Genomic DNA, 72,089 nt, shown 5'->3' with positions numbered 1-72,089 from the left:
GCCGAATGGCCAGCCCCCGTGATCTAAGAACTAGACGTCCCAAGATGTCTACTACAATAGTAAAATGTCCTATTTATACTAAACTAGCTACTAGGGTTTACAGAAGTAAGTAATTGATGCATAAATCCACTTCCGGGGCCCACTTGGTGTGTGCTTGGGCTGAGCTTGAATGTTACACGTGCAGAGGCTCTTTCTGGAGTTGAACGCCAGGTTGTAACGTATTTCTGGCGTTCAACTCTGGTTCGTGACGTGTTTCTGGCGTTTAACTCCAGACAGCAGCGTAGAACTGGTGTTCAACGCCCTTTTACGTCATCTAAACTCGGCCAAAGTATGGACTATTACATATTACTGGAAAGCCCTGAATGTCTACTTTCCAACGCAATTGGAAGCGTGCCATTTGAGTTCTGTAGCTCCAAAAAATCCACTTTGAGTGCAGGGAGGTCAGAATCCAACAGCATCAGCAGTCCTTCTTCTACCTCTGAATCTGATTTTTGCTCAAGTCCCTCAATTTCAGCCAGAAAATACCTGAAATCACAGAAAAACACACAAACTCATAGTAAAGTCCAGAAATGTAAATTTAACATAAAAACTAATAAAAACATCCCTAAAAGTAACTAGATCCTACTAAAAACATACTAAAAACAATGCCAAAAAGCGTATAAATTATCCGCTCATCACAACACCAAACTTAAATTGTTGCTTGTCCCCAAGCAACTGAAAATCAAATAGGATAAAAAGAAGAGAATATACTATAAATTCCAAACTATCAATGAAACATAGCTCCAATCAGATGAGCGGGACTTGTAGCTTTTTGCCTCTTGAATAGTTTTGGCATCTCACTTTATCCATTGAGGTTCAGAATGATTGGCATCTATAGGAACTCAGAGTTCAGATAGTGTTATTGATTCTCCTAGTTCAGTATGTTGATTCTTGAACACAGCTACTTTATGAGTCTTGGCCGTGGCCCTAAGCACTTTGTTTTCCAGTATTACCACCGGATACATAAATGCCACAGACACATAACTGGGTGAACCTTTTCAGATTGTGACTCAGCTTTGCTAAAGTCCCCAATTAGAGGTGTCCAGGATTCTTAAGCACACTCTTCTTTTGCTTTGGACCTTGACTTTAACCGCTCAGTCTCAAGTTTTCACTTGACACCTTCACGCCACAAGCGCATGGTTAGGGACAGCTTGGTTTAGCCGCTTAGGCCAGAATTTTATTCCTTTAGGCCCTCCTATCCACTGATGCTCAAAGCCTTGGGATCCTTTTTATTTACCCTTGCCTTTTGGTTTTAAGGGTTATTGGCTTTTTGCTCTTGCCTTTTGGTTTTAAGAGCTTTTGGCTTTTTCTACTTGCTTTTGCTCTCTTTTTTTTTCGCTATTTATTTTTTTTCTTTTTTTTTTCAACAAGCTTTGTTCTTTGCTGCTTTTTCTTGCTTCAAGAATCACTTTTATGATTTTTCAGATTATCAAATAACATGTCTCCTTGTCATCATTCTTTCAAGAGCCAACATATTTAACATTCTTAAACAACAACTTCAAAAGACATATGCACTGTTCAAGCATTCATTCAGAAAACAAGAAGCATTATCACCACATCAATATAATTAAACTAAGTTCAAGGATAAATTCGAAACTTATGTACTTCTTGTTCTTTTGAATTAAAACATTTTTTTATTTAAGAGAGGTGATGGATTCATAGGACATTCATAACTTTAAGACATAGTTACTAACTACTAATGATCATGTAATAAGACACAAACATGGATAAGCACTTAACATAAAGAAAACGAAAAACAGAGAATTTAAGAGCAAGGAATGAGTCCACCTTAGTGATGGTGGGGTTTCCTTCTTGAGGAACCAATGATGTCCTTGAGCTCTTCTATGTCTCTTCCTTGTCTTTGTTGCTCCTCCCTCATTGCTCTTTGATCTTCTCTAATTTCATGAAGGATGATGGAGTGCTCTTGATGTTCTACCCTTAATTGTCCCATGTTGGAACTTAATTCTCCTAGGAAGGTGTTGATTTGCTCCCAATAGTTTTGTGGAGGAAAATGCATTTGAGGCATCTCCGGGATCTCATGGTGATGAGCTTCATGAGTCTCTTGAGCTCCATGAATGGGCTCTCTTGTTTGCTCCATCCTTTTCCTAGTGATGGGCTTCTCTTCCTCAATGGGAATGTCTCCTTCTATGTCAATCCCAGCCGAATTGCATAGATGGCAAATGAGGTGAGGAAAAGCTAACCTTGCCATAGTGGAGGACTTGTCAGCCACCTTGTAGAGTTCTTGAGGTATAATCTCATGAACCTCCACCTCTTCTCCAATCATGATGCTATGGATCATGATGGCCCGGTCTATAGTAACTTCAGACCGGTTGCTAGTGGGAATGATTGAGCGTTGAATGAACTCCAACCATCCTCTAGCTACAGGCTTAAGGTCCAGTCTTCTCAGTTGAACCGGTTTGCCTTTTGAGTCAATCTTTCATTGAGCTCCTTCCACACATATGTCCATGAGGACTTGGTCCAACCTTTGATCAAAGTTGACTCTTCTTGTGTAGGGGCGTGCGTTCTCTTCCATCATTGGCAAGTTGAACGCCAACCTTACATTTTCCGGACTAAAATCTAAGTAATTCCCCCGAACCATGGTGAGATAATTCTTTGGGTTCGGGTTCTTACTTTGATCATGGTTCCTTGTGATCCATGCATTAGCATAGAACTCTTGAACCATTAGAATTCCGACTTGTTGGATGGGGTTTATTAGAACTTCCTAACCTCTTCTATGGATCTCATGTCGGATCTCCGGATACTCATTTCTCTTGAGTTTGAAAGGAACCTCGGGGATCACCTTCTTCTTGGCCACAACATCATAGAAGTGGTCTTGATGAGCTTTGGAGATGAATCTTTCCATCTCCCATGACTCGGAGGTGGAAGCTTTTGTCTTCCCTTTCCCTTTTCTAGAGGATTCTCCAGTCTTGGGTGCCATCAATGATAATGGAAAAACAAAAAGCTTATGCTTTTACCACACCAAACTTAGAATATTGCTTGCCCTCGAGCAAGAGAAGAAAGAATAGATGAAGAAGAAGAAGAAAATATGGAGGAGAGGAGGGAGAGGTGTATTCGGCCAAGAAGAGAAGAGAGGGTTGTGTTGTGTGAAAATGAGGAAGAATGGAGGGCTATATATAGGGAAGGGAGGGGGTAAGGTTCGGCCATAAGGGTGGGTTTTGGGTGGGAAATTGATTTTGAATTTTGAAGGTAGGTGGGGTTTATGAGGTAGGTTTATGGGGAAGAGTGGATGGACGTGAGTGGTGAAGTGGTGATAGGGAAGAGAGATTGAGGTGATTGGTGAAGAGTTTTGGAGAAGAGTGTTTATTGGAAAGAGAGGATGAATATTGAGAAGAGGGAAGAGAGTGAGTGGTGGTAGGTGGGGATCCTGTGGGGTCCACAGATGCTGAGATGATCCTGTGGGGTCCACAGATCCTGAGGTGTCAAGGAATTGCATCTCTGCACCAATTAGGCATGTAAAATGCCTTTGCATGCAATTCTGGCGTTTAAACGCCGAATTGATGCTTGTTCAGGGCGTTCAACACCCAGATGCAGCATATTTCTGGCGTTGAACGCCAGCCAGATGCTTGTTTCTGGCGTTCAATGCCAACTCTTCTTCACTGTGCATTTCTGGCGTCTGGACGCCAGGATGCTGCTTGTTTCTGGCGTTCAACGCCAGAAACATGCTCTATTCTGGCGTTGAACGCCAGACAGATGCTCCTTACTGGCGTTTAAACGCCAGTGAGATCCTCCTCCAGGGTGTGATTTTTCTTCTGCTGTTTTTGATTCTGTTTTCAATTTTTATATTTATTTTGTGACTCCACATGATCATGAACCTAATAAAACATGAAATAACAATAAAAATAAAAAAAATTAGATAAATAAAAATTGGGTTGCCTCCCAACAAGTGCTTCTTTAATATCAATAGCTTGACAGTGGGCTCTCATGGAGCCTCACAGATGTTCAGAGCATTGTTGAGACTCCCCAACACCAAACTTAGAGTTTGGATATGGGAGTTCAACACCAAACTTAGAGTTTGGTTGTGGCCTCCCAACACCAAACTTAGAGTTTGACTGTGGGGGCTCTGGTTGACTCTGTTTTGAGAGAAGCTTACTGTGCCTCTTTTCCATGTTTACAGAAGGATGTCCTTGAGTTTTAAACTCAAGGGAGTCCTCATTCAATTGAAGGACTAATTTGCCTCTGTCAACATCAATCACAGCTCTTGTTGTGGCTAGGAAGGGTCTTCCAAGGATGATGGATTCATCCTCATCCTTCCCAGTATCTAGGACTATGAAATTAGCAGGGATGTAAAGGCCTTCAACCTTTACTAACACGTCTTCTACTTGTCCATAAGCCTATTTTCTTGAACTGTCTGCCATCTCTAATGAGATTTTAGTAGCTTGCACCCCAAAGATTCCCAGTTTCTCTATTACAGAGAGGGGCATGAGGTTTATCCCTGAACCAAGGTCACACAGAGCCTTTTCAAAGATCATGGTACCTATGGTACAAGGTATTAAGAACTTTCCAGGATCCTGTTTCTTCTGAGGCAATGTCAGTTGATTCAGATCACTCAGTTCATTGGTGAACAAGGGAGGTTTATCTTCCCAAGTCTCAATACCAAATAAATTGGCATTCAGCTTCATGACTGCACCAAGGAACTTGGCAACTTGCTCTTCAGTAACATCCTCATTCTCTTCAGAAGAAGAATACTCATCAGAGCTCATGAAGGGCGTAAGGAGGTTCAATGGAATCTCTATGGTCTCTAGATGAGCCTCAGATTCCTTTGGTTCCTCAGAGGGAAACTCCTTATTGATCACTGGACGTCCCAGGAGGTCTTCCTCCTTGGGATTCACGTCCTCCCTTTCCTCTTTGGATTCGGCCATGATGGTTATATCAATGGTCTTGCACTCTCCTTTTGGATATTCTTCTGTATTACTTGGGAGAGTACTAGGAGGGATTTCAGTGACTCTTTTACTCAGCTGGCCCACTTGTGCTTCCAAATTTCTAATGGAGGACCTTGTTTCATTCATGAAACTCACAGTGGCCTTAGATAGATCAGAGACTAAGTTTGCTAAATTAGAAATATTTTGTTCAGAGTTCTCTGTCTGTTGCTGAGTGGATGATGGAAAAGGTTTACTATTGTTAAACCTATTTCTTCCACCATTATTAAAGCCTTGTTGAGGCTTTTTTTGATCCTTCCATGAGAGATTTGGGTGATTTCTCCATGAGGGGTTATAGGTGTTTCCATAAGGTTCACCCATATAATTTACCTCTGCTATTGCAAGGTTCTCAGGATCATAAGCCTCTTCTTCAGAAGATGCCTCTTGAGTACTGTTGAGTGCAGCTTGCATTCCATTCAGACTCTGAGAAATCATATTGACTTGCTGAGTCAATATTTTATTCTGAGCCAATATGGCATTCAGGGTATCAATTTCAAGAACTCCCTTCTTCTGAGGCATCCCATTACTCATAGGATTCCTCTCAGAAGTGTACATGAACTGGTTGTTAGCAACCATGTCAATGAGTTCTTGAGCTTCTGTAGGCGTTTTCTTTAGGTGAATGGATCCACCTGCAGAAGTATCCAATGACATCTTAGATAACTCAGACAGACCATCATAGAATATATCCAGGATGGTCCATTCTGAAAGCATGTCAGAAGGACACTTTTTGGTCAGTTGCTTGTATCTCTCCCAAGCTTCATAAAGGGATTCACCTTCTTTCTGTCTGAAGGTTTGAACATCCACTCTAAGCTTGCTCAGCTTTTGAGGAGGAAAGAACTTGGCTAAGAAAGCCGTGACCAGCTTATCCCAAGAGTTCAGGCTATCTTTGGGTTGAGAGTCCAACCATACTCTAGCTCTGTCTCTTATAGCAAAAGGGAAAAGCATGAGCCTGTAGACTTCAGGATCTACTCCATTAGTCTTAACAGTATCACAGATCTGCAAAAATTCCGTTAAGAACTAAAAAGGATCTTCAGATGGAAGTCCATGGAACTTGCAGTTCTGCTGCATCAGAGAAACTAATTGAGGTTTCAGCTCAAAATTGTTTGCTCCAATGGTGGGGATGGAGATGCTTCTTCCATGTAAATTGGAATTAGGTGCAGTAAAGTCACCAAGCATCCTCCTTGCATTATTATTATTTTCGGCTGCCATCTCCTCTTCCTGTTTGAAAATTTCTGAAAGGTGCTTGCTGGGTTGTTGTAATTTAGCTTCTCTTAGTTTCCTCTTCAGAGTCCTTTCAGGTTCTGGATCTGCTTCAACAAGAATATTCCTGTCCTTGCTCCTGCTCATATGAAAAAGAGGGAACAGAAAAATAATAATAATAGGGATCCTTTTTACCCAGGTATAGAGGTTCCCCTGTGTGAGTAGAAGAAGAAAAGAATGTAATGTAAAGAAAGAAACACAAGGGTGAGGAGAGCAGAGATGTGAGATGAAGAGAAGTGTTAGTAGATGAATAAATAAATAGAAGGAGATGAGAGAGGAAGAGGATTTTCGAAAATTATTTTTGAAAAATAGTTAGTGATTTTCGAAATTAGTTTTTGAAAAAGGTTAGAAATCTTCGAAAATTAGGAATAAAATTAAAATAAAAAATTAAAATAATTAGTTAATTAAAAAGAATTTTTGAAAAAGAGGGAGATATTTTCGAAAATTAAAGAGAGAGAGTTAGTTAGGTAGTTTTGAAAAAGATAAGAAACAAACAAAAAGCTAGTTAGTTAGTTGAAACAAATTTGAAAATCAATTTTGAAAAGATAAGAAGATAAGAAGTTAGAAAAGATATTTTAAAATCAAATTTTTGAAAAAGATATGATTTTGAAAAAGATAAGATAAAAAGATATTTTTGAAAAGATATGATTGAAATTAGTTTTGAAAAAAGATTTGATTTTTTTTAAAATCACAATTAATGACTTGATTCACAAGAAATCACAAGATATGATTCTAGAACTTAAAGTTTGAATCTTTCTTAACAAGCAAGTAACAAACTTGAAATTTTTGAATCAAAACATTAATTGATGATGTTATTTTCGAAAATTATGATATAAGATTAAGAAAAGATTTTTGAAAACTATTTTTATAATTTTCGAAAATAAATAAAAAAATGAAAAAGATTTGATTTTTGAAAAAGATAAGATTTTTAAATTGAAAATTTGATTTGACTCATAAAAACAACTAGATTTTAAAAAGTTTTGAAAAAGTCAAATCTAATTTTTGAAATTTTAAGAGAGAAAAAGGGGAAGATATTTTTTTTGATATTTTTTTTGAATTTTATGATGAGAGAGAAAAACATGAAAATGATGCAATGCATGAAAATTTTTAGATCAAAATATGTGATGAATGCAGGAACACTATGAATGTCAAGATGAACACCAAGAACACTTTGAATGTCAAGATGAACACCAAGAACAATTTTTTTGAAAATTTTTATATGCAAAGAAAACATGCATGACACCAAACTTAGAAATCTTTAATGCTTAGGCACTAAGAATTCAAGAATGCATATGAAAAACACCATACAACACAAAAACAATGTAATATGAAGATCAATCAAGAAGGTTTATCAAGAACAACTTGAAGATCATGATGAATGCAATGCATGAATGCAATTTTCGAAAAATACAAGATGAGTATGCAATTGACACCAAACTTGAAATTGACTCAAGACTCAAACAAGAAACACAAAATATTTTTTGATTTTTGTGATTTTCTAATTTTTTTTTTGGATTTTTTCAAAAATTATTTGAAAAAGAAAAATAAGGATTCCAAAATTTTTAATATGAATTCCAGGAATCTTGTACTCTTAGTCTAAAGCTCCAATCTGAGGGTTAGGCATGGCTTACTAGCCAGCCAAGCTTTAGAAGATATTTATACTTTCCATGTATAGAGCAACTAAGTGTGTGAGGATCAACAAGCTCTTGTGATGATAAGTTGAAACCCCAGTCCAAAAGATTAAACATGGCTTACAGCCAGCCAGGATTCAACAAATCATCATGAAACACTAGAATTCATTCTTAAAAATTCTGAAGAAAAATATATTTTTGAAAACATTTATTTAAAAAATTTTTTTTTCGAAAACAAAGGAGAAATTTTTGAAAGATTTTTGAAAAATTTTTTGAAAACTTTTTGAAAATAAAATAAGAGAAAAATTACCTAATCTGAGCAACAGGATGAACCGTCAGTTGTCCAAACTCGAACAATCCCCGGCAACGGCGCCAAAAACTTGGTGCACGAAATTGTGATCTCAGGCAACAGCGCCAAAAACTCTGTACGAACGTCTTAATAAATCGTTTTTCATTCACAACTTCGATACAACTAACCAACAAGTACACTGGGTCGTCCAAGTAATAAAACCTTACGTGAGTAAGGGTCGATCCCACGGAGATTGTCAGCTTGAAGCAAGCTATGGTCACCTTGTAAATCTCAGTCAGGCGGATATCAAATAGTTATGGAGTTTTCAAAAATTAATAATAAATAGACAGAAAATAAATATAGAAATACTTATGTAATTCATTGGTGAGAATTTCAGATAAGTGTATGGAGATACGTTCGTTCCTCTGAACTTCTGCTTTCCTGCTGTCTTCATCCAATCAGTCCTACTCCTTTCCATGGCTGGCTTTATGTAAGGACATCACCATTGTCAATGGCTACTTTTCATCCTCTCTGGAAAATGGTCTGATGCGCTGTCACTGCATGGCTAATCATCTGGAGGCATCACCGTGGTCAATGGCTGCATCCTATCCTCTTGTGAAAATGGTCCAAATGCTCTGTCACAGCACGGCTAATCATCTAAGGTTCTCGATCATACTGGAATAGGATTCACCCTCCTTTTGCATCTGTCACTACGCCCAGTACTCGCGAGTTTGAAGTTTATCACAGTCATTGAATCCCAGAGTCCTACTCGGAATACCACAGATAAGGTTTAGACTTTTCGGACTCTCATGAATGCCGCTATCAATCTAGCTTATACCACGAAGATTCTGACTAAGAGATCCAAGAGATACTCATTCAATCTAAGGTGGAACGGAAGTGGTTGTCAGGCACGCGTTCATTGAGGAATGATGATGATTGTCACATTCATCATATTCATATTGAAGTGCGAATGAATATCTTAGAAGCGGAATAAGTTGAATTGAATAGAAAAACAGTAGTACTTTGCATTAATTCATGAGGAACAGCAGAGCTCCACACCTTAATCTATGGAGTGTAGAAACTCTACCGTTGAAAATACATAAGTGAAAGGTCCAGGCATGGCCGAATGGCCAGCCCCCATGATCTAAGAACTAGACGTCCCAAGATGTCTACTACAATAGTAAAAGGTCCTATTTATACTAAACTAGCTACTAGGGTTTACAGAAGTAAGTAATTGATGCATAAATCCACTTCCGGGGCCCACTTGGTGTGTGCTTGGGCTGAGCTTGAATGTTACACGTGCAGAGGCTCTTTCTGGAGTTGAACGCTAGGTTGTAACGTATTTCTGGCATTCAACTCTGGTTCGTGACGTGTTTCTGGCGTTTAACTCTAGACAGCAGCATAGAACTGGCGTTCAATGCCCTTTTACGTCCTCTAAACTCGGCCAAAGTATGGACTATTATATATTGCTGGAAAGCCCTGGATGTCTACTTTCCAACGCAATTGGAAGCCCGCCATTTTGAGTTCTGTAGCTCCAGAAATTCCACTTTGAGTGCAGGGAGGTCAGAATCCAACAGCATCAGCAGTCCTTCTTCTACCTCTGAATATGATTTTTGCTCAAGTCTCTCAGTTTCTACCAGAAAATACCTGAAATCACAGAAAAACACACAAACTCATATTAAAGTCCAGAAATGTGAATTTAACATAAAAACTAATAAAAACATCCCTAAAAGTAACTAGATCCTACTAAAAACATACTAAAAACAATGCCAAAAAGCGTATAAATTATCCGTTCATCAGTCAAGTTTTAAAATAAAATTTTAGTATATGACATTATGTGCAGTGTTTCTTAAAAAAATAATTCTGATCAAGTATTCAATTTAACTGTGCATACTACTCATTTTATTATTATTTGTCTTTGAAGAGAATGACAAGGACATATAGTGAAGATGCTTGCCTTGCGGATAGTGCAAGTTCGCACACCATTCTCAAAAGTAATATATATTTTACCCATCTTGTGTCAAAAGAAGAATATGTTAATACTATTATTGGCTCAGAAAATGTGATTGAAGGCTCCGAAAGAGCTATAATTTTGTTTCCCGGAGGAACAAAATTCATAATAAATAATGCACTATTGCCTACCAAGTCTCTAAGAAACTTGTTGAGTTTTAAAGATATTCGCCAAAATGGATATCATATTGAGACTATGAATGAAGGAAATCATGAGTACTTATGTATCACAACTCATGATTTAAATAGAAATGTTATATTAGAAAAGTTACCCTCACTTTCATCTGGGTTATATTATACCAAAATTAGTACAATTGAATCACATGCCATTATAAACCAGAAGTTTACTAGCCCAAATGAATTCATAACTTGGCATGATCGATTGGGTCTTCCGGGAACAACCATGATGTGGAGAATTATTGAAAACTCCCATGGACATTCACTAAAGAACCAGAAGATTCTTAAATCTAGTGAATTTTGTTGTGCTGCATGTTCTCAAGGGAAGTTAATTTTAAGGCCATCACCAGTAAAGATTGGATTTGAGTCCCCTGAATTCCTAGAAAATATTCAAGGTGATATATGTGGACCTATTCATCTACCATGTGGATCTTTTAGATATTTTATGGTCTTGATAGATACATCTTCGAAATGGTCACATGTGTGCTTATTATCTTCTCGCAACCTGGCGTTTGCGAGATTACTGGCTCAAATTATTCGATTAAAAGCACAATTTCCAGAAAATTCAATCAAAGTAATTCGTCTTGATAATCTGGTGAATTTACTTTCCAAGTCTTTGTTGCTTATTGTATGGCTAATGGAATAAGTGTTGAACATCTAGTAGCTCATGTTCACACACAAAATGGGTTAGCAGAATCACTTATTAAACGGCTCTAATTAATTGCTAGACCCTTACTTATGAGAACAAATCTCCCAACCTCGATTTGGGGGCATGCTATTTTACATGCCGCAACACTTATTCGTTTGAGTCCAACGAGTTACCATCAGTTCTCTCCTATGCAATTAGCTTTTGGCCAGCAGCCAAATGTTTCCTATTTAAGAATATTTAGATGTGCGATATATGTTCCCATTGCACAACCTAATCGCACCAAAATAGGACCCCAAAGAAAATTGGGGATATATGTTAGATATGATTCTCCCTCTATAGTGAGGTATCTTGAGATACAAACTGGAGATGTATTTAAAGCCCGGTTTGCGGATTGTCATTTTGATTAATCAAAATTTTCAACATTAGGGGGAGAGAATAAGCTTCCTGAAAAGGAACTTAATTGGAATGCATTATCGTTGATGCATTTAGATCCTCGATCAGGGCAATGTGAACTAGAAGTTCAAAAGATTATACATTTGCAAAGAATAGCAAATGAATTGCCTGATGCATTTTTTGATACAAAGAGAATAACCAAATCTTATATACCAGCGGAAAATGCCCCAATTCGAATTGATGTCCCAGTTGGACAAATTGCCACCGAAGCAAATACACGCCAAAAGCGTGGCAGGCCTGTCGGTTCCAAAGACAAAAATCTTCGAAAGTGAAAAGAGGTAAATACTATTCCTATAGAAAAAGACATAGTAAAGACACCTGTAGTTGTCCAAAATTCTGATATAGCTTTAACGCCAGAAGACGTTCAGGTACCTGAAAATTGTGAAAATGATGAGATCTCGATAAATTATATCTTTACAGGAGAGAAATGGGACCGAAATAAGACAATTATTAATGAAATATTTGCATATAATGTGGCATTAAATATTATGCATGAAAGTAAGGATCTTGAGCCAAGATCAGTCGAATAATGTCGACAAAGAAATGATCGGCCAAAATGGGAAGAAGCCATGAAGGCTGAATTAGACTCACTTGCAAAACGTGAAGTCTTTGAACCTGTAGTCCGTACACCTGAAGATGTAAAATCTGTTGGATACCGATGGGTATTTGTGAGAAAACGAAATGAGAAAAATAAAGGTGTGTGCTACAAAGCCCGACTTGTGGCACAAGGTTTTTCACAAAGGCCCGGTATAGATTATGAGAAAACATATTCCCCTGTAGTGGATGCAATAACATTGCGTTATTTGGTTAGTTTATCTGCATATCATAGACTGCATATGCATTTAATGGATGTGGTAACAACCTATTTATACGGCTCATTAGATCGGGATATATATATATATGAAAGTCCCTGAAGGACTAAAGATATCTAAACCATCCAATGAATATTCGCAAGGGTTATACTCAATCAAATTGCAAAGATCTTTATATGGTCTAAAGCAATCTGGACAAATGTGGTAATCGTCTTACTAAGTATCTGGCCAAAAATGGAATCAAGAATGATGATATCTTTTCATGTGTTTCCATAAAGAAATCTACATCTGGATTCATTATAATTGCTGTGTACGTTGATGATTTAAATATCATTGGGACTCCTGAAGAGAACCCAACAATTATAAAAACTCTAAAAGAAGAGTTTGAGATGAAAGATCTTGGAAGGACTAAATTTTGTCTCGGCTTGCAGATCGAGCATATAAAAAATGGGATCTTTATTCATCAAACAATATACACAGAGAATATCTTGAAGAGATTTTATATGGATAAGTCACATCCATTAAGTACCTTAATGATCGTAAGATCTTTGGATGTGGAAAAGGATCAATTCCGTCCTAAAGAAGAAAATGAAGATATCCTTGGTCTTGAAGTACGATATCTCAGTGCCATTGGAGCACTAATGTATCTTGCTAATAATACAAGATCCGATATATCATTTGCTGTGAACTTACTAACAGAGTATAGTTCCTCTCCAACCAGAAGACATTAGAGTGGAATCAAACAAATCTTTCGATATCTTCATGGAATGGTTGATATGGGATTGTTTTATCCCTATGGAACCATTAGTTGGCTATGTAGATGCTGGATACTTGTCTGATCCACATAAAGAGAGATCTCAAATAGGATACCTATTCACATATGGTGGTACAACAATATCATGGAGGTTCACAAAATAGGAAATTGCAGCAACCTCCTCTAATCATGCTGAAATACTAGCGATACATGAAGCTAGTCGCGAGTGTTTTTGGCTCAAGAGTTCAATCCAATATATTCTGTCATCATGTGGACTGACTGATCATAAGATAGCTCCAACTGTCCTGTTTGAAGATAATACAACATGCATTGCTCAACTTAAGGGTGGATATATCAAAGGCGATAGAACAAAGCATATTTCTCCCAAATTCTTCTTCACTCATGATCTTCAAAATCAAGGGACAATTGATGTCCAATTGATCCGCTCAAGTGACAATCTGGCATATTTATTCACAAAGTCACTCCTAAAATCCTCCTTTGAAAGATTGGTGCATGAGATTGGGATGCGCCAATTTCGAGATATTAAATAATGTTGACAAGAGGGGGAACTGTACTCTTTTTTCCTTGGTCAGGTTTTTTTCCATTGGGTTTTTCTTGATAAGGTTTTTAATGAGGTAGTACCCATCACAAAGGATATTGTACTCTTTTTCCTTCACTAAGGTTTTTTCCCACAGGGTTATCCTTTAATAAGGTTTTAATGAGGTATATTATTAAATAGACATCCAAGGGAGAGTGTTATGATAACAATGGATGTCTATTAATGTGGGCGGCTAAGCTTTTCAAAGCTTAACTTCTCAATACAAATTGAGAATTAATGAAGGTTGAATGTTTGAATTTTTGTATCTATAAATAGAGGGCAAATCCTCACGTAACATACACACAACTGATAGTAATAAAATATTCTTCACTCTCTTATACTATTCTCTCTCTCTTATATTCTTTACTACAATATTAGTAAATATATTAATTATATTGTGATAATAATTGTGGTGAATATTACTGTTCTTGTATGGATACCTGAAGGTGGAGCTCGGCTCCTGAGAGGCAACGCCGAGTTGTTATCTTCAGTGCCGATATTTTGGGCCTTGGGGAAATCCGAGCTTCACTCTGAGGAGATGTCCAGTCGCACAGAGCGTGAGCAAGAAACAAGGGGGGAGTGTACCTACAAAGGCACTCCAAAGCTTAAGTTAGTATTAAGAATTCAATGTCTCTTTAAGGAGAAGATATTATACCTTTATAGGTCGAGTGAAACAGGTCGGTTATGCTTCTGTTTCGTCGTCTGATTTGAAGAATAATAATGAGGCTTAATGGGTAATGATGTCTGTTCAGACGTTTTGATTCTAGTACGTAAGCCGTTGAGCTCGGTTTGTAACGCGTAACGCCGAACTACGCTTTATTTGACCGAGTTATGAGTCGTGATGCCGAGTTATGACTTGATATTTGTAACGGTCGGATCATAGCCCCCAAGCTTAGCTTGGAAAAGTGTTTTAATGAAGCAGGATGAGCTTTTAATGAAGCATAAGTCGGCCATTGATTAGGTGCATAACTTTGGCCGATGGGTTAGGCTTGGAGCCTCCAGTTCAAGATGCTTAATTAAAATTTTGAAAACATAAAAGAATGTGAAAAGTGACAATTTTTAATGAGGAGAGAGAGAAGTAATGATGTCATTTAAGTGGTTTTGTCATTTCCAATGCTTCCCAGGGGGGTTTGATGTGATTAGTAGTAGGTATAGTGGAATGTAACTGGCAGTAGTTATTTTTTGGTAATTGTAGTGGAATGATAAGAGTCTCATTTTCTAGTGAGTGTAAAATTGATTTTTGAGATTGCTAGAGAAGAAATGAGCAAACGAGGTACGTTCTAACTTCTCTTCTTCTGTGTTTGTTATTCTGTATTGTTTCTTTCTTCTTCTGTTAACTGGTAACGGGGTTTGAAAAAGAGAAGAAAGAGAAGATTGATTGGTCTTATGATTGAGTTAATGAGGATGTGAGGAAGTATCCATCGTTGTTCCTGGATGAGGGTGTGGTGAAGGAAATAGATACGAGAAAGATTGTTAGGGTTGGGTCTGATGTTTGTTTGGAGCTACTTCCTTGTTCTTCTAGTGAAAGGGTGTTTCATAGGGGGGAGGGATTTGAGTTCCTTTATATGTATAGTAGTGTGTTGGAGGAATTGAGGGTGAAACTGCCTTTTAGTGATTTTGAGTGTCAGGTGTTGAAGCAGTTGAACTGCGCACCTTCCCAACTGCATCCCAACGGGTGGGGGTTCCTTCGTGCGTTTGAGGTGCTTATGGAGTTTTTGGAAGAGAAACCAACGGTGGAGTTGTTCCTTTCGTTATTTCAGGCCAAAGGGGTTTGGAAGGGGGGTTGGGTAAACTTGAATAGTTCTCCCCGATTTGCTATTTTCAAACTGTACAAATTCTCTTTTAAAAATTTCAAGGAAATATATGTAAAGGTTAGGAATGTTGAGGGAGAGTTCCCTTTTTATATGGACGAGCATTTTGGGGAGACGTTTCCGGTTTGGTGGTGTTCGGAGCCTCAGAGTATTCTAGACTCAGAGATTATAAATGCAAGGAATGAGTGCATCATAGAATACCTGATTGAGGCTGTTGATCAGAAAGAGCTAATGTCGGTGTTTGACTTGCTTCAGTGGGAGGATAATAGGGAAGCCGTTATAGAGTATTTAGGTGAGGGTTTGAATATTTTTTTATTAGTAAGGTCAAGATATGTTCTAACTGTTTATTTTCGCTTGTTTGTAGGAGGGAAATATCCAGCAACTTTGAGGTCGAGAGTAAAAAGAAAAAATTTGGACAAAGAAGGTTCATCGTCTAAGTTGACAAGGCTGCTGGGGCTGGCGAGGTTAACCAGCCCAAGCCGAGGAGGAGAAAGGTTGTGTTAAAGAAGAGGAAACATGATTTGGTGGATTTGTCTGATGAGTTCGAGGATGTTCGGGACGAGGTTCCAGCGGAGGAGCTGAAGTTGTTTTTTGAGAATCAGAAGAAGTTGCATGACGTGGCCAAGCAGAGTGACGGGTCGTTGTTATGGAGGAAGGATTTTCCATATATAGTTGTCACGGATGAGGTGTGTCAAATGCCGGCGGATGTGACTTTGGCCAGTGAGGTTGGTGATGTTGCCATCGATCAGTATATGCAGGTGTGTATGTTATTTACTATTTCTAATTTTTGGTTGGATATGTGTGTGATTAGTTGCTCTGTTCTTGTTGAAGGTTATTGGACTTTGGATTGCGAGTTTGGGGCGTAGCCAAGAGAAAAAACATCGGCAAGCGGCCGAGCAGAAGTCAGATGTGAAATTTGAGGAACAGTTGAGTTTGAAGAGTGCAGGGGTTACAGAACTGGAGAGTAAATTAGCTGAGTTTGAGAAGGAGCTAAAATTGACCAAGGAAAATTATTCAAAAGAGGTTGAGGATGTTAAAAAGAAGGAGGCTGATCTGTCGAGTATGAGTACTCGGGTGGTGGAGTTGACTACTGAGTTAAAAAATCTAGAAAAGAGTAAGGAGACAGCGATCCCAGATTCTTTTATTGACGGGTTTGAGCGAGCTTTTCTTCAAGCCAGGTTCTTAGCTCCAAATGTGGATTTTGATCAGATGGATCCGGGTAAGATTGTTCGGGATGGGGCCATGATTGAGGATGATGGTGCTGAAGAGGAGGGGGATGAAAATGTTCACTAGTCTTTGGTTTGTTGTATTTTTTGGATAATTTATTTTGGTAAACTATTTTGCTTTTGGGTTGAGCTTTTATTTTGCTACTGTTTTTGGAGGAAAGCAACTTGTGATGCTTCTGATTACATGCTGTTTGTGCATGTTATGATTATTATATAATATAATGTTATTATCTGGTTTTATGACTGTGCTTGGAGCCAAATTGTTTGTTATGGGTGAAACATATCGTGGTGTTAGGTAAATTTGTTTTAATGGTGAAATGCTATTATTTTGATGGAGATTGGTTAATGTTAAGGAAAGGCCGAGTAGGCCGGGTTTAGTGAGATGTGGAGTAACCGAAATAGAAATAGATATAGATTTTATTTGATAGATAATGTTTGGTGTAATTGGATTAGGTTTGATGGTCGGCTATAATTTTGAGAAATTTTGAATAGTCAGTTCCCGAGTATTGATTGGAAATATGATTGACTGATAAATTCCGAATAGTCAGATTCGCAGTAAGATCGGATAGTTGTTTGACTGATAGATTCAGAATGATCGGTTTTCGATGAAGATCGGATATTTGTTTGAATGATAGTTACCGAATAGTCGATTTTAGAGTATAGATCGGTGTCGGATTAAGGTCGGCTTTTTGTTTTAACTGATAGTATCCGAATAGTCAGATTCAGAGTATAGATTGGTGGTATAAATAGGTTACAAATAAATGAAAAGTTTGAAATGCAAGAATATTTACTTGATGAAATAAGAAGTTTATTTATTGGAAAACCTTTGATTTCAAAGGCCCAGGTAGGCTAGCCTCGTTAAAACCTTTCCAAGCAAAATCCATTGTGGGAAAAATCTTGGTAGTAGGAAAAAGAGTACTCGCCTGTCTCTGGTTGTTAACTGTAATATAACTTTAAAGATGATACATTCCAAGTGTTAGGCAGATCTTTACCATCTAAGGTTTGTAATCGGTAAGCTCCATTGCCGATGACTTCTATGATTCGGTAAGGTCCTTCCCAGTTAGCTGCTAGTTTGCCATGGGATGAGGGTCTTCTGGCTTGTTCGGCTTTTCTGAGCACAATGTTGTTTACTTGAAAAGACCTTGGGTGAAGTCTTTGGTTATATCTTCGAGCTATGTGCTGCTGCATAACTAATTGTTTGATCGTTGTGGACGATATGACTTCTTCTAGGAGGTCGAGTTCGAATTGCCGAGCTGTTTCTTTTGTAGTATGGTCGGCCATTTCAGTGCGCAGTGAGGATTGGGAGATCTCCACGGGTATCATTGCATCTGAACCGTAGACTAGCCGCAATGGTGTTTCCTTTGTGGTTGAGTGAATGGTGGTATTGTATCCCCATATTATCTCTGGGATAAGCTCGGCCCAGAGGCCTTTTGTATCATCCAGTTTCTTTCTTAGAGCATGTAGTATTACTTTATTTTTAGCCTCTGCTAACCCGTTTGTTTGTGGATGCTCTACCGATGAGAAATGTTATTTGATTTTCAAGTCCTGCAAAAAGGATGTGAACTTCTGATCGGTAAATTGGCGACCATTATCTGTGATAATGTACCGAAGTATGCCGAATCGACAAATAATATATTTCCATGCAAAAGAAAGCATTTGTTGTGATGTAATCTTAGCTAGAGGCTTTGCCTCTATCCATTTTGAAAAATAATCAATTCCTACAACTAGGAATTTTACCTGCCCTGCTGCTGTCGGGAAAGGGACAAAGATATCTATACACCATTGGTTGAACGGCCAGCTTACATCGGAACAGTGTAAGTGTTTGGCTGGGAGATGTGTGATCAGACTGTGTTTGTGGTAGTTATTACAACTGTTGACTTTTGTTTTACAATCTTGTTGTAGCGTCGGCCAGTATAATCCAGCTCTGAGGATCTTTGAAGAAAGGTTTCGGGCTCCGAGGTGTGTACCACATATTCCTTCATGTGCCTCGGCAAGCGCAAGCTCGGCTTCTGTTCTGCAAAGACACTTTAGTAAAGGACGAGAGAATCCTCGTCTATATAGGCAATTGTTATAAATTGTAAAGAAGGAGGCTTGTCGGCAAAAGTGTCGAACGTTTTCGACGTTGCCTGGCAAGATCCCTGTCCGAAGATAGTTTATGTATGAAGTTCTCCAATCTGCTTCCTGTGTTACACTTAAAACATCTGTTAATTCTATACTAGGCTTAATTAAGGTAGATCGGTGAAGGGAGGAATTATTTATTTGTGTGTTGGCGAGTTTAGAGAGTATATCAGCACGGCTATTGTTTTCCTGAGGTATATGTTCAATATGGCATTTATGAAATTTTGAAAGTAAAGTTTGAACAATTGCTAGGTATTTGGATAGTAAAGGGTCCTTTACCTGGTATAGCTCGTTTACCTGCTGAACAATTAGCAGAGAATCATAGTAGACCTTAAGCTCGGCTATGTTGAGATAGGAAGCGAGTCTGAGGCCGGTAATAAGTGCTTCATACTCACTCTGGTTGTAGCTTGCCTTGAAGAAAAAGTGAAGCGAATGTTCAATGACGTTACCATTTTCATCATCGAGTATGATCCCGGCGCCACACCCTTGTGGGTTAGAGGAGCCGTCGACATACAAAGACCATTCTGGTGAATATTCGGCGATGTCCAGTATTGTGAATTCGGCAATGAAATCGGCCAAGAATTGAGATTTGATAGATGATTGTCCTTGGTATCTGATGTCAAAATCGGAAAGTTCGACCGACCATTTTACTAGTTGGCCGGCCAGTTCTGGTTTCTGAAGGACTTGTCGCAAAGGATGATCCGTCCGAATATGGATTACATGACTCTGGAAGTATGGCCGAAGTCTTCTGGCTGAGAAGACAAGAGCTAGGGCCAGCTTCTCAATGCTCGGATATCGAAGCTCGGCATTCTGTAACGTTTTGCTTGTAAAGTAGATCAGAAACTGCTGCTTTTGTCTTTCTGCAATAAGAGCGGAGCTTGTAGCCCAGTTAGTCACAGATAAATATAAAAATAACGGTTCTCCTTGTAGGGGGTTTGTAAAATTAGAGGTTTTGAAAGAGTTTCTTTGATGGTTGTGAATACTTGTTCACATTCATCAGTCTATTGGAAAACCTTTTTCTTTTTTAAAGTTTGGAAAAAACATAAAGACTTAGAAGCTAGGCAGGGTAAGAATCTAGAAAGTGAAGCAAGTCTCCCTATCAACCGCTGGACTTCTTTGATAGTTTGTGGGCTTGACATATCTAAAACTGCTAGGCATTTTTCTGGATTCGGCTCAATACCTCGGCTAGTGAGCATGAAGCCGAGGAATTTGCCGCTCTGGATGCCAATGCGCACTTTTCGGGATTTAACCGCATGTTGTATTTTCTGATTTGACTGAAGATTTCTGTGAGGTCATCAAGGTGATTGTTGCCGATCTTTGTTTTAGCGACCATATCGTCAACGTAGACCTCAATGTTCCTGCCGATCTGCTTAGCGAAGACTTTGTCCATCAGGCGTTGATATGTTGCACCTGCATTCTTAAGGCCAAATGGCATGACTTTATAACAATAGTTTCCATGTTTAGTAATAAAGGCTGTCTTATTTTGATCGGATGGATGCATTTGGATCTAGTTATAGCCAGAATATGCATCCATAAAGCTAAATTTTTCATAACCAGAGGCATTATCAACTAAGCAATCAATATATGGCAAAGGATAGGAATCTTTTGGGCATGCTTTGTTGAGATCGGTAAAATCAACACACATGCGCCATTTACCGTTATGTTTTTTCACCATGACGACATTCGCCAGCCATGTTGTGAATCTGATTTCTTGGATGAAGCCGGCGTTGATGAGCTTTTTGGTTTCTTCCAGGGAGGCTTGTTTGCGGTCATGGCCGAGGTTTCTCTTTTTTTGTGCTATAGGTCGGACAGTTGGATCTAATGCCAGCTTGTGGGATATGATGGATGGATCGATGCCTGGCATATCAGCTGGGGTCCAAGCAAATAGGTCGGCATTTTATTGTAAAAATGCTTGGAATGAGGATTTCTCTTCCGAGCTTAATGTTTAAGTGTGGGGAGATTGATAAACCACTATTTTATGGTTTATCTTGTGCTAAATTGATTGGTTTTTATCAATTCTTTGCTCACTTATTCATATAATTTGCATGGTTTTACAATTCCTTCCTAATTCTGTGATATAGTTGATAACATGTTTCCTAGGCCTTTAAACTGCTGATTTTAATTATCCTTTATTACCATTCGATGCCGTGATCTGTATGTTGAGTGCTTTCAAGCTTTATAGGGCAGGAATGACTTAGAGGATGGAAAGAAAACATGCAAAAGTAGAAGGAACACGAAAAAATGAAGTTTTAAAGAGCTGACAGCGACGCACACGCATGGACGACGCGCACGCGTGCCTAGCGCAGAAGATGAGCGATGCGTACGCGTGAGTGATGCGTATGCGTGAAAAGGAATTTTGCCAAATGAGGCGCACGCGTGACCTACGCATACGCGTGACATGCGCCACGTGCAGAAAGTTGCAGAAAGCGCTGGGGGCATTTTCTGGGCTCCTTATTGGCCCAATTCCAAGCCCGAGAACACAGAATAGAGACTTCAGAATGGGGAAATCATTGGAGGATTCATTCATTCATCAATTCACAATATTTTTAAGTTTTAGATGTAGTTTCTAGAGAGAGAGGCTCTCTCTTCTCTCTAAGTTTTAGGATTTAGGATTTCTTTTAGTTTTAGGTTTATTTCTTCTCAATTCCAGGTTCAATGTTCCTTTAATTTAGTTTCTCTCCTACTTTTACTCTATGTTGCTATTTGGTTTATGAATTCTCATGATTTAATTTGATTTTCTATTTTAATGCAATTTGAGGTATTTCAAATTTATGATTGCTTTCTTCAATTTATGTTATTGATGCTTTCAATTTAAATTAGGTTTCTCTCCTTTTGGCTTTGGTTGAGTAATTGGAGACTCTTGAGTTATCAAACTCCTTGTTGATTGATAATTGTTATGTTTCCTAGTTGATTTGAATTCCACTGACTCTAGTCTTTCCATAGGAATTGACTAGGACCTGAGGAATCAAACTGATTCATTCACTTGAGTTACCTTCATAGTTAGAGGTTGACCAAGTGGGAGCAATGAACAATTGATATCACAGTTGATAAGGGTAACTAGGATAGGACGTCCAGTTCTCATACCTTTCCAAGAGCTTTATTAGTTATTAGTTTAATCCTTGCAAATTTTATTTTTCTTGTTCCTTGTTCAAAAACCCCAAAAAGATAACCTTCCATAACCAATAATAAATACACCTCCTTGCAATTCCTTGAGAGACGATCCTAGGTTTAAATACTTCGGTTTATTTTTATTGGGTTTGCTTAAGTGACAAACAAGTATTTGTACGAAAGTATTCTTTGTTAGTTTAGAAACTATACTTGCAACGAGAATATATTTGTGAAATTCTTTACTAGCAAAAATCCGATCGTCACAAGTCCTCTGTCGGGGTTGGTTGCTCGAGGGTTTTGACCCTAGGGTCAAGGTCGGCCAAGGCTGGTAGGTCGTCTTGGTTGCCGATGTTGTGGACATAAGCCTGTATGTGTTGGTTAGGTCTTTTAAAACTGTTGTTGTAGCATTCTCTGGCCTCTCGGCCATCACTGTGAATGGTTGCAATTGTGTTATCCTGCAATGAAAACTTAACACAGAGATGAATTGTAGAGACTATGGTGCCGAACCTATTTAAGAAAGGTCGGCCAAGTATCAAATTGTAAGGACTAAAATAATCAACTAAGTATTGAATATCTGATGTTTTTGACGAGGGAAACTCACCGAGTGTTGTTTGTAACCACACAAAGCCCATAACCGGGACTCTCTCACCTGAGAAACCAACTAGGTCTCCGGTGGAAGGTTGAAGGATGTTGCTGCTGAGTTTCATCTTCTGGAATGTGGAGTAAAAAAGAACATCGACACTACTCCCAGGGTCCAGTAAAAACTTTTTGACTAGGAGATCTCCGAGCTGTAGGGAAATCACGACCGGGTCGTCTAGATTTGTTACGTTGGTGTTATGGTCGGCTGTTTGGAATGTTATCTGAGGAAAGTGTGGAAGTGTCTGTTGTTGAGTTTGATCGGCTTCTATGGAAAGCATAGCTCGGTAAGATCACTTTCTTGCTGATCTTGTGGCTCATCCACCTGCAAAACCTCCGAAAATACAGTTAATAATACGTCTTGGTTGGTCTGGATGATTAGTGTTCGGTCGATCTTTATCTCGGCCATGCTATGTCGCCAAACTTTGGTCACCAGAGGGGGGTGTTCGTCGTTGTATGTGGCCGCCGATGTACTTGTTGAGGTGAACTTGCCGAGCTAGTCGCTCTAGAAGGTCTTTGGCGATGACACACTCGTCAGTAGTGTGTCCGTGCTTTTGGTGGAAAGAGCAGTATTTTGATCTGTCTGCGCCTTTTGAATCTGGGTAGCTGCCGGCTTTTCTTAGCGGCGGGATCAATTTTGAATTTAGGATATCCTTGATGATGTCGTTGTGCTTGGTGTTGAACTGAATGTAAGAGTCGTATCGCGGAGTTGGTTTGAAATTTTTCTTGTTGTCTTTTGTTTTGTCATCGTCTCTGTATTGTGGCTTCTCTGTTTTCCGAGCTTGTCAGAGTTCTTCGATGTCAATCTGACCTTTCGCCTTTTCACAAAACTCGGTCATAGTTTTAGGTTTGGCTACAACAATGGTCTCCTGAAATTTTCTCGGTCGGAGTTCGCTTTTTATTGCGTGCAGTTCCACCTCGGGATGGAGATCGGGTATACTCATGGCTATCTTTGTGAAGCGCGTCATGTAATCTCTAAGGCTTTCGTGCTGACCTTGCTTGATTGCGTTCAGGTAATCGGAGTCGTGTAGGTAGATGGCCGATCCAGCAAAGTGCTCCTCAAAAGGCTTTGATAGGTCTCGAAAGCAAAAAATAGAACTTGCAAGCAAAGAACAAAACCAATCAAGTGTAGGACCGTCTAAGTAAGATGGAAAACAACGACATAAAACTTTATCAGATGCACCGTTTACTATCATTATGGAGGTGAAATTTTTTATGTATTTCTTCGGATCACCTAGCTCATCATAAGGGGTTAGTGTGGTCGGCAGGGTGAACCTCCTGGGCAACACGAAATTCATCACCTTGGCCGTGAACGGCCCAGGGGAGCTTTCTAGGTTGTCGTCCTCATTGTCTGGCCGAGCTTCCTCATTATGCTCGGGTTGCTCTTCTTCGTGCTGAGCAGTTTCAAAGACATGCGTCGGCCCTGAATTATGCTCGGCTTCTTCTGTCGGTTCTTGCCGGTCATTTTTATTTTCAATTCGGGTGTTATTCAAATTAGAAATTTGATTTGCCATTCGTTGGTTCTCTTCGACCATGCACTGGTTGGCTTACCGTAACTCGGTCACCATCTGAAGGAGTTCAGATGGTGTAGGTGGAAGTTGTTCAGCCATGACTCCAAGCGAGAACGTCGAGGCCGATGATATATGGAAAGGATTATATTCTCGGCCCACGGTGGGCCCCAATTATTCTTGTATGGATACCTGAAGGTGGAGCTCGGCTCTTGAGAGGCGACGCTGAGTTGTTATCTTCGATGCCGATTTTTTGGGCCTTGGAAAAATCCGAGCTTCACTCCGAGGGGATGTCCAGTTGCACAGAGTGTGAGCAAGAAACAAATGGGGAGTGTACCTGCAAAGGCACTTCGAAACTTAAGTTAGTATTGAGAATTCAATGCCTCTTTAAGGAGAAGATGTTATACCTTTATAGGTGGAGTGAAACAGGTCGGTTATGCTTCTGCTTCGTCGTTTGATTTGAAGAATAATAATGAGGCTTAATGGGTGATGATGTCTGTTCAGACATTTTGATTTTAGTACGTAAGCCGTTGAGCTCGGTTTGTAACGCGTAACGCCGAACTACGCTTTATTTGGCCGAGTTATGAGTCGTGATGCCGAGTTATGACTTGATATTTGTAACGGTCGGATCAATTACTATTAAAGTTATATAATTATACTTTTTATTTTATATTTGTTACCTCTTCCTTATTTATTTATTCCACAACATATTTCCGATACTACCTTAGTTATATTATGATTAACAATTATTAGTATAAATTTAGTTTTAATATATTATTATAATAGAAATTCATATTTAAATATTATATATATTAAATAAATAATTTAAATCAAATATATAAAATTATAATATTTTATAATATTTATAAAATGTAATAAAATATAAATAAATAAAAATATTTATATTTTATTTTATAATAAAAATATTAATATAATTTTATATTATTATAATTTTTTTTATTTTTATTTAAATAAAAAAGATATTTTTTCTATCTTTTTATCAATTTTTTATTCATTAAAACAACACACAAATAATTCTACTTTTTTTTTTTCTTTTCATTTTTTTCCTACGTCTAAATAATGTGTAAAGCATTGTAAGTGTCCTAAATTTAGTTTTTACCCTATAAGATAGGAGCTTCTAACAAGCCTTGGTCTAAAGTTGTTAAATTAAGACAAAATTGAACCAACATTAAACTTAGGTCCAGTTTGAATAAACAGTCTAAAAGTACTTATTTTAAAAGAAAAATGATAAAAAGCCTTTTATTATGAGAGAAGTCATTTTTTTAACTTCTTCTTAAGCACCAAAATAATTTTTTAGAAAGTTACAATTTTATTTTGAAAATTATACCAAACATTAATACTACACATTTTTATAAATTAAAAATTAAAAAAATCACTTATAAACCTATCCAAACGCCCTTAATCTCATTTTCACTTAATATTTCTCACGTGCTTGTTCTTCAATGCAAGAGTGTATTTATGTAACATTAATCAATTTCAAAGTCATCAAATATTCTTCCTTAATTTTGCTAGCAATAGTTGCAAAATTGAAATAAAACATATAAATTGTGCTGATAATAGCTACAAAATTAAGAGATGATTAAGAAAAATATAATTCATTTTATAATTCATTTAAAACGAAAAATATTTCGTAAATGCCACAATTAGGGTTCAAAGTTCACACACATGAGAGTCGTGTACTAGTCCGGCTACTAGGCCAAACAAATTGCAATTCTTATGTTATGAGGCCATTTTACTTTCCTAAATATTGTACATATCCTAAATTCAAAATTAGATTAAATTTTCTTATATTTATTTTATTAAATTTGATATGTTATTATACAATAATTTATCAGTAATAATTAAAATGTAATTATTTTTAAATAAAATTAATAATTAAAATTTATTAAATAATAATTTTATTTAATAAATTACTAGTTGAATTACTGTTGATCATGTGATTTGACTGAATTTACTGATGAGGGTTCGATGTTGACTTTTGATTATGGAGATACCTATGAATTCAATTCCGATAAAAACGAAAAAGGAAAATAAAAATAATAAAATAACGATATGGCGGGAAAGATAGACCGGTACATCAAGTGTACAGGAGAAGTTTCTCTTCCCTCCTTTCCAGAAAACCTAACGCAAGACACTCTGCCGCTCGCCCTTCTCAATTATCTCCCCCAACTCTCCACTCTCTACACTCTGCAGTCTGCACTTAAAACCAAGGTTCCTGCTTTTGCCAACTAAACCAACCACTTGGATTCCTCCTTCAAAAAAAAAAAAAAAACTTATTTTTCTCTCTAGATCTCCAAATCTCTCTCTCTCTCTTCATTCCCCCTCTTTTCACTTGTTCCACTTCACTCTCACTCACACAATGGTACCTACCAAAACCACACCAAAATCTTCAAAAACCATCGACTCTATGCATCCGCACACTCCCACCCAAACCAACGAACCCTCTTCGTTTCCCCCTCGTAGACGCAGTCTCCGCCTCGCTTCCATTCCAAACTCCGATCCTCCCAAATTCGGTGCTGACGATGGTTCAACCGCAACCGCCGTTAGGGTTTCCAATGACACCGACTCTGGTCCCACCGGAAACGCCGCCAGTGGAAAGGGAAAAAGAAAGGGTAGGTCAGCTGTTTCCGGAACAGCAACTGTCAAGTTGGACGAGAGTGGGAAGGGTTTTCTGAACTTACGGTCAGGAAAGAAGGTTCTCATGAGAGGAATGGAAGCAAACCAATATAACGCTGTCAGTAACGGCGATCCGGGAAGTGGTAGCGCCAAGCGTGGTAGGAAAACCATATCACAGAAAAGCGAAGAAGAAGAAGAGCAGCAAAAGTGTGAAACGAAGGACACAAATAGTTATGTTGATGCGGTGAAGATCGAGAAGCAGAATATTGATGAGGGTTTGGAAAATGTTGTTTCTGGTAATAGGGGGAAGAGGAAACTGGGCGGCGGTAGCAGCAGCAGAGATGCGGTTACGGTGGAAGTTGGAAGCATGAGTGTGGGACGAAGGAGACTCAGCAGGGAAGAGAAAGGGAAATCTGCGGTTGTTGCTAATGGCGAACCACCACGCAATGCTGTTGCTCATGAAACTACATTGGAGAATAGATCAGATGCCAAGCTCCCTTCAGAAGAGGGTAATGCAGTTCCTGTCCAAATGAGAGCTCGAGAACGATCAAGAGACACTAACAACAACAACAATAACAATGGTAATCAAAGAGAGCATGGCTCGAATAGGATGGACCGGTTTAGGGACATAGCCAGGGAGAACGCGTCGCGATTTGCTCATTTCACTGCTGAAGATGAAGAAAACACCAATGACAATTCGGTTCCTGAGCCTGAAGTTGAGCATGAGATTGAGGATTGGCCAGGTCCTTTCTCAACGGCTATGAAGATCATACGGGATAGGGAGAAGAAGAGTTTTCAAACAGGGTGTGGGCCTTCGGAAAGAAGCTTAGTGGAGTCTATTAAGTGGGTTCCTAAGAGGAATCAAGCGCTAACCGGTAGAAAGTTCTTGGCTCCTTCATTGCAGGAGCTTTGCCTTGATATTCTTGCTCGGAATGTTGATGACATAGCTTCACTTGACAGTGTGCCTGATTCCCTGAGGCACAGGCTTAGCCAATTGTTGTGTGACGCGGAGAGGATTACCGATCACTTTTTTGAACTACTTGTTTGTGGATCACCCACAGAGATTCGGTTGAGGAATTGCTCTTGGCTGTCGGAGGAGCACTTTGTTAAATGTTTCCAAATGTGCGACACTACCAATTTGGTGGTACGTCCTTCTATGTAATATGCTCGTTTTGAACTTATGTGTTAACGGTGATTCATCTCAAGTATAGTTTAGTGTTAGATTTTCTATTAAGTTTATGTTTGACTTATTGGCCAGTATTTATGGTACTATATTTTGCTATATTTTGATTGTGTAACTGGGAATCTTCGTTCTTTTTAAAAGGTTTATTTTCTTGGCTTGTTCAATTTCAATTGTCTTGTTGAAGATTTGATTAACTTCTTGTCTGCTTCTATTATTAACATCATAGATTACCTTAGTTCTGGTTATTTTTATTTACATTTTGAATAGGTGCTGCAACTCGACCAGTGCGGGCGATGTTTGGCAGATTATGTAATATATGCTACTTTGGCACAATCAAGGGGGCACTTGCCTAGATTAACTAGCCTATCCATTACGGGTGCATGTCGTCTTTCAGATTTAGGGTTGCGAGCACTTGTCTCTTCTGCTCCAGCACTTAGATCAGTCAACCTCAGCCGGTGCTCCCTTCTCACATCTTCTGGCATTTTTCATTTGGCTGAATCATTAAGATCTCTTCTAAAGGAATTGTATCTCGATGAATGCAATGGCATTGATGCTGCACTGGTTCTGCCAGCACTTCTGGAACTTGAACATTTGGAAGTTTTGTCAGTAGCCAGTGTTAAAACTATTTGTGATGAATTTGTCAAGGATTACATCACTGCTCGGGGTCACAACTTAAAAGAGCTCGTTTTACAAAATTGTGTGTAAGTACTAACTACTAAGTATTATCAGAGTTAGTTATGGTTGTTTCATGTCTGGAAACTCTTAAGATGTGACATAAATTCAGGAAGTATTTTCCTGTGTATGACCGAAAATTTTATTTGAAACCGTCATTGTGGTTGGTTCAAACTTTGGTTGGCTGCTTACCATACATGGACTTAACTATTACTTGTGAATTTGGATACTTTTATTTCCCCTTGATTTTAAACTCCATATTTTTCTATTATCGTCAAAACTTGTTGATTTACATTTCTTGATGTGCAGAAATGTGACAGATGCATCAATAAAAATAATTGCAGAACATTGTCCTGGATTATGCGTGCTTGATATTATGCACTTGGAGACATTAACAGATTTATCCATAGGTTATCTAAGTAATCATTGCCGTGCACTTCATACACTGAAGCTTTGCCGTAATACATTCAGGTCCTTATTTTCCCTGCTATCTCTCTTTATTATAGACAGAGCATATATCTTTGCTTATTTTTATTAGGACGCTTCTTAGATCAGTCTGTTATTTGCAACAGACGACTCAAAATAGTTTCTAATGGTTTTTGCACTATCAAGACTGCTATATGATTTTTCGAATTCGAACTCATACATTTTTTATGCATCCAAAAGTGTTTGATTCCCTTGTAGTCTTCGATCTAAATGGTCCTTTGTACTCAGGATTTGAGATAATCAATTTTATCTAATTCATTATCTATCTTGGTAGGGTCTGCTACTAACTGTTAAATTTTTGTTCCCCTTTGCTAATGCAGTGATGAAGCCATTGCTGCATTTTTGGAGACAAGTGGGGAGTCCTTGCAAGAACTGTCACTTAATAGTGTTAAGAAGGTACTTCGTTTATTTGTCTCCCTGTTTCTCTCCCCATATGGCTGCAAATGCTATATAACCCACCCCATATGCACATTTAAGCATTTGCGAGGAGCTGGAATTGCTGTATGGTTTATTAAGTGTCGAAACATCCTTCCTATTTGAGTTAATATTCAAAAAAGGAAAAAGAAAAAGAAAAAAGAACTCTTTACACACCTGATAAGTTGTATTGTTTCACTTTCTGAGGGCCAAGTTCTATTTAATGCAGGTTGGCTACCACACAACCCTATCACTTGCAAGCCATGCAAAAAATTTGCGTACTCTAGATCTATCTTGGTGCCGAAATTTGACAGACAATGCATTGGGTTTAATAGTAGATAGCTGCTCGTCACTGATATCACTTAATCTTTTTGGATGCACACAGGTATATATCAATTATTAAAACTTCTCGCTGTATCTATGGTCGAACTATTATGGCATCGAAAAATATGGTGCAATGAATGTTGATTGGAGTAGTGGGACGTTGGAAAAAGGTTTTAATGTTATGTCTTTTCTGCAGGTAACAGATATTTTTCTGAAGGGCCACTCAAACATGCAGCTTGAGATAATTGGTTTGCAGAACTCTCCTTTGTTGCGTCATGTCAAAGTCCCTGATCCTTATCAGGGTGCTTTGAATTATTCGTCAGTATCCATGGATGGTGTATAAATTAGGATTAGTACCAGAGATGAACTTATGTAGTAGTTAGTGGCATAAGTAAAATATATTTCGATGTAAGAATGAGACCAGGTGAAAAATTTCGACCAATATGAATATGCAACAAATTCTAAAGGGTGTATGCTTATTATCGTGTAAATTTGTTGTTTACTTTTTATATATCTTTCCCAGAAACACTTTTGACACTCAAGTTGGGTTTCCCTTCAAAGAGCTATTGTAGATGCATATTTTGGTTGCTAAGGGAGTACCATATTCCCTGTTATTCTTAGGATCAAATGATATGAGAAGGAATCGTGTCCCTTTTTATTTTTTTACTTTGTTCAATAGAGGGAATCTTATCCATTTATTAGAGAAATACATGTGATGTGTGATGCTTGGTTTAGGATCCTACTCGATTGGTGGTATGCATGGAGTATTTGACCAAGATCCAATTCCCATCCTACAAATTCTGATAAATGTGCAACTTTTCAGCTCCAGTCTAACCTAAAAACATCTTGCAAAAATGTGCACTTGTTCACCTACTATGTGAGTGTCTAATGACCTGTAAAATAGAATCATTCTGAACCCCTTCCCCCCAAAATAGAGTAGCACAACCCTATAACACTGCCATAACTAAAGACATATCTTGTCCATGGTGGACATGACATTGCTGCAGCAAGAGATGTGTTATTAAAACACCTTAGAATAAATTCAATTCAAAATGACAAAAGCAAGAATTTAGATATTAGTATAAAAGTAACACTAGGCTTTAAATTAAATTAATGTTAACGTATAGTACAATGGAATTTCTATCGACAACATTCTTGATTCTGTTATGGCAATGTGCTACGATAGACTTCAAAGTGTTGGCAAATGAATCAATTGAAAATTTCAAACCTCAAATGTCAAATGTTAAGGTCTAAACCTTATAAATACTAAGGTTATTGGCCTTTTTTATATATCTAATTTTAGGTATTAATATAGAAATTTATTTTTCATATACCGATAGTGTAAGCATTTTATACATTGTGTATTAACACATCAATAAAAATAATTAGGGATACTATTTAAAAATTCATCTAAATATATGAATCTGATTGAATCAATTTATAAAACTCTTTAACATTGTTAGTGTATAATAATATAATTTAATAATTAAAATAGTAAAGTTTTATGTTATATATATATCATTAACAGAGGGAAATACAAAAAAATGAGGGGATGGGATCATACCCACCAAAATAAATACAATAATTGCGACATAAATTGGATCCATATTCAGTTTGTTCATTCTTAATAGATCTGAGTTGTTTCTTTCATCAAATTTAACTATGGGAAGAATAGAATCTGTTACATACTTACATCTATAAAAAGAGCGATGCACTAAATAGGGGAGCTAATTACTTGCGAGTTGCGAACAACATAAACATATTACATCCAATAATTACAGGAACATGGAGCGTATTAAATTTGAAACTCGCACCAGCTCCAGAACCATCCAATTGAAGTATAACCAATAATCTTTTGTATTTAAGTCTGCAAACATAGCAAGAATGTTTCCTCTAGCGACAATTTGGTGTTTGCCGTCTCAACCATCTGAAATACACCAAGGTTAGAAGCAATAAAATCTAGTACAAAAAATGGCGAAACTATTATTAGTGTGGAATCAACACACTCCAACTAGTATAATAACATTTGAAAATACCCAAGACCCATGCATCTATGAATCCTCAAAATTCAACAAAGAAACTTTATTCCCAAGAAATAATATGAATAATTTTAATATTTCAAGTTATGCTCCTGCAGTCTATTGATAATTGTTAGTTTATCAAAATTAGTAAATTGAAAATTAATGTTTATAACATCAAAATACAAGCCACTTCATAGGTTTATAGAACATGGAACTTCCATCATCATAAGTTGCACAACCATGGTAAATCATAACCGATTTTTGACTTTTAACTAGAATTCAAAATAATGGAAAATAATTCATAAAACTTTGTTCATATAATTAGTATGCATCATTGTATTTACCTGGAAGCCCAACTTCTGGTACAACATCTGTGCAGGCCTATTATTTCTATCAACATGAACATATATTTGAGTCACCCCTGTTAAAAACAGGAATTTATGTTAAACTTGTGGTCAAATGTGTGACGTATCAGGCATACATTGTAAGAGCGACTCTAACTTTAACGTTTCATATTACCATTATATTTTGCAGCTTCAATAGCAAAATATAACATGTTGCTCGCTATTCCCTGTTGTCTAGCTGGTTTGGTGACACATAAGTTTGCAATGTAGCCATATTTGCTAGGTGCCGTTCTGTCGATTCTAACAAAAAGTGGAGCCTTTACGTGTTCCTGAAGAAACAATTGAAAAGCTAAAGCATCACAACCACAAGGCTAAGCAGAACAAGAGATGCATTCATCAATAAGAAATTAGAAAATAATGAAGTGTAATACCCCGGGAATGGTCTCGCCTTGCAGCAAATAGCGGATATTCAAATCAAGGGTTCCCACAACACTTTTTAATACTGAATGTTTTAAATTGTTGTGCTGCTTCCTTACCTGACAAGCTTGACCCCAAATAATCAATTATCATCAAATTGTGAGGAACTTAACAAGTTTTCTTTCTCATATATAGGAACCTGAAAATCTCAAGTAAACTAAATCAGTATCTAAGATGAGATTGATTTACCGTGATAATGCATGTGCAAGTCTCCCCATTTAGAACCTTGCACCGCCTTCTTAACGCAATAAATTCCTATGCAATAGGAATTCTTGTCAAGATTTTCATTTAAGACATACAATATATACACTGCGCGAAGTAATAATTATCCTGAACCTCTACCTGCTCAGCGAATTTCCTCTTGAAGTTATCAATATATCTGGATAAAACACAACGAGAATCAGTGGCATGGTGGCACCCAGATTTTCATATACTGTGGATCAATGCAAACTTAATGGACCACCCTTCGGCCGTTCCCTTCAGATGTCTCATAAAAAACTACTAGTGGTTAAAACAATGTCCAACAATTCCTATTGAGTATAAACTAAATTGGTTTTCAAAGAATTTCAGATTGAACACTTTGCTCCCGAATAAATTTTCATTCTCTAGAAGTCCTCGAGAATCATTTTGGTCCCTTCATCATTTTGAGACTTAATTGTCTTATAATAAAATTTGTTAGGGGCTTATACGTCCAATAAACATATTAAAAATTTGATTGAAAGCGAGAAATGATTCTTAACAAAGACCGAAGTGTCCGATTTAAAATTTATTGGTGCCAACGTTTACTCGTACCTATCTTAATATGGTTTATATTATAGAATTCTCAAAAACCAAATTTCTGATGTATATGTATCATACCTTTCATACATTCTATTCTCCCATTGACATTCTGATCTCAGCCATGCCGCTGTCTACCACAAAATTTAAAATAAACACATAAATACATAGAAATCAATGTTCCTTTCTTAAAAAAAAAAAAATCACTATTCAATAAATGACATACCCAATATTCTTCATCAAGCACAGCTTCACGCGCAACAAATTCCCCGAATTCAAACCTATTTCCTTGAGCCACTTCTTGACCAGATGGCTGCAACCGTTCAAACCAAAGATTCTTGGACCCTAAAGTTTCGGTTTTTGGAGTCGGTGGCCTTAAATGCTGCACACAAAGTTCTTCTTTCTTCTTCAAATTAGTCGTCGTCTTATTATCATTAGTGTTTTCCAACATCGGGGAAGATTTCGTATGTGCCCTATTCGTGTTCAATATCCCAAAATAAAAAACCCAACAAAATAAAATGGTTCGAAAAGAAAAAAAGAAGATATACGACGAAAGAAAAACAATAATTGAAAGTTACATGGACCATGAGGCAACAATTTTTGGGCATTTGAAACAGCTAATGGACCGATTGAAGAACAAAGCATGCAACTCAGGTCTGTGTGTTGGAATTGTTGCCATGGGAGGCATTCTTTCTTTTTGTTCACTGGTGATTCAACGGTTTGTTGAATGAAAAATAATGGAAATTGAGAAGAAAATTATGCCAATTATTTATGTTTTGGTAGCCTCAGCGCTCAGTTATTGAATTGGGATATACTTGCTGTGAAGCAACTAACCCCCCTTTTTTCTGTATATTGTTCCACCATGCAAATATGTTGTGGAAGAGGGAGAAAATTACCCGCTATTTTTGTGAAGAAAATTTGGTGATGATGCCAATATCTGTCGTGATTCTTGGCCATTAGTTGAGAGGTTCAGGATTTGGTGTTATTCGGTGGCAAGGTGTTCTCCAAATCTAAATCACTATCATTGAGTTATAATCATAGCTGCTCCAATGAATCAATGACACGTGGGTTAAATGGACCTCCCCTTCCTCTTTTAACAATCTAACTGTTTTAAATAGGAATCACAACGGATATCCATGGACTCCTTTCGTTTTCGGTCTCCAATAGAAAATTGCCTTTTATTTCTGCTCATTTTTATTATAGGTTTTTATTTATTTTTTTCAGGCAAAAGTAAATATTTATGGGTATCTGTATATATTAAACTTTAACAAATAAAAAAAAAATAATCATAATAAAATTTTATACAATTCAGTTAAAATATATCAAATCAAATCCAATTTAAACATATTCAACATTATTAAATTTAATTTAATATTATTCAACTAAATCTTTAACATACAAACTAAAATAAAATAAAATAAAAAAGTTTTTAACATAACAAATTTTGGTCGACGATTATAATTCGGTGATAGTATTCTCTTCTTGTAGTGATACAAATTTAAATAATTAGTTGATACAAATTTAGATATTATGAACATCATTAATTTGTTTCTAAATAAATCTAAAAAAAACATATACTTACATCATGTATAATTATATATAAAGGGTATTTAAGTAATTTCACTCTAGTGAAAATTTAGCGGGTACTTCAGTTTCTTCTCTCGTCTCTGTTTATTCGTGGGGACGGATTCTCATTCCCATAAGGACTTAGCAGGTCTCCATTTTTTTCTCCGTCGTGGTAATTTCTGCGGATACCCGCGGGTATGGATTTTTTTCCAATTTCTCAATTGGAGTCTCTTGCTCAATAGAAAATATTTTGCTGGATTTTTTTTAAAATTAATTAAAAAAGAGTCTTGTTATACATCTAAGTCTTTTTGGCAACCAAGTCAAGCCAAGTTGGTCCAAATCTAACAAAATTCACTCACACAACATGCGCCTAAAATCACACTGTTCTTCTCATTCTTTTTCGTGTTTCTTCATGTGCTTTTCTCCTCCTTCTTCTATTGGTATTGTTGTTGTAGTATTTTATTTTTCTTTTTTCTCCTCCTCCTATTCCTCATGTGATATTATAGTTATTTATTTATTTTTATTTTTTCTTCTCTTTTTTTTTGTTTTATTCTTTTTGAAACGGTGAAACAAAAAGAATTATGAAAAAATAAAATAAGAAAAAAAAAGATGAAAGAAAGAAGCAGTAGAAAATGAGGAGGAGGAAGAGAAAGAGTTTTAAATTATACAAAATTTATCAGAACAATAACACTGAAATTTCTTAAAAATAACACATAAATTTTTTAGTTTTGATACCGAAATTTTGCTACAAAAATACAAAAATATCTTATTTAATGTTGTATTTTTTCTGTTGTTCTTATTTCTTTTTTTAGGAGCATTACTTCTCATATTAGACTTGAATGAACATTTTTATACTATATTGCAATCTTATTTAGTTGAATGAATGTAGGTTCTGACTCTTCCTACTGATTTTACAGCATTATGTGTTTCTTCTTCTTCTTCTTTGTTTATTTTTTTATTTTTGTTAAGAGAGTAAAATATAAAGACTTTTGAGAAGGTAAAACAAGAAGGAGAAGATGAACATGAAAAGAAGAAGAAGATGATGATGATGATAATGAAGGAGAAGAAGGAGGAGGAGGAGGAGGAGAAGTTGAGTTATCATTAAGTAATTTCGATACATTCTAGATTTAAATAAGTTGCACTTAATCTGTGTTTGTTTTGAAATGAGTTTGTTTGTGTGTCATCATCATTAAGTAATTTTGATGCATTCTATATTTAAATAAGGTGCACTTTTAGTCTGTGCTTGTTTTGAATTGAGTTCCTTTGTGTATCGTCATCATTAAGTAATTTCAGTGTATTCTGGATTTAATTTATGTGTTATCATTAAGTAATTTTGGTGCATTCTGGATTTAAATAAGGTGCAGTTCAGTAAAATAGGAAGCATACATGTAAAAGTACTCCCAGTCCCCTCTCCTTTCACAAACCCTCTCTTTGCTAGTACAAGGAAGGAACTCAACACCAATACCCGAACCCTCTTTTATTAACGTCAAGCTCTCAAACTCGCAAAATGATTCAGCGTCAGAATATGATGGCGCACGGATCTTAACATCAACATACCCAATGATATGGATTTTCATTTTTTACCTTAACTATTTTCTGCCTTTCTTTTTTCCTCTCTTTTTTCATTTTCTTTTTCCTAACCATTATAAAAGACAAACAGGACATAGATAAGTACAAGAAGAAGAAAAGACTAACCTCTGAAAGTCATGTCGCATTCAACTTTTAGGCAGATGAAACGAGGGCTTTGTATCAATTCTCAAGGGATAAACAACAATAAAACATTATTATAAGCCACTAACTTAGTGGGTAATTCAAAGTTTAACTGTTTACATACCCAAAGGCAACAAACTGTCCAGATGCAGTCACACAACGAAAAACTAATTGTAGCACGTTTTCACAAGGTAAAAACATTATTAAAAATTTATTTTATTTACTCTATTAAAGACCCAAGCTTGAAACGTAGTAACGCACCGTTGAGCTTGAGGGCTACTAAATTCAATCATCAACCGAGGTATAAATTATACGTAAAAGCTCAACTTACTAAAATTTAGGTTGGTCAAGCTTGGGGGCTATGTATCGTATCCCTTATATCTCGGAAAGAACGAGTTATACCTCAGTAGGATAAAATGAAATTCAAATTAAATTAAACTCCTTATCATAACCCACTCCTCTCCAAAATCTTGGTCCTAGTCTTCCATGACCAACGGACTGACGAATAATTTAAACATAAAAAGCTATAAATCAAGGGTGAACGCCACCACACGCAGTGGGCACAAACAACTCGATCATTGATATTGTATACTCGCTTTTATTGAGATATTATTCACTGACTTGAGCGTCGAAGTCCCTTTTACAGGTATTACGTTCGGGTCCGAGTTCACGAGAATAGTTCAGCGCCCGACAGAGTTGCCAAGCACCCTCGAACAATCAAGGAACTGACGTATAACGCGACAAAAATATTCTTACAAGAATAACATGTATTAAATTTTAATTGTTAAAAAATATCTTTAAAAAAATATATTTTAGACATCTTTACGTGAGTGGCTTCTTCTCCAAAACAGATGCAGCGGAAAACGTAGGAATATGGTCATCATTATAAGCCATAGAGATAGCTACATTATTGTTAAATTTCATGGCTGCACTGTTTGCCATCCATGGCTCCGTTCAGAAGCGCGCATAATCACAAGACGAAATGAATTATAATACAAGTAAAATCATACACGAAATTCATCCATTAGATGAGCATGCGTTTTTAATCCTACCAACCAAACACATTAAACTACAAGTTATTTCCCGTTAAGACAAACTTACATTGGCACAAAGAAACCATACAAAAGGAGGAGGATCCTACTAGTTTTACATGCATGCAATACGAACTAAATCCAAAACGAAAACACACAAATAAGAAACAAATTCAGTTGAACGTAACAAAACAAAACAAATACAATCACTATTTTCTCTCTTCACTAATGTCTCAATTAACCTGAGCCTCCAAGCACACCCTTGAGCTTCTTCACCTGAGCAGCATCAAGAAAAGTTGTCTGCGTTATCAACTCAGTTGGGAAATCACTCTTGAACAACGCAAAGTCCAAGATTTGAAGTCCAGGATTGGCACTGCTGAAGCTCACAAACGCCAAAGCCTGAGTCCCACCACCATTGAGTTGGAAGTGTAAAAGCCCTTGAGGATACACCATAACATCTCCCTTCTTGAGGGTCTTGAAATACACCGTGTTGTCGGAAGAAACGAACCCTGCACAGATCGTTCCTTGCACCACAACAAGGAGCTCCGAGGCACCGGGGTGCGTGTGGAGTGGTACCACTCCACCTGGTGCCAAGTCTAAACGGGCCGCGGAGATTCCAAGGCCGTTGACGCCTGCAAACTGGGCATCAAATGCAGGCGTCACAGAGGCTTTTATGATGTTTGAGGTGTTTCCAACGGCTCCAAGGCCACTATAGACGAAATCGTCTACGGTGACCTTTGCAGGACTTTTACAAGAATACCCTGCAGGGCCGTTGGGAGCTGTGTAGTCAGCAACACAGAAATCTACTACGGAAGCCTGGGAGAAGGTGAAGAGAGAAAATATTAAGAAGATAGCGGCGAGAACCATCTTCATTTTTTTGTAGTGTTTTAATTTCTACGTATGTGTGTGTGGTTCTGTCATATCGGCTTCGTTGTGTGTATATATATTTGTAAGTGGGAATGCGGGAGAGTGTACATACATTTAACTTTACCATTTGCATTTACTGGCTTGGTTAAAATTGAGGGGATTTTTTGGTTAATCTAGCTAGGGGTGGAAACGACAGAAATTTTGAACTAGAAATCGATGCATGTGATCAGTGTAATAACAAGAAGAGTCTTTTTGGTTTGAATTTGGGAAGCGTAATCTTCTGTGTATGTTGTAAATTGCTGTAAGATTATTTCTTTCAGTGCCTTGTACTCTAGCTAATTTTCTAGCGTGATTTTTGGAACTGAATTGTTAGGTATAATTTCTATATAAAAAATCCTATTTGTCTTTTAAAGTTTATCTTTTAATCAATTTTTAAATTTAATTATTTAATTATATTATTTTTTAAATTTTTATTTAATTATATTTTCTAAATTTTAAGAACCACAGACACTTTTATTTAATTTAAATTTTATATATATAAATGCTTAACATCATTGAGTAACTACTTTTTCATATTTTACATTTTTTTAAAATTAATATATCATTCAAGTAGCTCCATTTATATGCCAATGAGTAATAGCTCAAACAGGTTGCAGGTTCGAGTCTTCTATCTTTGGTAAAAAAAAAAAAAAAAAAGTAACTCTATTTATATTATTTTATCTGTGTTTTAGTTTTCTTTGTTTTTATGTGATTCATGATTATAATTTTTTATTCTTTTTGACAAGATAAATAATTATTTATTTATTGTTTTAATTTTTTTCTTTATTTATTGTTTTAGTTTTTGTTTTATTATTTACTGAAAGTTTGACATTTTTTATTTACAAAATCTACAACTTCAATCTTTTTTATTCTTTAGTTTCATGAAGAACGTGTATCACTTAGGCATCAGTAAACGTTGATATTTAACATTACATTATTTCAAAGTGTTGGTGGTAACTGGTAAGTCTCAAGTGATTATTTTATTTGTATTTTTTTTATTATTTTACATATATATATTCATAATACATCCAAAATAATAAGATAACAGGCAAAATATTTTTAGTATACATTTAAAATTTATTTAAATGTGTTTATATTTTTTAACATAAATAATTTTTTAACACATTTAAAATAATAAGACACACAAAATACTTTTAGTATACATTTAAAATTCGTCAAATTTATACTTATACTTAACATAAATATTTTTTAACACATCTAAAATTATAAAGTTGCTCGTTAAATATCAAATGAAATATTCCAAAATTTGCATATTTTTTTATCAACAGAATATTTTTTTTGTGAAAATCTAGCTTGGAAAAATGTGGTAATCCAACATATATAAGTAGAACATGTTCGTTGACTTCAAGTCAAGAGATCTAATATCAAAGGTTTCAACTGCCTGCTGCTCTTAGAAACATGTACTCCACAAACTCAAAAAAAAAAAAAAAAAAAACCTATGAGTATGTATTTGGGTAGACACTCGTAAAAGTAAAACACATATTCACCTATTAATCTTTCCATGTTATTCAGCTAAACTACCCGAGGGACGAGTGCGGCTACGGAGAGGAGGAGCGGCAATAAAGGAGTATGAAGTGCTGCAACTCTAAATTTTACGAAGGTAAAAAATTTTGTTAGGGTAAAATCTGTTTTGGAATATTTAAGAGTTTGTTTTGGGTTATGTTAACGTTTAGAAGATTTAAAACTGATTAGAAATTTAAAATTAAATGGTTAGATTTTAGTTTTACTTAATTTGTTTTTTAAATTTATATTTTAAATTAAAAATATTAAATTTATTTGGATGTGTTTGTTTTAATTTTTTTAAAATTAATGTAATTAAATAACTGTTTAAAAAAAATAAATAGGCCTGCTACACATACAAATCTTTTTGGCTTACAAACTATACAAGTTGCTTCAAGTTCAAGAAAAAAACACGCACACCACTCTTTTAGAATCAAGCGTCTAACGCACGTGCCTTAATCACCCTTCCACAACACGTTCACTCTTCTTCTTCTTCCTCAATCAAAACGCAAACCATCAAGATTCAAGGAACATTCGAAACAAACTACGATTCTGCAGAAACGTTCCAACTCCTCAGTAGAAGAAATCAAGAAGAAAAGATACAAATTTCCATAAAAAATCACCAGAAAAAACGAAGAAACATTATTTAAGGTACTGTTTTACTGTTCTTCTAGGTTTTTCTTCTAGATTGTCTCTTTCATGTGCCTCATCCTTAACCTGCAAAACATTAAAAAATTTCAAGAAGAAATATACTGTCTTCTCCTATTTTGGGTGTATTTCTATAATCTTTTGGGTGTATTTCTGTAACCGTTTGAGTGTATTTCTGTAATCCTTTCTATAACTATTTGGATGTATTTCTATAACCGTTTGGGTGTATTTCTGTAATCGTTTGGGTGTATTTCTGAAGTTTCATTATCTTCAAAACGATTTCAAAGCTTGATTTCAGAAACCATTAAAATAAAAAAAAAAAAACGAATGCAAAGAACGCACGAAGGAGATCCAACAAATTTGGCAAGAAACTCGAAAAAAGAAACGCATTAATTGATTTGAATTGATTTAAAAGTCTGTTAAAGAGGCACATAACATAAACAACATGTTTAGTGAATTTTGTTCTCTTCAGACATGTAAAGCTTGTAACACAAAATACTTGTATATAGATATTTTCTCTAAAACAAATAGTTCATAGGATACCTAGTTTCTATATATATATATATATATATATGATTGATTAATTAGCTTTTCCAACATTTGTGGGTATATTTAGTCACAAAGAAAACAATGTAATAATTCAAAGTTGCACTACATATGTTATTATGCCATGGGTCCCGCCACTTAGTTATTTGAAGTCATATTCTGGATTTGTAATTGTCTCCAATGTTTTATCATATACTTCCACACAATTCATTTTTGAAATTCATTCTGCGTAATTTCAGATGTATTCTAAGTGTATTTTCAATTAATCTAATATATAGTTATTAAGTGTTATATAGGTAATGCATTATTTTAAACACTCTGATCTGTACAAACAGATTTTTCTCCAAATGCAATTTAGTATTGTGGATTGTGGAATATTTGTTCTGGCTTTTCAGAATATCCACCATCACGTGACACAATAACTTAATTCCTTTCAACAATAATTAGTTAAGAAAGCAAATTACCACTTCTTGTTTTTGTAGTGTAGGGTAGAGAAAGACCATATGATGCTTGAGTATGCACGTTTAAGTAGTGTTGAGAGGTTAAACAGCAGGGTAATACATTATTTGCTGAATTTGGATTCTCGTGGGTCCACATCGTCACATAGACTCACGGCACAAGTAGACATTTTGACAGCTAGAAGGGCCATTCTCTCTGCAAGTCTTTATATATACAGACCTCAGAAATCAACAACCATGTTCTGCACGTACACATTTTGTGACTCTCTCTCAAATTCCCCCATCTCCACGGAACCTCTTTTCACTTTACTGATATAATTAAATCCGTAAACTGAATGAAAAATTATTAGGTATTCTCTGTAAGTTAGAACTCTTGCACTAATATGTTAGATGAATAACAAGTTATTAATGAATATTTATAATAAAGTTACTTTAACGTATGTGGTGCAAATTAACGATTGGGTAGACTAAATCCTTTTATTTTATTTTGAAAGCACCTAATAACCACTCTGAAGTGAATAATGATGATTATTAGTATTAGTACAATGATAGTTATTAATATCTTATGACAACACCATCAATTAATTAAGCAAAGGTGGCATTTAAGAGATTGAACCACTAAATTGAGTTTAGTTGTGTTTATATGTTTTTTTTTTTATTTGAGATAAATTTAATTGTTTATTTTTTGGTGTCTATTTATTTGTTTATTTAAGAAAGGAAAAGGTTGGAGATCAATATTTTTAGTAAGAACTCAAAAGTAAAGAATTTATTACTTTTAATTTAAATACAAGAAAAACGTTAATCATGTAACATTGTTTCTTAAAATACATGATAAAAATAATTACATTTTAGAGCTCTTTCTTGATTATATTGAGAAGCTTTGATGTCTGAGAAGCTTTGATGTCTTCTAAAAATGTAAACATTGATAAAATCTAAAGACATATCCTTAATTAACTTGATGAGATATATAACTTCTTTGACTCTATTATTTAAACTTTTATGAATAAAAAAAATAAAAACAGTAAAAATTTAAAATCTTGTTAATTTATGTATATTCGGACATGTGAATTGGCCGTTATTCTGAGCCATCATGATATCTAGTTATTAGTAGCTAGTGAGTGGCTCTTCATATTGGTCCCTTGGAATCGCTACAGATAGAGTACAGACAAATATTAAGTTGCATGCTCAAACTGCAGCAAAAAGATAAGTATTTTAGCATTGGCCAATCAGCAATGGCATTTTCATAATATACCAATAACGAGAGCCATGAAGTGTATATATTTTATGTTGGCATGTGACTCCAATCAGTAATAAGATGTCAACTCTTACCAGACAGATATTTTTAAATTTTTAGCCCAAAATGGACATCTCAACCAAAAAAGGCGAAATGCAAGTTAGTGATTGAGATGAAATCCACGTATATATAGTAATTCAATCATGTATGGGCTGCCATGCCATTTCTTGTTTGTCACTTTGTTCGCAGTTCCAAAGCCATGGCAATTTGAAGTTTTTAGTCATATATACAATTTATTTTAGAGAAAATTTCATTTCTCTCTTTTTTTAAGAGATATTAAAATAACACTTTTTTCTCTTCTATTTGTAAAATATACACTCCTTTCTCTTATAATTTTTAAAAATTTTTTTCTTTAATCCATTTTGAATGTTTTGTGTTAACTAACGTTAACTTTATCTATTTTTAAAAAAAATAAATTATTTTTTACAAAAATATTATTTAACAAAATTTTTTTTTAATTAAATTTTGTTTACTAAAATATTTTTTAAAAATTTTTTGATGATTAAATTATTTTTTTTAAGAAACCCTTCAATAATTTTTTAATTATTAAATTGTGATTTTACCAAAGTTTTTGTTAATAATTATTTTTGTATTTTACTGTTAATTTTTTGATATCAATGTATATTATTTTAATATTAAATTAAAAAATCTTACCACGGTTAATATGTATAACAATTAATATTAATAAATAATTTATTTCATCAAAAACTATTAAAAATTATTAACAACTTTATCAAAACTTAAAACCAAGTCGAGATGGATAAATCCCAAATTTAAAAAATTAACATCTCATTCTTTCACATCTTTACAAAACAAGTTTCTTAATAATTAAAATATTATTGAAGGATATCTTAAAAAAAATAATTTAATCATTAAAAAATATTTAAAAAAATAAAATTTAATTAATAGAAAAATAATTTGTTAAAAGGTATTTTGGAATCACACAAAAATAAAATTTTTGCTAAAGGATACTTTTGTAAAAAATAATTTATTTTTCTTAAAAAAGGGTAAAATTAATGTTAGTTAACACAAAAAATTTAAAATAGATTAAAAAAGAGGTTTTTAAAAGTGATAAGAAAGAGGAGTGTATATTTTACAAATAGAAGAAAGAAGAATGTCATTATAGTATCTCTCAGGAGAGAAAAATGAAATTTTCTCTTTATTTTAATTGACATGCATTATATGATTTGACGGTGATGCTTAATTAATCGTAGACTGGGTTAATCTAAATTGAAAAAATCTAGGAACTAATTCTATATTGTTGTGATAAGAGCTGATGTGGATAACCATTGATTATATGGGCGGCTGATTTTTTTAAGCCAAACTAAACTTTAATGAAGTTTGAAAATGATGCCCATGTCTATCTATAAATAGAGAATCTGATATGAAGTAATACACATAGCAATAAACAATTCTCTCTCTCTTTTTGTTGCAATACTTCTTTCTCTCTCTTTAAATTTTTTTATTTTATATTTGTTACATCTTATTTATTTATTTATTTAGTTATTTTATAACACGTTATCAGCACGAGACTCTGATCAAATTTTAGGAAGACTCCAGGTAACAAATTTTCATTATGTTGAAGCTCTCTCATGTTGAATTTAATGCTCTTGATATATTTGGAAATAATTATTTATCATGGATATAGATGTTGAAATCCATCTTGATTCAATGGATCTTGGAGATACCATTGAGGCTGAAAATAATACATCCCAGAAGGATAAAGCCAAAGTCATAATTTTCCTTCGTCGTCATCTTGATGTATGATTGAAAAATGAATATCCCATATTAAAAGATCCTGCAGATCTGTGGAAAGACCTTGAAAAAAAAAAAGGGTACAATCATGTGATACTTCCTCAAGCCCGATATGTTAAAAAAAACTTTCTCAACTTTTCATGTCTCGAATGTGCTTCCCGCAGAAGCAGTATCGAAAAAAAGAATTTAAAAAATATTTTGAACTAATTTCTTGCCTTCTTGTTGCTGAACGAAACAATGAGTTACTCTTAAGAAATCATGAAGCGCGCCCAGTTGGTGCCGCCCCATTTCCTGAAGTAAATGCGGCAAATCATTACCCCAGAAGAGGTAAATGACAAGGTTTCAGTAACAAAAAAATGGAAGGAAAAAGAATTATATTCACAAGAAAGTATCTCACTAAAAGTGGGATAAAGAAAGAAACAATGGACAAAATAAATCAATTGAGGATAAATGCTTCCGTTGTGGTGGAAAGGGCCATTGGTCATGTACCTGTCGTACCCCAAGGCACCTAGTTGATCTTTATCAAGCATCTTTGAAAATGGATGACAAAGGAAAGGAAACAAACTTTACTTCAAATGATGAAAATTTCACCACTCATTATGATGTATCTAATTTCTTTAAGGATTCTGAAGAAAATATTGGCTATTTGGTCAATGATGGAATAGTTTGATATGTGTATGTGTTTGTTAAGTATTCATGTGAATAATTTTACTGTGCATATACTTCTACTCGTTTTATTATTATTATTATCATTTGTCTTTGAAGAAAAATGGCAAGGATATATTTTGAAGATATTTGTCCTGCGGATAGTGCAAGTTCGCACACTATCCTTAAAAGTGATATATATTTTACCCATCTTGTGCCAAAAGAAGAATATGTTAATACTATTATTGGCTCAGGCAATGTGATAGAAGGCTCCGAAAGAGCTATAATTTTATTTCCTGGAGGAACAAAATTTATAATAAATAATGTACTATTACCTACCAAGTCTCTGAGGAACTTGTTGAGTTTCAAAAATATTCGCCGAAATGGATATCATATTGAAACAATGAATGAGGGAAATCATGAGTATTTATGTATCACAACTCATGATTTAAATAAAAAGGTTATATTAGAAAAGTTACCCTCACTTTCATCTGGGTAGTATTATACCAAGATTAGTGCAATTGAATCACATGGCATTGTAAACCAGAAGTTTACTAGCCCAAATGAATTCATAACTTGGCAAGATAGATTGGGTCATCCGGGAACAACCATGATGAGGAAAATTATTGAAAACTCCCATGGACATTCACTAAAGAACCAGAAGATTCTTAAAACTAGTGAATTTTGTTGTGCTGCATGTTCTCAAGGGAAGTTAATTTTAAGGCCATCACCAGTAAAGATTGGATTCAAGTCCCCTGAATTCTTAGAAAGGATTCAAGGTGATATATGTGGACCTATCCATCCACCATGTAGATCTTTTAGATATTTTATTGTCCTAATAGACGCATCTTCGAGATGGTCACATGTGTGCTTATTGTCTTCTCGCAACCTGGCGTTTGCGAGATTACTGGCTCAAATTATTCAATTAAAAGAATAATTTCCAGAAAATTCAATCAAAGCAATTTGCCTTGATAATGCTGGTGAATTTACTTCCCAAACTTTTGATGCTTATTGTTTGGCTAATAGAATAAATGTTGAACATCCAGTAGCTTATGTTCACACACAAAATGGGTTAGCAGAATCACTTATTAAACGCCTCCAATTGATTGCTAGACCCTTACTTATAAGAACAAATCTCCTAACTTCGGTTTGGGGACATGCTATTTTACATTCCGCAGCACTTATTCATTTAAGGCCAACGAGTTACCATAAGTTCTCTCCTATGCAACTAGCTTTTGGCCAGCAGCCAAATGTTTCCTATTTAAGAATATTTGGGTGTGCAATATATGTTCCCATTGTACCACCTAATCGCACCAAAATGGGACCCCAAAGAAAATTAGGAATATATGTTGAATATGATTCTCCCTCTATAGTGAGGTATCTTGAGATACAAAGTGGGGATGTATTTAAAGTTCGATTTGCGGATTGTCATTTTGATGAATCAAAATTTTCAACATTAGGGGGAGAGAATAAACTTCCTGAAAAGGAATTTAATTGGAATGCATCATCGTTGATGCATTTAGATTCTCGATCAGGGCAATGTGAACTTGAAGTTCAAAAGATTATACATTTGCAAAGAATAGCAAATGAATTGCCTGATGCATTTTCCGATACAAAGAGGATAATCAAGTCGTATATACCAGCAGAAAATGCCCCATTCGAATTGATGTCCCAGTTGGACAAATTGCCACCGAAGCAAATACACCCCAGAAGCGTGGCAGGTCTGTCAGTTTCAAAGGCAAAAATTCTCGAAAAAGAAAAGAGGTAAATATGATTCCTGTTGAAAAATACATAGTAGAGACACCTGCAGTTGTCCGAAATTCTGATATAGTTTTAATGCCATAAGACGTTCAGGTACCTAAAAATTATAAAAATGACGAGATCTCGATAAATTATGTCTTTACAAGAGAGAAATGGGACCGAAATAAGACAATTGTCAATGAAATATTTGCATATAATGTAGCATTAAATATCATACATGAAAGTAAGGATCTTGAGCCAAGATCAGTCGAAGAATGTCGACAAAGAAATGATTGGCCAAAATGAAAAGAAGCCATGAAGGCTGAATTAGACTCACTTGCAAAACGTGAAGTCTTCGGACCTGTAGTCCATACACCAGAAGATGTAAAACCTATTGGATACAAATGGGTATTTGTGAGAAAACGAAATGAGAAAAATAAAATTGTGTGTTACAAAACCCGACTTGTGGCACAAGGTTTTTCACAAAGGCCCGGTCTAGATTATGAAGAAACGTATTCCCCTGTAGTGGATGCGATAACATTGCGTTATTTGGTCAGTTTATCTGCATATCATAAACTGCATATGCATTTAATGGATGTGGTAACATCCTACTTATACGGCTCATTAGATCGGGATATCTATATGAAAGTCCCCGAAGGACTAAAGATATCTAAACTATCCAATGAATATTCGCAGGGGTTATACTCAGTTAAATTGCAAAGATCTTTATATGGTCTAAAGTAATCTGAACGAATGTGGTATAATCGTCTTACTGAGTATCTGGCAAAAAATGGATTCAAAAATGATGATATCTGCCTGTGTGTTTTCATAAAGAAATCTGCATCTGGATTCATTATAATTGTTGTGTATGTTGATGATTTAAATATCATTGGAACTCCTGAAGAGATTCCAACAACTATAAAAGCTCTAAAAGAAGAGTTTGAGATGAAAGATCTTGGAAAGACTAAATTTTGTCTCGACCTACAGATCGAGTATACAAAAAATGGGATCTTTATTTATCAAACAACATACACAGAAAAGATCTTGAAGAGATTTTATACGATAAGTCACATCCATTAAGTACCCCAATGATCGTAAGATCTTTGGATGTGAATAAGGATCAATTCCTTCCTAAGGAAGAAAATGAAGATATCATTGGTCCTGAAGTACCATATCTTAGTGCCATTGGAGCGCTAATGTATCTTGCTAATAATACACGACCCAATATATCATTTGTTGTGAATTTATTAGCAAGGTATAGTTCCTCTCCAACCAGAAGACATTAGAGTGGAATCAAGCAAATCTTTCGATATCTTCATGAAACGGTTGATATGGGATTGTTTTATCCCTATGGATCCAAGTCACAATTAGTTGGCTATGCAGATACTGGCTACTTGTCTGATCCACATAAAAAGAGATCTCAAACAGGATACCTGTTTACATATGGTGGAACAGCTATATCATGGAGGTCCACAAAACAGACGATTGCTGTAACATCCTCTAATCATGCCGAAATACTAGCAATTCATAAAGCAAGTCGTGAGTGTTTTTGGCTCCGAAATTTGATCCAATATATTCTGTCATCATGTGGACTGATTGGTCATAAGATAGCTCCAACTGTCCTGTTTGAAGATAATACAGCATGCATTGCTCAACTTAAAGGCGGATACATCAAAGGTGATAGAACAAAGCATATTTCTCCCAAATTCTTCTTCACTCATGATCTTCAAAATCAAGGAACAATTGATATCTAACAGATCTGCTCAAGTGATAATCTGGCAGATTTATTTACAAAATCACTCCCAAAATCCTCCTTTGAAAGATTGGTACATGACATTGGGATGTACCGATTTCGAGACATTAAATGATGTCGGCAAGAGGGGGAGACTGTACTCTTTTTCCCTTGGTCAGGTTTTTTTCCATTGGATTTTTCTTGACAAGGTTTTTAATGAGGCAGTTCCCATCACTAAAGGATATTGTACTCTTTTTTTCTTCACTAAGGTTTTTTCCCACTGGATTTTTCTTTAGTAAAATTTTAACGAGGAAATAATCCTAAATGGTCATCTAAGGGGGAGTGTTGTGATAAGAGCTGATGTGGATGACCATTGATTACATGGGCGGCTGATTTTTCCAAGCCAAACTAAACTTTAATGAAGTTTGAAAATGATGCCCATGTATGCCTATAAATAGAGAACCTGATATGAAGTAATACACATAGCAATAAACAATTCTCTCTCTCTTTTCGTTGCAATACTTCTTTTTCTCTCTTTATATTTCTTTATTTTATATTTGTTACATCTTCTTTATTTATTTATTTAGTTATTTTATAACATATATGAAGACAAACAGTAATCTTTTTTTTAAAAAATACTAATTTTAAAATTTTAAAAATTAGTTTTACATTAAAAAATTATGCGTTTTTCCATTTCCTTTTACCTGTGTTCTCTTCTCCTCCAAATCACCTTTAGAAGTTTTTGTACTAAAATTTTAGATTTTTTAATTATATTTTAAAATTTATTTTATTAAATTTTAAATATTTTTTTACAATAATTTTAAATATTTTTTTTTATTTAATTTTAGATGTTTCTTTTATTATATTTTAAATATTTTTTCTCACTTTTAGATATTTTTTTAAAATTAAAAACATCCAAAAATCAAAACATAACAATATTAACATATAAAATTTCTGAAAAAATAACATTCAAAACTTCCAAAAATTTTGAAAATGTACTGCAAAAAAAATAAGAGTGTGATAGAGAAAAGCACGCACACGACAAAATGAAGCGCATATATGACAGAAAAAAGATGTAAGAAAAATAAGTGAAATGATTAAAATTTCACATGATTTTTATTTTTAAATATAATAGTAAAATTAAATTTTTAGAGTAAATTACATATTTTTAATTTTTTTATATTTTTTTATAATTTAACTAATTGTTAGTTATAGATAGCTGATATCCTAATTAATTACCTAACAAAATTAATCTAAATTTTCGTTTGAACTACATTTTACATGTGCACCACAAACTTGTATGGAAGAGGTTTTTTTGCAGTATAACTAACTGGGTAATGCTAAGTAGACAAAAAAATAATAGCCAGAACTTTTCTTATCTAGCATTTATTAATTATCGCAACAATTAATGAATACTAAATAAAGTAAGTTATGACTGTTTTTGACTGATTTTCTTTAGTTACCAAATATTTCCGAAACTATATATCACCTTTTGCAAAAAGGATTTGTTATGCGTTCTTTTTTATCAAATATAGTTAGAAAAATAAAATATTTTTATTTATAAATTATAATAATTTTATATTAAGTAAATTTTTTTGTAATTATTTTAAATGAAAAAAATTTTGAGAAATAAAAAGTCATAATCGAATTATGTTCTAATTTTTTTATATGTATTTTTTTATAATTATTCAAATATTCTGATAAAAATTCACATCATAATACATAAAACTTTACATTTTCTTCTCCCTCCATTTTGTCTGTAATAATGCTTTTGAACGTTATCAATATTATTTTTCATCCAAATCATTGGATTTTTATTTTTATTTTTTATACTCTTCCTTTAAATTCGATCGTCACCATTATTTTCACTACTATGACCCACACCAATACAAACAAATGAACAATACCATTATCACCTCAAACTTTATCACCACCATATAAGAGGAAAGAAATTATAATAAAAAATAATTAATCAACCAGAGGAAAATTAAAAAAAAAATTCCATTTAAAAAATTTTAAAAAGAAAATATGTCAATTACTCATTTCATGCTCTCTTGATTCTATTATTATTATTTTATTTACAATAATTTTTATTCTTAATTAAAATTTTTTTAATTGGACTATTAGATCCACATTTACTCATTACATTACATTTTCCTTAACAATAATTTTATCCTTAAGATTGTAGAAAAAAAAAAGTAAATCCTGATCATTATATTATTTTACAACAGGTAGCATTTTAGCGCTAAAATTATTGATGTGGCGTGTCCTAGTGTCAGTATGCATACCTCTGTCTTCTTGCCTTATTTTAGAAAAGTATTTTTTTTATAATTATATATGAAAATCAGTATTTAATGCATAATTAGACTAATTGTCAATTATTAATATTTTTCATCATTCTAATTATATTAAGGATTAAGTATTTTTTTCGTCCTTAAGGTCTTGACAAAAATCAAAATCGTCCCTGACCTTTTTTCCTTATTAAAATCATCCTCAACGTTATAAAACGTTAAAAAATCATCCTTTTGTCCATGAACAATATTTTGTGGACAATTTTACCCTTGAACAAAAAAAAAATGTAACCAAACGCAGATCCCTCTTCTCTTCTTTTCCCATTGATAGCAACAACCCTTCTTCCTTTTTTTTCTTCTTCTTCTCATAACCCACTCATCATCGAGATCTTTCAGATTCCCTCTTCGACGGACTTCTCCTCCTATAACGCCGTCGACGCCTCTCTTTCAGCCCTAACACTCCCGTCTCGACGAGTCCTTTGTCCTCACTGTACTCCACCATGACCCCGACGCCGCCGCCGCCCACGTCCACCACTGCCTGAACTTCTTCCGTTGGGCCAGCCGCCAACCCTACTTCCACCACACTCGTCGCACCTTCTCTGCCATCTTTCGAATCCTCACTCGCGCTTGAATAATGCTAGACATATACAAATTACTCCAATCCTTCTGCTGCCATGGCCCGCCTTCCACCCCGTGCACAGTTCAACGATACTCTCATCATTGGAGATGCTATTGCGGATAAGCCTGATATTGCACTCCACCTGTTTGGTAAAATGCGATTTCATGGTTTAGACTTGGATACCTTTGGTTACCATGTGCTTTTGAATGTCCTTGTTGAGAAGAGTTATTTTGATTCTGTTGATGAGGTTGTTAGGCAGATTAGGGATAAGAGATTTTGAGAATCAGTACACCAATGCGCTTGTTATGAAGAGTTTGTGCAAGCAGGGGAGGTTGGCTAAAGGGTTCTTGTTTGGCTTGGTGGATGGTGGCAAGGAGCTTCATGCTATTAGGGGGTTTGGATAAGGGGCCTTGTGCATAGTGGCCGGTTGGATGAGGCCTTAAAGTTTTTCAAACAGAAGAAGGAAGATGAAGGGTACATTCCTAGCTAGTTTGGTGTTTTATATTAAGAGGAGGTTTTTTTTTGTTTAAGGGTAAAATTGTCCACAAAATATTGTTCATGGACAAAAGGACGATTTTTTAACGTTTTATAATGTTGAGGATGATTTTAATAAAAAAAAAGGTCGGAGACAATTTTGATTTTGGCCCAAGACTTTAGGGACGAAAAAAGTACTTAACCCTTATATTAATTATCAATCATTCTAATTGTCAATAATTATAATATAATTTTTAATCAAATAAAATCGATAACAAATTGATATTGATATCAATAATAAAAGAATAAATTTATGATTCTAATTATCATAAATATGATACTAACATAAATAATTTTGTTCAAATGCTCTATAATGCACATGTATATTAATTAGCGACAAATTGACATTGATATCAATAATTAATTTTTATAATTAATTTTGTGCTACTAAAAGTTATATATAGTATTTTTTTTGTAGTTTATGAATTTAAATTTGAGAGTTAAAATATTTTATTTAATTTTTAAATTTGTTATTCTTCTTTGATAATTTCATAGATTAAGAATATATTTTTTAATTTTATAGTAAATTTTATTTCTTAGAATTTTTTTTTTAATTGGGCTATCAGACCTACTTTCACTCATTACATTACATTCCACTGAACAGTAACTTTGTCCTCAAAGTTGTGAAAAAAAAAATCCTAATGAAAATTTCAATGTTTATAACCAAACCTTAGGACTCAGTACGTATTTCGTGTCTTTATGATTTCTTTTTATTGGGCTTGGTATTGAAAATGAATGTCCAACAAGTAAAAGTCCAACTCAAAATTAGGGGTCATTCATGACCAAAGAAAAATGGCCAGTACTCTGGTAAAGGAAAAAAAAATTTGGTTCTTCATATAATAAAAGTAGATGGAACCATTTTGGAGTGACACGTGTGACTTCGTTGCAAGGAGAAAAAGGTTGCTCTACAGAGGCTACTGACACGTCCTCCCTCTTCTGTCCTATCTCCATAATTAGTTAGCGTTAATTATATATTGGTTAGTTAATAATGGTTATGCGTTGTACTTTTTTAGATGTCATAGTCTGTTGAATCTTGTAAAATGTTGGATTTTAATAAACTAATGAATTTTTTTGTGGATTGTGAGTTTTTTATTTTGGTTTTGTATATAGAAGTAATATAGTAATAGGAGTGGGTGTTGTCTTGTTTTTTCTTTTTTTCTTTTTGTGTAGGTTTGATTAGGAAAAGAAAAATAAATTGTAAGTAATTTTTGAATCTCATTACATGTGACAAACAAAATCTCTACTGCTCTTAAAATAGGATAATTTTTACCATTAAAAAAGAAAGGTTAAATAATAATAATAATAATAATAATAATAATAATAATAATAATAATAATAATAATAAGAAGGAGTAATTAACAGATGGTTTATGTTTTTTTTTATTATTTAATTGAAACATAATATTTTTTGTATTATTTAATAGATACATAATATTTGACATGTGTTTAATAGACTTGAGTTTTATTTTGACAACTACGTAATTGGTTAATTTGTTGCGTACTTTTTTGTTTGGTAATTAATCCGCTAATAATAATTGAAGTAGTAAGTTCATGGCAGAGATTAATATTGAGGTAGTTTAGAAGGAAGTAATTGTTGGATCAAAATTTGAAAAGTTCAGTGGTTATTGTATGTAAAAAAGTAGATTTAGCATATTATAGAATGTAAAACATTAAAACATGCTTAATGTTACGATATGATATTCATATATCCATTCAATATCTATTTAGCATTATTTATTCTTTCATTTAAGTATTATTAGAAAGTACAAACATTAAAGAATAAGCAGTGTATATATTTTAACATTTGAAAAAGTATAATATTGCACATGTATAAATAGAAGAATAAAACTGAGACTTTAGACACACAACAATAATAAAAGCAAATATTTTCTCTCTCTCTTTCTTATATACACTACAATATAAAACACTTTTACTTTCTCTCTTCACATACTACTAATATAATATTAATATATTATCTTTATAGTAGTATAATAGTATTGGTAAATACTGATAGTAGTATTTTTCTATTTATACTTTTCTTTATTACCTCTTCCTTATTTATTCTACAACACATTATCAGCACGAGATTCTGATCAAATTTTTAGGAAGACTCAAGTAAAATTTTCATTATGTCAAAACTCTCTCATCTTGAATTCAATGCTCTTGATATATCTGGAAACAATTATTTATCATGGATATTAGATGCTGAAATTCATCTTGATTCAATGGATCTTGGAGATACCATTAAGGCTGAAAATAATGCATCCCAGAAGGATAAAGCCAAGGCCATGATTTTCCTTCGTCGTCATCTTGACGAAGGATTGAAAAATGAATACCTCACATTAAAAGATCCTGCAGATATGTGGAAAGACCTTGAAGAAAGGTATAATCATAAAAAAACAGTGATACTTCCTCAAGTCCGATATGAGTGGACGCACTTGTGTCTGCAGGATTTTAAATCTATAAATGAATATAATTCTGGAATGTTTAGAATCAACTCACGAATGAAATTATGTGGAGAAAAGATAACTGATCATGATATGTTAGAGAAAACTTTCTCGACCTTTCATGCCTCGAATGTGATCTTGCAGCAGCAGTATCGAGAAAAAGGATTTAAAAAATATTCTGAGTTAATTTCTTGCCTTCCTGTTGCTGAACGCAACAATGAGTTGCTCTTGAAAAATCATGAAGCGCGCCCAGCTGGCGCCGCCCCATTTCCTGAAGTAAATGTGGCAAATTACTCCAGAAGAGGTAAATGGCAATGTTTTAATAACAAGAAAAATTATGGAAGGAAAAAGAATTATATTCAAAAGAGAGGATCTCACCAGAAGTGGGATAAAGAAAGAAATATTGGGCAAAATAAATCAACAGAGGATAAGTGTTTCCGTGGTGGTGGAAAGGGCCATTGGTCACGTACCTGTCGTATCCCAAGGCATCTAGTCGATCTTTACCAATCATCTTTGAAAAAGGATGACAAAGGAAAAGAAATAAATTTTATTTCAAATGATGCTGAAAATTCCACCACTCATTATGATGTATCTGATTTCTTTGAGGATCCTGAAGGAAGAATTGGTCATTTGATCAATGATGGAATAGTTTAAAATGTGGGATTGTTAGGTATCCATGTAAATAAATAATGTAAAAAACTTATTGTTAAATTTTATTTTCTATGTATTTAAGTTTCAAATGTGATGTATATAAATAATGAAATATTAATGTTTATGAATTTTGAAATTATTAAATATGTCAAGTTTTAAAATAAAATTTTAGTATATGATATTATGTGCAGTGTTTCTTAGAAAAATAATTCCAATCAAGAATTCGATTTGACTATGCATGTATTGCTACTCATTTTATTATTATTTATCTTTGAAGAAAATGGCAAGGATATGTAATGAAGATGTATGCCTTGCGGATAGTGCAAGTTCGCATACTATTCTCAAAAGTGATATATATATATTTTACCCATCTGGTGCCAAAAGAAGAATGTGTTAATACTATTATTGGCTCAGACAATGTGATTGAAGGCTCCGGAAGAGCTATAATTTTGTTTTCCGGAGGAACAAAATTCATAATAAATAATGCACTGTTGTCTACCAAATCTCGAAGAAACTTGTTGAGCTTTAAAGATATTCGCCGAAATGGATATTATATTGAGACTATGAATGAGGGAAGTCACGAGTACTTATGTATCATAACTCATGATTCAGATAAAAAGGTTATATTAGAAAAGTTGCCCTCACTTTCATCTGGGTTATATTATACCAAGATTAGTTCAATTGAATCACATGCCACTGTAAACTAGAAGTTTACTAGTCCAAATAAATTCATAACTTGGCACGACCGATTGGGTCATCCAGGAACAACCATGATGCGGAGAATTATTGAAAACTCCCATGGACATTCACTAAAGAACCAGAAGATTCTTAAAACTAGTGAATTTTGTTGTGCTGCATGTTCTCAAGGAAAGTTAATTTTAAGGCCATCACCAGTAAAGATTGGATTTGAGTCCCCTGAATTCCTAGAAAGGATTCAAGGTGATATATATGGACCTATTCATCCACCATGTGGATCTTTTAGATATTTTATGGTCCTAATAGACGCATCTTTGATGAGCGGATATTTTATACGCTTTTTGAGGGTAATTTCATGTAGTTTTTAGTATATTTTAGTTAGTTTTTAGTATATTTTTATTAGTTTCTAGGCAAAATTTATATTTTTGGACTTTACTATGAGTTTGTGTGTTTTTCTGTGATTTCAGGTATTTTCTGGCTGAAATTGAGGGAGTTTAGCAAAAATCTGATTCAGGCTGAAAAAGGACTGCAGATGCTGTTAGATTCTGACCTCCCTGCACTTGGAATGGATTTTCTGGAGCTACAAGAGTCCAAATGGTGCACTCTTAATTGCGTTGGAAAGTAGACATCTAGGGCTTTTCAGAAATATATAATAGTCCATACTTTGCTCAAGGATAAATGACGTAAATTGGCGTTCAACACCAGTTCCATGCTGCATTCTAGCGTTAAACGCCAGAAACAGGTTACAAGTTGGAGTTAAACGCCCAAAACAGGCTACAACCTGGCGTTTAACTCCAGAAACAGCATAGGCACGTGTAAAGCTCAAGTCTTAGCCCCAGCACACACCAAGTGGTCCCCAGAAGTGGATTTCTGCACTATCTATCATAGCTTATTCATTTTCTGTAAACCTAGGTTACTAGTTTAGTATTTAAACAACTTTTAGAGATTTATTTTGCACCTCATGACATTTTTAGATCTGAACTTTGTACTCTTTGATGGCATGAGTCTCTAAACTCCATTTTTGGGGTAAGGAGCTCTGCTGTGTCTCGATGAATTAATGCAATTATTTCTATTTTCTATTCAAACACGCTTGTTTCTATCTAAGATGTTTATTCGCACTTCAATATGATGGATGTGATGATCCGTGACACTCATCACCATTCTCAACCTATGAATGCGTGCCTGACAACCACCTCCTTTCTACCTTCGATTGAATGAGTATCTCTTGGGTTCCTTAATCAGAATCTTCGTGGTATAAGCTAGAATCCATTGGCAGCATTCTTGAGAATCCGGAAAGTCTAAACCTTGTCTGTGGTATTCCGAGTAGGATTCAGGGATTGAATGACTGTGACGAGCTTCAAACTCACAAGGGTTGGGCGTAGTGACAGACGCAAAAGGATCAATGGATCCTATTCCAACATGAGTGAGAACCGACAGATGATTAGCCGTGCGGTGACAGCGCACCTGGACCATTTTCACTGAGAGGACGGATGGTAGCCATTGACAACGGTGATCCACCAACATACAGCTTTTCATAGGAGAAAACTTGCATGCGTGAAGAAGATGACAGTAGAAAAGCAGAGATTCAGAAGATAAAGCATCTCCAAAACTCCAACATATTCTCCATTACTTCATAACAAGTATTTATTTCATGCTCTTTTATTCTTCGCAATTCAAACTGATAATTATAATTGATATCCTGACTAAGAGTTACAAGATAACCATAGATTGCTTCAAGCCAACAATCTCCGTGGGATTCGACCCTTACTCACGTAAGGTATTACTTGGACGACCCAGTGCACTTGCTGGTTAGTGGTACGAGTTGTGAAAAGTGTGATTCACATTTCGTGCACCAAGTTTTTGGCGCCGTTGCCGGGGATTGTTCGAGTTTGGACAACTGACGGTTTATTTTGTTGCTTAGATTAGGAAAAATTTTTCTTTTTGGTTTAGAGTCTTCTAATATTGTTTTTGGTTGAATTTTTTTTTAAATCCTTATTTTCTCTTTTTAATTTTTTTTCGAAAATTTTTTATAAAATAATAATTTAGTTTTTCTGTTTGAGTTTAGTTTCATATTTTAAGTTTGGTGTCAATTGCATGTTTTTATTTTCTTTTAAATTTTTGAATTTGTGTTCATTGTTCTTTCTTAATCTTCAAGTTGTTCTTGTTTATTTTCCTTGTTTGATCTTTAGTTTTTCTTGTTCTGTGTCTTTTCTTGTTTTTCTTGTGCTTTTTCAAGATATCAGTTTTCAAAAAAAATTTATTTATTAAATACCTTATTAAAACACGTTAAATTTATAACTCAATTGGCTAGAGCGTTGTGCTTATGTTCTTGGTAATTGGCTATCTTCTTTTTAATTTTTTTTAAAAATAATTTTTTCTTTGATTAAATCTTGTGCCAAACTTTAAGTTTGGTGTTTTCTTGTTAATTTTTCTTTAGTTTCCGAAAATTTTATTTTGGTTTTCTAAAAATTTTAAGTTTGGTGTTCTATCTTCATGTTCTTGTTGTTATTGTAAGTCTTCAAAGTGTTCTTGAGTCTTCCTTGTGTCTTGATCTTAAAATTTTTAAGTTTGGTGTTCCTTAGTTTTTTCCCTCCAAAATTTTCGAAAATAAGGAGCATTAGATCTAAAAATTTTAAATTTTGTGTCTTTTTATTGTTTTTCTCTTTCTTCATTAAGATTCAAAAATCAAATCTTTTTAAAATTGTTTTTCAATCATATCTTCTCAATCATATTTTTTTCAAAACTTCCTAACCACTTTCTCTTCCTTCATTTTTTTTCGAAAATATCATTCAAAAATTCAAATTTCTATTTTAAAGATTTTTATTTTCTTTCCTATTATAGGTTTAAAATTTCAAAATTCAAAATCTTTCTCAAAAATCATACCCAAAGTTTTTCAATTCTTCTTAATCAAGCAATCCTTTTCATTTTCAAATTTATTTCTGATTTTCGAAATTTACATCTTAATTTCTAATTACTATATTTTATTTTATCTTATTATTTTTATTTCTCTTAACAATTTGGTTTGTTCTACTTCAATAAAATAAAAACAAAAATATAATTTCTTTGCAATTCATATCAATTCCATTTTATCCATCATGGATCTAAGTGGAAATGAACAGTCCAGAAGGACTCTGGGATCATATGCTAATCCCACTACTGCTGCATATGGGAGTAGTATCTGTATACCCTCCATCAAAGTAGGCAGTTTTGAGCTAAATCCTCAGCTCATTGTCATGGTGCAGCAAAACTGCCAATATTCCGGTCTTCCACAGGAAGAACCTACTGAGTTTCTGGCACAATTCTTGTAAATTACTGACACAGTACGTGACAAGGAGGTAGATAAGGATGTATACAGGCTGTTACTATTTCCGTTTGTTGTAAAAGATCAAGCCAAAAGGTGGTTAAATAACAAACCCACAGCAAGCATAAGGACATGGAAACAGTTATCAGACAAATTCCTGAATCAATATTTCCCTCCAAAAAGAATGACACAGCTAAGGCTAGATATCCAAGGCTTTAAACAAGAGGATGATGAGTCCCTTTATAATGCCTGGCAGAGGTACAGAGGGATGTTAAGAAAATGTCCCTCTGAAATATTTTCAGAGTGGGTGCAGTTAGACATCTTCTACTATGGGCTTACAGAAGGAGCTCAGATGTCCCTAGACTACTCAGCTGGTGGATCTATACACATGAGGAAAACTATTGAAGAGGCTCAAGAGCTTATTGATATAGTTGCTAGAAATCAGCATTTGTACATAAGTGGTGGGTCCTCCATAAAAGAAGAAACCAAGGCAGTGCCTACTGAACTTGGTCCTCCAGAACAAGTTGCTGAACTCAATCAACAATTGTGTTTTCTAACAAAACAGCTAGCAGCATTCAAGGAGATATTACAAGACACTAAAAATGCTAATAAAAATATGGAGGCACAATTGAATCAGACAAAACAGCAGTTATCAAAGCAGATAACAGAAGAGTGCCAGGCAGTTCAATTAAGAAGTGGAAAAACATTAAATACCCCACTTCAGAGCAGCAGAAAGCCAAGGAAAGAACAACTGACACAGGATGACCAAAATTTCATCCAAAATCCGTCTGAGGACAGTAAGAGCCCAGAGAGGTATAATTCTGGCGTTCAAACGCCAGAATCAGGCAAGGAGCTGGCGTTAAACACCCAATGGAAGCTCAGTTCTGGTGTTCAAACGCCAGAAACATGTAAGAAGCTGGCGTCCAACGCCAATCAAGCTTCTAACCCTGGCATCCAAACGCCAGTGAGGGATCAGACACACACAAGTGCTGATAGCAACCCCTCTAAAAAAGCTTCTCCAACCACCTCTGTAGGAAATAAACCTGCAGCAACTAAGGTTGAGGAATACAAAGCCAAGATACCTTATCCTTAAAAACTCCACCAGGAGGAGCAGGATAAGCAATTTGCCCGCTTTGCAGACTATCTCAGGACTCTTGAAATAAAGATTCCGTTTGCAGAGGCACTTGAACAAATACCTTCTTATGCCAAGTTCATGAAAGGGATCTTGAGTCATAAGAAGGATTGGAGAGAAACTGAAAGAGTTCTCCTCACTGAAGAATGTAGTGCAGTCATTCTGAAAAGCTTCCCAGAAAAGCTTAAGGATCCCGGGAGCTTTATGATACCATGCACATTAGAGGGTAATTGCACCAAGACAGCTTTATGTGATCTTGGGGCAAGTATCAATCTAATACCTGCATCCACTATCAGAAAGCTTGGTTTAACTGAAGAAGTCAAACCAACCCGGATATGTCTCCAGCTTGCTGATGGCTCCATTAAATACCCATCAGGCGTGATTGAAGACATGATTGTCAGGGTTGGGCCATTCGCCTTCCCCACTGACTTTGTAGTGCTGGAAATAGAGGAGCACAAGAGTGCTACCCTCATCCTAGGAAGACCTTTCCTAGCAACTGGACGAACTCTCATTGACGTCCAAAAGGGGGAAGTAACCCTGAGAGTCAATGAGGATGAGTTTAAGTTGAATGCTGTCAAAGCCATGCAGCATCTAGACACACTAAAAGACTGCATGAAAGTTGATCTTATTGACTCTTTGGTAGAGGAGATCAGCATGGCTGAGAGTCTCGAATCAGAGCTGGAAGACATCTTTAAAGATGTTCAGCCTGATATAGAGGATTCAGAGGAATTGAAAGAGCCTCTGAAACTTCCTCAGGAAGAGAAAAAACCTCCTAAACCCGAGCTCAAACCATTACCACCATCCCTGAAATATGCATTTCTGGGAGAAGGTGACACTTTTCCAGTGATCATAAGCTCTGCTTTAAATCCACAGGAAGAGAAAGCACTACTTCAAGTGCTAAGGACACACAAGACAGCTCTTGGGTGGTCCATAAGTGATCTTAAGGGCATAAGCCCAGCTAGATGCATGCACAAGATCCTATTGGAGGATGATGCTAAGCCAGTGGTTCAACCACAGAGGCAGCTAAATCCAGTCATGAAGGAAGTGGTGCAGAAAGAGGTCACCAAGTTACTGGAGGTTGAAATTATTTATCCTATTTCTGATAGCCCCTAGGTGAGCCCTGTCCAAGTTGTCCCCAAAAAGGGAGGCATGACTGTGGTTCATAATGAAAAAAATGAACTGGTTCCTACAAGAACAGTTACGGGGTGGCGCATGTGTATTGACTACAGAAGGCTCAATACAGCTACCAGAAAGGATAATTTTCCTTTACCATTCATAGATCAGATGCTAGAAAGACTAGTAGGTCATGATTATTACTGCTTTTTGGATGGTTATTCAAGTTACAACCAAATTGCAGTAGATTCCCAGGATCAAGAGAAAACAGCATTCACATGTCCATCTGGAGTATTTGCCTACAGAAGGATGCCATTTGGGCTATGTAATGCACTTGCAACTTTTCAGAGATGTATGCTCTCTATTTTCTCTGATATGGTGGAAAAATTTTTGGAAGTCTTCATGGATGACTTCTCAATATATGGAGACTCATTTAGCTCCTGTCTTGATCACCTGACACCAGTTCTGAAAAGATGCCAAGAGACTAACCTGGTTTTAAACTGGGAAAAATGTCACTTTATGGTGACTGAAGGGATTGTCCTTGGGCATAAAATTTCAAACAAGGGGATAGATGTGGATCAAGCTAAAGTGGAAGTAATTGAAAAATTACCACCACCTGCCAATGTTAAGGCAATCAGAAGCTTTTTGGGGCATGCAGGATTCTATAGGAGGTTTATAAAGGATTTTTCAAAAATCGCAAAACCTCTGAGCAATCTGCTAGCTGCTGACACGCCATTTGTATTTGACACAAAGTGTCTGCAGGCATTTGAAACTCTAAAAGCTAAGCTGGTCACAGCACCAGTTATTTCTGCACCAGAGTGGACATTACCATTTGAACTAATGTGTGATGCCAGTGACCATGCCATTGGTGCAGTACTGGGGCAGAGGCATGACAAGCTTCTGCATGTCATTTATTATGCTAGCCGTGTTTTAAATGATGCCCAGAAAAATTACACAACCACAGAAAAAGAATTACTTGCAGTGGTTTATGCCATTGACAAGTTTAGATCATACTTAGTAGGATCAAAAGTGATTGTGTACACTGACCATGCTTCTCTTAAATATCTACTTACAAAGCAGGATTCAAAACCCAGGCTCATAAGATGGGTGTTGCTTCTGTAAGAGTTTGATATAGAAATAAGAGACAGAAAAGGGACAGAAAACCAAGTGGCACCTGTCCCGAATAGAACCAGTAGAAGGGGCGTTCTTCCCCTCTATTGAGATCTCTAAAACCTTTCCGGATGAGCATTTGTTCGCCATTTAGGAAACACCATGGTTTGCAGACATTGCAAACTATAAAGCTGCAAGATTCATACCCAAGGAGTACAGTAGGCAACAAAAGAAAAAATTAATTACTGATGCAAAGTACTACTTGTGGGATGAACCCTATCTCTTTAAGAGATGTGCAGACAGAATAATCCGTAGGTGTGTGCCTAGAGAAGAAGCACAGAAGATCTTATGGCATTGCCATGGATCAAAATATGGAGGTCATTTCGGCGGTGAGCAAACAGCCACCAAGGTCCTCTAATATGGTTTCTACTGGCCTACCCTTTATAGAGATTCCCGAGAGTTTGTACGTAACTGTGACAGTTGCCAGAGAGCTAGTAATCTGCCTCATGGTTACGCCATGCCTCAACAAGGAATCTCGGAGATTGAGTTGTTTGATGTATGGGGTATTGACTTCATGGGGCCTTTCACACCATCATACTCAAACACTTATATTCTGGTGGCAGTTGACTATGTATCCAAATGGGTAGAGGCTGTTGCCACACCCACTAATGATCCTAAAACAGTGCTAAAGTTCCTCCAGAAACATATCTTCAGCAGGTTTGGTGTCCCTAGAGTAGTAATCAGTGATGGGGGCACCCACTTCTGCAACAAACAACTTTACTCTGCCATGGTCCAGTATGGAATTAGCCACAAAGGGGCAACTCCATATTATCCACAGATAAATGGGTAAGCTGAAGTCTCTAACAGAGAACTGAAAAGAATCCTGGAACAGACTGTAAGTACCCGTAGAAAGGATTGGGCAAGAAGCTTGGATGATGCTCTGTGGGCCTACAGAACAGCATTCAAGACTCCTATAGGGACCTCTCCGTACCAGCTTGTGTATGGTAAGGCCTGTCATCTGCCCGTGGAACTGGAATACAAAGCCTACTGGGCAACCAAATTCCTAAACTTTGATGCCAAATTAGCTGGAGAAAAAAGATTGCTCTAGCTGAATGAGCTAGAGGAATTCAGACTCACTGCTTTCGAAAATGCCAAGCTTTACAAAGAGAAAGCAAAAAGATGGCATGACAGAAAGCTGTCATCTAGAGTCTTTGAACCAGGATAGAAGGTTCTGCTGTTTAACTCTAGGCTCAGGCTATTCCCCGGGAAACTGAAATCTCGGTGGAGGGGACCATATGTGATTACAAGTGTGTCACCATATGGCTATGTGGAGCTTCAAGACATTGATTCTAATAAGAAGTTCATTGTTAATGGACAGAGAATCAAGCATTATCTTGAAGGCAATGTTGAGCAGGAATGCTCAAGGCTGAGGCTAGATTAAAAAGCTCAGCAAGGTCCAGCTAAAGACAATAAAGAAGCGCTTGTTGGGAGGCAACCCAGCCATTAGCAAAACTCTTTCTGTTATTTTATTTTATTCTATTCTTCATTTTCTTTATTTTTAAAGTATATAAGTTCAATACTAATAAGGTAAAGAATCAATTGCATAAGTTCACAGGGTCACAGAAGGATTCAGAGAACAAAACAGGAAAAAGGAGCTCACTGGCAAGAAAACGTCAGTAAGAGGCACAATTGGGCGTTAAACGCCAGTAGAGATAGCCATATGGGCGTTAAACGCCAGAAAGAAGCAGCTTCTGGGTGTTTAACGCCAGATTTACAACATCCTGGGCATTCAGAAAAATGCCCAGTAACAAAGGAGTTTCTGGCGTTTAACGCCAGCTAGAAGCAACAGCTAGGTGTTAAACGCCCAGACCAAGCACCAATTGGGCGTTAAACGCCCAAAACATGCAGCAGTTGGGCGTTTAATGCCAGGATTGTGGGGAGTAGGCAATTTCGTTTTCACTTCAAATTTTTTTCAATTTTCATGTTTCAATTCATGATTTCTTACAAATGCTAAATTTTCAAATCCTTTTTCAAAAGATATCAAATGTATCTTAATTCATAAACCCTTTTTCTTTAATCCTCTTCAAATTCTTTTCAAATCCTTTTCAAAAAAAATCTATCTCTTTTCCTTCTAAAATCTTTTCAACTCATCAATATCTTTTTCAAATCTTCACAACATCTTTTTCAAAACAAAGCTATCTCTCTCAAATATCTTTCATATTATTCATATCTTTTAAATTTTAAAGTGCATCCTTTTCCTATCATACTTATCTTTTACAAATCATATCTTTTATCATATCTTCTTCAAAAATTTCGAAAACACACCCCCTCCCTTTAAATCCTAGTTCGGCCTTCCCCCCACCTTCACAATTCGGCTTGGCTCTCCTCATATCCCACTTCTTTCCTTTCTTTTGCTTGAGGACAAGCAAACCTCTAAGTTTGGTGTGTCTATCCGTGATCACTAAGCCAATACCCACTAAGATCATGGCTCCTAAGGGAAAACAAACCAACTCAAAAGGCAAGAAAGAGAATATTCTAAAACCACTTTGGAATCAAGGGAAGTTCTTAACCAAAGAACATTCAGACCATTACTACAAAATAATGGGTCTAAGGTCAGTGATCCCGGAAGTTAAATTCGATCTGAAAGAAGACGAATACTTGGAGATTCAAGAACAAATTCGAAACAGGAGCTGGAAAGTCCTAGCTAATCCTGAAACAAAGGTGGTAAGAAACATGGTTCAGGAATTCTATGCAAATCTGTGGCAGACGGACAGGCAGAGAATAGCAGGAACCGCATTCTATGACTATAGAACTCTGGTCAGAGGGAAGATTGTTCACACCTACCCTGACAAAATAAGGGAGATCTTCAAGCTGCCTCAACTGCAAGATGACCCAGACTCCTTTAATAGGAGAATGATGAGATCAAACCTGAGCTTGGACAAAATTCTAGAGGACATATGTCTCCCTGGAGCTAAATGGACAACCAACACAAATGGTGCCCTGAACTAACTCAAAAGAGGAGATCTCAAACCAGTCGCCAGAGGCTGGCTGGACTTCATTGGGCGCTCTATAACTGCCCACTAGCAACCACTCTGAAGTCACCATCAGAAGAGCAGTAATGATTCATTGCATTATGCTAGAAAAAGAAGTGGAAGTTCATCAGCTGATTGCTTGTGAGCTTTACAAAATTGCAAATAAGAACTCCAAAGATGCCAGATTGGCTTACCCAAGCTTGGTCTCTCTGTTTTGTAAAGATGCTGGGATAAAAATGGGAGTAGATGAGTACATCCCAGTTGAGCTACCAATCACCAAAAAGTCTATGGAAGGACAACAAGTGCAGGACGACCCCATCAAGAGGAGAGCACAGGAGTTCCTCCCGAAAATCCCTCAAATTGAATACTGGGAGCGCCTAGAAGCATCTGTCACCAAGTTGTAAGAAGCTGTGGATCAACTGAAGGAAGAACAACAAAATCAAAACAGCATGCTCTGCAAACTGCTTAGAGAACAAGAAGAGCAAGGGCGTGAACTGAAGGAACTAAAGCGTCAGAAACTATCTCTTGAAGGGCCAAGCACTCCACAGACTAAAGAGGCATCCACCTCCCAAATTCAAGGTTGTTGAGTTCTAATCTTAGCCTTAACTCTGTGATAATTGCTCTTATTAGAAATTTACCTTAGAAGTTATATATGAGTAGTAGTAATTAGTATCTCTATTTTGATTTTATCTCTAATTAAGCTATAATTTATTTTTCTCATCATCATCAAACATGAATAAAATAGAAGATTTTTAGAATAAGGAGGCAATAATTTTTTTTCGAGTTTTTAATAAGGAAAATTCTAATTATTTATATGTGGTGGCAATGCTTTTTGTCTTCTGAATGAATGCCTGAACAGTGCATGTTTTTGATATTGAATTTTATGAATGTTAAAATTGTTGGCTCCTGAAAGAATGATGAACAAGAAAAATGTTATTGATGATCTGAAAAATCATGAAATTGATTCTTGAAGCAAGAAAAAGCAGCGAAAAAAAAAACAAAAGAAGGAGCAGTAGAAAAAGCCAATAGCCCTTAAAACCAAAAGGCAAGGGTAAAAAGGATCCAAGGCTTTGAGCATTAATGGATAGGAGGGCCTAAAAGGAATAAAAATCCCTAACCATGTGCTTGTGGCGTGAAGGTGTCAAGTGAAAACTTAAGACTGAGCGGTTAAAGTCAAGGTCCAAAGCAAAAACAGAGTGTGCTTAAGAACTCTGGACACCTCTAATTGGGGACTTTAGCAAAGCTAAGTCACAATCTAAAAAGGTTCACCCAGTTACGTGTCTGTGGCATTTATGTATCCGGTGGTAATACTGGAAAATAAAGTGCTTAGGGCCACGACCAAGACTCATAAAGTAGCTGTGTTCAAGAATCAACATACTAAACTAGGAGAATCAATAATACTATCTGAATTCTGAGTTCCTATGGATGCCAATCATTCTGAATTTCAAAGGATAAAGTGAGATACCAAAACTGTTCGGAAGCAAAAAGCTACTAGTCCCGCTCATCTGATTAGAATCTGAGCTTCACTTAAAACTCTGAGATATTATTGCTTCTTGATTTCTTTTCATCCTATTTTATTTGTCTAGTTTCTTGGGGACAAGCAACAGTTTAAGTTTGGTGTTGTGATAAGCGGATATTTTATACGCTTTTTGAGGGTAATTTCATGTAGTTTTTAGTATGTTTTAGTTAGTTTTTAGTATATTTTTATTAGTTTCTAGGCAAAATTCATATTTCTGGAATTTACTATGAGTTTGTGTGTTTTCCTATGATTTCAGGTATTTTCTGGCTGAAATTGAGGGAGCTGAGCAAAAATCTGATTCAGGCTGAAAAAGGACTGCAGATGCTGTTGGATTCTGACCTCCCTGCACTCGGAATGGATTTTCTGGAGCTATAAGAGTCCAAATGGCACGTTCTTAATTGCGTTGGAAAGTAGACATCCAGGGCTTTCTAGAAATATATAATATCCCATACTTTACTTAAGGATAAATGATGTAAACTGGCGTTCAACACCAGTTCCATGCTGCATTCTGGCGTTAAACGCCAGAAACAGGTTACAAGTTGGAATTAAATGCCCAAAACAGGCTACAACCTGGCGTTTAACTCCAGAAACAGCCTAGGCACGTGTAAAGCTCAAGTCTTAGCCCTAAAACACACCAAGTGGGCCCCAGAAGTGGATTTCTACACTATCTATCATAACTTATTCATTTTCTGTAAACCTAGGTTACTAGTTTAGTATTTAAACAACTTTTAGAGATTTATTTTGCACCTCATGACATTTTTAGATCTGAACTTTGTACTCTTTTATGGCATGAGTCTCTAAACTCCATTATTGGGGGTAAGGAGCTCTGCTGTGTCTCGATGAATTAATGCAGTTATTTCTGTTTTCTATTCAAACACGCTTGTTTCTATCTAAGATGTTTATTCGCACTTCAATATGATGGATGTGATGATCCGTGACACTCATCATCATTCTCAACCTATGAATGCGTGCCTGACAACTATCTCCGTTCTACCTTCGATTGAATGAGTATCTCTTGGGTTCCTTAATCAGAATCTTCGTGGTATAAGCTAGAATCCATTGGCAGCATTCTTGAGAATCCGGAAAGTCTAAACCTTGCCTGTGGTATTCTGAGTAGGATTCAGGGATTGAATGACTGTGATGAGCTTCAAACTCACAAGGGTTGGGCGTAGTGACAGACGCAAAAGGATCAATGGATCCTATTCCAACATGAGTGAGAACCGACAGATGATTAGCCGTGCGGTGACAGCGCACCTGGACCATTTTCACTGAGAGGACGGATGGTAGACATTGACAACGGTGATCCACCAACATACAGCTTGCCATAGGAGGAAACTTGCGTGCGTGAAGAAGATGACAGTAGGAAAGCAGAGATTCAGAAGATAAAGCATCTCCAAAACTCCAACATATTATCCATTACTGCATAACAAGTATTTATTTCATGCTCTTTTATTCTTCGCAATTCAAACTGATAATTATAATTGATATCCTGACTAAGAGTTACAAGATAACCATAGATTGCTTCAAGCCAACAATCTCCGTGGGATTCGACCGTTACTCACGTAAGGTATTACTTGGACGACCCAGTGCACTTGCTGGTTAGTGGTACGAGTTGTGAAAAGTGTGATTCACATTTCGTTCACCAATCTTCAAGATGGTCACATGTGTGCTTATTATCTTCTTGCAACCTAGCATTTGTGAGATTACTGGCTCAAATTATTCGATTAAAAGCACAATTTCTAGAAAATCTAATCAAAGCAATTCGTCTTGATAATGCTGGTGAATTTACTTCCCAAGCTTTTGATGCTTATTGTATGGCTAATGGAATAAGTGTTGAACATCTAGTAGCTCATGTTCACACACAAAATGGGTTAGCAGAATCACTTATTAAGCGCCTCCAATTAATTGCTAGACCCTTACTTATGAGAACAAATCTTCCAACCTCGGTTTAGGGGCATGCTATTTCGTTTGAGGCCAACAAGGTTACCATAAGTTCTCTCCTATGCAATTAGCTTTTGGCCAGCAGTCAAATGTTTTCTATTTAAGAATATTTGGGTGTGTGATATATGTTCCCATTGCACCACCTAATCGCACCAAAATGGGACCCCAAAGAAAATTGGGGATATATGTTGGATATGATTCTCCCTCTATAGTGAGGTATCTTGAGATACAAACTGGAGATGTATTTAAAGCCCGGTTTGTGGATTGTCATTTTGATGAATCAAAATTTTTAACATTAGGGGGAGAGAATAAGCTTCCTGAAAAGGAACTTAATTGGAATGCATCACCCTTGATGCATTTAGATCCTCGATCAGGGCAATGTGAACTAGAAGTTCAAAAGATTATACATTTGGAAAGAATAGCAAATGAATTGCCTAATGCATTTTCCGATACAAAGAGGATAACCAAATCTTATATACCAGCGAAAAATGCCCCAATTTGAATTGATATCCCAGTTGGACAAATTGCCACCGAAGCAAATACACCCCAGAAGCGTGGCAGGCCTGTCGGTTCCAAAGACAAAAATCCTCGAAAGCGAAAAGAGGTAAATACTATTCCTGTTGGAAAAGACATAGTAGAGACACCTGCAGTTGTCCAAAATTCTGATATAATTTTAATGACAGAAGACGTTCAGGTACCTAAAAATTGTGAAAATGACGAGATCTCGATAAATTATGTCTTTACAGGAGAGAAATGGGACCGAAATAAGACAATTATCAATGAAATATTTTCATATAATGTGGCACTAAATATCATGCATGAAAGTAAGGATCTTGAGCCAAGATCAGTCAAAAAATGTCGACAAAGGAATGATTGGCCAAAATGGAAAGAAGCCATGAAGGCTGAATTAGACTCACTTGCAAAACGTTAAGTCTTTGGACCTGTAGTCTGTACACCAGAAGATGTAAAACCTGTTGGATACCGATGTGTATTTGTGAGAAAACGAAATGAGAAAAATAAAGTTGTACGCTACAAAGCTCGACTTGTAGCACAAGGTTTTTCTCAGAGGCCAGGTATAGATTATGAAGAAACGTATTCCCCTGTAGTGGATGCGATAACATTGCGTTATTTGGTCAGTTTATCTGCATATCATAAACTGCATATGCATTTAATGGATGTGGTAACAGCCTATTTATACGGCTCATTAGATCGGGATATCTATATGAAAGTCTCTAAAGGACTAAAGATATCTAAATCATCCAATGAATATTCGCAAGGGTTACACTCAGTCAAATTGCAAAGATCTTTATATGGTCTGAAGCAATCTAGACGAATGTGGTATAATCGTCTTACTGAGTATCTGGCCAAAAACGGATTCAAGAATGATGATATCTGCCCCTGTGTTTTCATAAAGAAAACTGCATCTGGATTCATTATAATTGCTGTGTACGTTGATGATTTAAATATCATTGGAACTCCTGGAGAGATTCCAACAATTATAAAAACTTTAAAAGAAGAGTTTGAGATGAAAGATCTTGGAAAGACTAAATTTTGCCTCGGCCTGCAGATTGAGCATACAAAAAGTGGAATCTTTATTCATCAAACAACATATACAGAAAAGATCTTGAAGAGATTTTATATGGATAAGTCACATCCATTAAGTACCCCAATGATCGTAAGATCTTTGGATGTGAAAAAGGATCAATTCCGTCCTAAGGAAGAAAATGAAGATATCATTGGTCCTGAAGTACCATATCTTAGTGCCATTGGAGTGCTAATGTATCTTGCTAATAATACACGACCCGATATATCATTTGCTGTGAAATTACTAGCAAGGTATAGTTCCTCTCCAACCAGAAGACATTGGAGTGGAATCAAGCAAATCTTTTGATATCTTCATGGTACGGTTGATATGGGATTGTTTTATCCATATGGATCCAAGTCACAATTAGTTGGCTATGCAGATGCTGGATATTTGTCTGATCCACATAAAGGGAGATCTCAAATAGGATACCTGTTCACATATGGTGGAACAGCTATATCATGGAGGTCCACGAAACAGACGATTGCTGTAACATCCTCTAATCATGCCGAAATACTAGCGATTCATGAAATAAGTCGCGAGTGTTTTTGGCTCTGGAGTTTGATCCAATATATTCTGTCATCATATGGACTGATTGATCATAAGATAGCTCCAACTGTTCTGTTTGAAGATAATATAGCATGCATTGCTCAACTTAAGGGCGGATACATCAAAGGTGATAGAACAAAGCATATTTCTACTAAATTCTTCTTCACTCATGATCTTCAAAATCAAGGGACAATTGATGTCCAACAGATCCACTCAAGTGACAATCTGGCAGATTTATTTACAAAGTCACTCCCAAAATCCTCCTTTGAAAGATTGGTACATGAGATTGGGATGCGCCGATTTCGAGACATTAAATGATGTCGACAAGAGGGGGAGACTGTACTCTTTTTTGCTTCGTCAGGTTTTTTCCCATTGGATTTTTCTTGACAAGGTTTTTAATGAGGCAGTCCCCATCACAAAGGATATTGTACTCTTTTTCCTTCACTAAAGTTTTTTCCCATTGAGTTTTCTTTAGTAAGGTTTTAATGAGGCATAATCCTAAATGGACATCCAAGGGAGAGTGTTACGATATGGATGTCCATATATCCATTTAATGTCTACTCAGCATTATCTATTCTTCCATTCAAGTACTATTGGAAAGTACAAACATTAAAGAATAAGCGGTGCATGTTTTCCAACATTTGAAAAAGTGCAATATTGCACATGTATA

General features: G+C 35.7%; 5 protein-coding genes and 1 non-coding gene across 7 annotated transcripts; 2 read left to right on the top strand and 4 right to left on the bottom strand.

Annotated features, from left to right (window-relative positions):
• The first annotated feature begins 5,681 nt into the window (after positions 1–5,681).
• Positions 5,682–5,789, top strand: LOC148570601 (small nucleolar RNA R71). Its single transcript, XR_015908256.1, has one exon. It is a non-coding gene; the product is annotated as a small nucleolar RNA R71 (small nucleolar RNA).
• An 11,793-nt stretch (positions 5,790–17,582) lies between these two features.
• LOC148570600 (uncharacterized) lies at positions 17,583–20,199 on the bottom strand. Its single transcript, XM_088507097.1, has 4 exons — positions 19,945–20,199; positions 19,044–19,574; positions 18,614–18,953; positions 17,583–18,157 (listed from the first exon to the last, which is right to left on the bottom strand). Exons 1-4 carry the CDS (start codon positions 20,197–20,199, stop codon positions 17,583–17,585), a joined length of 1,701 nt encoding a protein of 566 aa, XP_088363223.1.
• Positions 20,200–22,918: 2,719 nt separating this feature from the next.
• LOC148570599 (uncharacterized) lies at positions 22,919–24,022 on the bottom strand. Its single transcript, XM_088507096.1, has 2 exons — positions 23,320–24,022; positions 22,919–23,277 (listed from the first exon to the last, which is right to left on the bottom strand). Exons 1-2 carry the CDS (start codon positions 24,020–24,022, stop codon positions 22,919–22,921), a joined length of 1,062 nt encoding a protein of 353 aa, XP_088363222.1.
• A 2,085-nt stretch (positions 24,023–26,107) lies between these two features.
• Positions 26,108–30,226, top strand: LOC107630470 (DNA repair protein RAD7). The gene is made up of 6 exons (XM_016333609.3): positions 26,108–27,797; positions 28,104–28,537; positions 28,818–28,979; positions 29,315–29,390; positions 29,638–29,793; positions 29,929–30,226. Exons 1-6 carry the CDS (start codon positions 26,397–26,399, stop codon positions 30,073–30,075), a joined length of 2,376 nt encoding a protein of 791 aa, XP_016189095.1. The 5' UTR covers positions 26,108–26,396; the 3' UTR covers positions 30,076–30,226.
• A 1,130-nt stretch (positions 30,227–31,356) lies between these two features.
• On the bottom strand, positions 31,357–34,359 carry LOC107630471 (GCN5-related N-acetyltransferase 6, chloroplastic). 2 transcript variants are annotated; one of them, XM_016333610.3, is made up of 9 exons: positions 33,930–34,359; positions 33,578–33,824; positions 33,433–33,485; positions 32,917–32,953; positions 32,764–32,829; positions 32,529–32,633; positions 32,273–32,426; positions 32,098–32,174; positions 31,357–31,659 (listed from the first exon to the last, which is right to left on the bottom strand). In XM_016333610.3, the coding sequence occupies exons 1-9, from the start codon at positions 34,037–34,039 to the stop codon at positions 31,594–31,596; spliced, it is 915 nt and encodes a 304-aa protein (XP_016189096.1). In that variant the 5' UTR covers positions 34,040–34,359; the 3' UTR covers positions 31,357–31,593. The 2 variants fall into 2 exon arrangements, with proteins under 2 accessions (XP_016189096.1, XP_016189097.1); XM_016333611.3 differs by having other exon boundaries at positions 33,936–34,345.
• A 3,292-nt stretch (positions 34,360–37,651) lies between these two features.
• On the bottom strand, positions 37,652–38,561 carry GER3 (germin 3). The gene has a single exon (XM_016328658.3). The coding sequence runs from the start codon at positions 38,529–38,531 to the stop codon at positions 37,896–37,898; it is 636 nt and encodes a 211-aa protein (XP_016184144.1). The 5' UTR covers positions 38,532–38,561; the 3' UTR covers positions 37,652–37,895.
• Positions 38,562–72,089: the final 33,528 nt, after the last annotated feature.

This window comes from Arachis ipaensis, chromosome B3 (assembly GCF_059453495.1).
Source record: "Arachis ipaensis isolate K30076 ecotype BB chromosome B3, ASM5945349v1, whole genome shotgun sequence".
Lineage (NCBI taxonomy): Eukaryota > Viridiplantae > Streptophyta > Magnoliopsida > Fabales > Fabaceae > Arachis > Arachis ipaensis.
This window is presented reverse-complemented; position numbering and strand designations above follow the sequence as displayed.

Coding starts and splice junctions, on each gene's coding strand:
- LOC148570600 (XM_088507097.1), bottom strand. CDS start 20,199: ATGCCATTTGGCCTTAAGAATGCAGGTGCAACATATCAACGCCTGATG. Junction 19,575..19,944: donor CTTCATGCTCACTAGCCGAG/GTATTGAGCCGA, acceptor AAAACGTTACAG/AATGCCGAGCTTCGATATCC. Junction 18,954..19,043: donor AGGTAAACGAGCTATACCAG/GTAAAGGACCCT, acceptor CATATACCTCAG/GAAAACAATAGCCGTGCTGA.
- LOC148570599 (XM_088507096.1), bottom strand. CDS start 24,022: ATGGCAAATCAAATTTCTAATTTGAATAACACCCGAATTGAAAATAAA. Junction 23,278..23,319: donor GTTTTGTGAAAAGGCGAAAG/GTCAGATTGACA, acceptor CTCGGAAAACAG/AGAAGCCACAATACAGAGAC.
- LOC107630470 (XM_016333609.3), top strand. CDS start 26,397: ATGGTACCTACCAAAACCACACCAAAATCTTCAAAAACCATCGACTCT. Junction 28,538..28,817: donor CTCGTTTTACAAAATTGTGT/GTAAGTACTAAC, acceptor CTTGATGTGCAG/AAATGTGACAGATGCATCAA. Junction 28,980..29,314: donor CTTTGCCGTAATACATTCAG/GTCCTTATTTTC, acceptor TTGCTAATGCAG/TGATGAAGCCATTGCTGCAT.
- LOC107630471 (XM_016333610.3), bottom strand. CDS start 34,039: ATGCCTCCCATGGCAACAATTCCAACACACAGACCTGAGTTGCATGCT. Junction 32,830..32,916: donor AGAGGAAATTCGCTGAGCAG/GTAGAGGTTCAG, acceptor CCTATTGCATAG/GAATTTATTGCGTTAAGAAG. Junction 32,427..32,528: donor AAGGCGAGACCATTCCCGGG/GTATTACACTTC, acceptor TTGTTTCTTCAG/GAACACGTAAAGGCTCCACT.
- GER3 (XM_016328658.3), bottom strand. CDS start 38,531: ATGAAGATGGTTCTCGCCGCTATCTTCTTAATATTTTCTCTCTTCACC.